This window comes from Acipenser ruthenus, unplaced genomic scaffold (assembly GCF_902713425.1).
Source record: "Acipenser ruthenus unplaced genomic scaffold, fAciRut3.2 maternal haplotype, whole genome shotgun sequence".
In the NCBI taxonomy this organism is placed as follows: Eukaryota; Metazoa; Chordata; class Actinopteri; order Acipenseriformes; family Acipenseridae; genus Acipenser; species Acipenser ruthenus.
In genome coordinates, this window is record NW_026708345.1 from 6,136 (window position 1) to 68,200 (window position 62,065).

The 62,065-nt window shown below is 38.9% G+C and overlaps 1 protein-coding gene across 4 annotated transcripts; it reads left to right on the forward strand.

Moving 5' to 3' along the window:
- The first annotated feature begins 26,476 nt into the window (after positions 1-26,476).
- LOC131731680 (tetratricopeptide repeat protein 39B-like) lies at positions 26,477-60,388 on the forward strand. Of its 4 annotated transcripts, none has more exons than XM_059020921.1 (16): positions 26,477-26,686; positions 37,219-37,253; positions 45,640-45,744; positions 47,830-47,961; positions 49,911-49,987; positions 51,211-51,278; positions 54,266-54,330; positions 54,647-54,752; positions 55,653-55,718; positions 56,293-56,401; positions 57,569-57,636; positions 57,729-57,788; positions 58,560-58,721; positions 58,872-58,963; positions 59,474-59,594; positions 60,257-60,388. In XM_059020921.1, the coding sequence occupies exons 3-16, from the start codon at positions 45,650-45,652 to the stop codon at positions 60,380-60,382; spliced, it is 1,347 nt and encodes a 448-aa protein (XP_058876904.1). In that variant the 5' UTR covers positions 26,477-26,686; positions 37,219-37,253; positions 45,640-45,649; the 3' UTR covers positions 60,383-60,388. The 4 variants fall into 4 exon arrangements, with proteins under 4 accessions (XP_058876904.1, XP_058876905.1, XP_058876906.1 ...); XM_059020922.1 differs by lacking the exon at positions 26,477-26,686 and adding an exon at positions 34,409-34,658; XM_059020923.1 differs by lacking the exons at positions 26,477-26,686; positions 37,219-37,253 and adding an exon at positions 41,173-41,194.
- The last annotated feature ends 1,677 nt before the right edge of the window (positions 60,389-62,065 follow it).

The following is a 62,065-nucleotide window of genomic DNA, read 5'->3' on the forward strand; positions in this document are numbered from 1 at the left end:
GGCCCTGGTACTCTCCCGCCTAGACTACTGCAACTCCCTCCTGGCTGGCCTCCCTGCGTCCGCCACCCGTCCGCTCCAGCTCATCCAGAACTCTGCTGCTCGCCTGGTGTTCTCTCTACCTCGCTTCGCCCACGCTACTCCACTACTCCGCTCGCTCCACTGGCTCCCGATCACCGCTCGCATCCAGTTCAAGACTCTTGTACTAGCCTACAGATGCCTTGACCAGACTGCACCCAGCTACCTCCAGACCCTCATCTCTCCCTACACCCCCACTCAACCTCTCCGCTCCGTCTGCACTAGAAGACTGGCTCTACCGCCGCTACGCTCCCCTGCCTCCAGAGCCCGCTCCTTCTCCACCCTTGCTCCGCAGTGGTGGAATGACCTTCCTACAGATGTCAGGACTGCCCAGTCCCTGACCACATTCCGGCGCCTCCTTAAGACTCACCTCTTCAAACAGCACCTGTAGAACTCCTCTGTTGTATCCTGGGACACTATCACCCTTCATTTAAATATGCTTTATTTTGCTCTTATCTGCCCCCTATTTTACTGCATTTAATCCTGTACCTCAGATTATTGTAATCTGCCAAGTGTTTAATCTGTAGTATTTTGTACTTAATCATATCCTGATGTAACTATCACTATTTAATCATATCCTGATGTAACTTTCACTATTATCTGCTGTATTATTGAATTGTGGTTTGTCACACTTGAGAATTATTGTATTTCTTGTTTTTATTGTATGACTTATATTGTAACACTTGAATGTATTTGTATTTGCTTGCGATTGTAAGTCGCCCTGGATAAGGGCGTCTGCTAAGAAATAAATAATAATAATAATAATAATAATAATAATAATAATAATAATAATAAAGGTTATAGCTTGTTTCTGAGAGCAGAAACCCGACCCAGGGTTTCAAATTAGGCCATTTTTATATTGTGCTTGCTGTTTGGTTATTTTATAAACAGATATGTGTATGTTATAATAGTGGACACACTTTAATACACAGTATTATTATAAGGTGTGAGGCCCTGATACTCAATATGCACATCATTTGCCAAATGTGACCCACAGCTGACCCACATTTCTTAAAATAATATAGGCCATATTCACTAGACTTTAAGTCTTGTTTTGTGTACGTTTCAACTTCTCAGATGTATTGTTTAGTTTCTTTTTGGCCATTTGAACATTAAAATAATGTAATAACTCTGTAGTCTCCAACCACCCCAGTATTCTTCTTCTCTTACACCTCTGACAATTTTCTCGTGTACCAAAAAGGGTCGCCTGAAGAAACTGCCGACTAGTCGCATACCGAGCTCTTCAAGATCGCAATCAATTTGACAAGAAATACAAGCACTGAGAAATCACAAAGTAGAATAATTTGTTTTATGTTTTATTTTAAATAAGAAACATTTTCTATACTGTATATACTGTGTATTTTCAAGGTAATTAATATGGCATTTATTAGCTGGACAAGCAATATTTTATTTGTAGATTAAATTGCATATCAGCTAAAAAAAAAAAAAAAACAGTGGTGCAATTTAAACATGATGGATGGGAAAGAAGAGTGGGGGTACATGTACCCCTGGGGGTACTTCTAAGGGTTACAGGGGGTATGCAGGATGACTCAGAAGTGCAAAAAATAAAAAGGAAAGTAAAAGAATATAATGATCTTGAATTGATTAAACAGTATTTTATATATTTTATATTATCTCAAAACACTATGCATAAATATTTTATTTTTTAAGTTTACAATCTGACTGTAGTTTCAAAAGTATCCACCTGTGCTAATGTGTGGTTTCAGTGGCACACTGAAGTGGCAAAGTGGTTAACTGTGTGCAGGTGTAGGTAATGCAGCAGTGAGCAATGAACAGACAGACAACACCAGGGGCAATGGTGTTTATTTTTATAATCTAATTGGTCTGATGACCCAAATTCAGCAAACAATAATGTTAACAAGCAATACAGCATTTTGTATTGCTTGGTTGTAATCCGCGGGATGGTCCCGAAATAATAATAGTCCCGTACTTAAACACCCACACGTAACACAAAACACATACACAAGTTCAAAGTGCTCGTGGTGAATTTACAGTTTATTCGTGACACAGTGCAGTGATGTCCGGGTAAGTGCTGGCCTTTGGCGACAGCTCCAGATTGTTCAGCCGTCTAATAATAACAAACAGTATATTTCATAGACACAACAACAAACAAACAAAACACTCATGATATAAATTCACGTCCTCCTTTCGGTTCACCTTAACCATACCAAGGAACAGATCACCGCGCTCCATCCCCTTTTGTACCGTCCATCATGAACCCTTGGTTAACGAGTGCAACAGCTTCTCCATTCCGCGGCTGTCACATTGTTTCACTTCCGGGTCGATGATTTAGTGTAAGCTCCGCCCCCTTTCTGGAAACTTCCGCCTAACCCTGGGAATTAATTATCTGGCCTTCCAGTCCAGGGCACTCTGTTCCCTTTACACAGCACCCTCACAGGTCAACTTATTCAAAACCTTTAAGAATTTATGGTAAAGTTTTTAGTAAGCATGACACCTCCACTCTATTTTCCTGTTATTTTTTAAAGTGCATTATTTTTGAAGCAATTGCAGCAAATATTTGCATGTTTTGTTTTTTTTTTACTTTCAGACAGTTTAAAAAAATGGAGATAGTATACTGCTCATGGAAAACTGCAGACATGAAACTTTTTAAAAGTTGAATAAAAAACTGGCAGACTGCCACATGCAATGCCTCATTCAGACGTGTGTGAACTTTATGAGGTTGACTCTCCTCTGCTACAATGGATCTTGAGCTTGTTTGGAGGTTCTAGTTTCTAGCAGGGGATCCCAGCTGGAACCCACACTTCCAGTGTATAAGGTCAATCAACTTCTTGCTTAAACATTGTATTTTTGTGGTTATAAATACTTTACATTTCCCAGTATCCTCTTCTTGTTATGAAAGGCTGTTGCTGGAGAAAATCATGCAGCCCTCTTTAGTAGTGGACTTTAATTACTCTTGGGTCTTTATGGATATGTATTATATTACTGTATACGGAAGAATAGGAAAATACAGTTTTTACAGATTATAAAAATATACAAATATACTTATTGCATCCACAGTTTTCATTTTGTAATCACAACAAACTATGCATTGGTTCTTTGCACTGGGGGTTGAGTTTCTTAATACAGAAGCTCCTCGGTTAACAATGAAAGCCATTAGTATGTCGTTGATGTATTAGTGAGGTTTCTAATAGAATGATAACTTTCTTACACACAAACAATATATTTTGTGGTGCAGTGGAAGGTTGAAAAAAGAGATAGCACTTTGTGTAGTTGGTTAAATATAATACCCTCTACCATATACGATAAAAAAAACGAGAAATATAACCATGAAAATTACCATAAACATTAGCAGCTTGTTGTTTATTTAAATAATTAATAAAGGACAAATAAACAAAGGCAGGTAAGAGGACTGGGGCTATAGTAGGTTTAGGTACAAGCAAATGAATCATAACATATGTATTACATGTATTATGGAATACCAGCACCCAAAAGGCACTTACTTGCTAAGGTCTCTGCACTTAGCGTATCTCATATCACTGTAGATCATGCCTTCAAAGTAAAAGAAAGCCAACTTAAAGTGATCCTTTAAAAACAATGAGAAAAAACAGGTCTGGTTAGTCAGGTTTACTGGTAATCCCACATACAAAAAAGATAAACGATGCTGAGCATTCTGTAACAGAACGGTAAACACCAATTTCTCCCTCTTTTTTTTTTTTTTTTTCTAAGTTCAGGTCACAATTTAACTGGAAATTGAGTTATCCAAAGGAATGCGATTTAAATCGCCATAAAACCAGCTAGATGAGAAAAAGGTCAGAGAAACAGGAAACGAATTAAGTGGATGGTGGTGTCACAGATCACCCATTTCACCACACGCTCTGCTGCTGGTCTGATCGGATTATTCCATGATGCAAACACATTTATTTAACTCTTCACTGTAATGACAAAGTCTTTAAGATGGCCTTCCTAAGATTCATTTGTGTGTCATTTAGTTAAACGGTCAAGGCTATCCAAATTGTATCTTGTTATTATTTATTTTCTTAGCAGACACCCTTATCCAGGGCGACTTACAATTGTTACAAGATATCACATTATTTTTATATACAATTACCCATTTTTACAGTTGGGTTTTTACTGGAGTAATCTAGGTAAAGTACCTTGCTCAATGGTACAGCAGCAGTGTCCCCCATTTGGGATTGAACCCACAACCCTCCGGTCAAGAGTCCAGAGCCCTAACCACTACTCCACACTGCTGCCCTTGTCTTGTCTTAGTCTTTGTCCATCTCACCTGCATTTGAGAGAGACACAGCCAGCTGTATTTTAAGTTCAAAGCAGAAAATGTAGAAACGACACATAGGAATCGTTAATGCATTTTAATGTCTAAAATAATGAGATATGATCAAGTGTGTGTCAATCCAGTAAATGTTTTCGTTCTACTCTCAAACAGCAGGGGGATGACTAAGATTGACTGTTTGCTTAAAACAGGGCTGCCGTAGAGTGGGGGAGACCAGAGTGTGAGAGAAGGTTGTGTTTAGGGGTGATAGAGAGAAATGAGAAAAGGGTACGGTAAGGAAAAACAAATCTAATTAATCATCTTTCCTTTCATTTTCGACTCCCAGTTCCCTTCCCTGGCTTTATGATTTTCTTTTATTGATTCTTTCTGTAAAAATAAATGGCTTGAGCCTTCAACTCCATCACGACCTCAGTCTCATCTATGTCCTAAGAACCTGAAAATGCTACAATAACATAGGTAATGTTTTTTTGGAGCCCTGCAAGTTTCATATATATATATATATATATATATATATATATATATATATATATATATATATATATATATATCTATATATATTTTTTTTTTTAATATGCCTAATTGTGCAGTAAATCAACCTCAGGGTCACAGAACAAAGCTTATAAATAAATAAATATATATCAGTGTACACCAAACCTGATTACAAATCACAAAACTTGATTAACATAGACACAAGGAAACACAAAAGTCTAAAGAAAGCAGAAAAAAAAAACTTGATAACAATGATTACTTTCCTTTTAGTTTATAATATTGGAATGTGTTTAGCATTAAGCATTACAACTATCAGAGCAAGTATACAGTATTTGCCCCCTGTCTGATTTTCTGCATTTTTGCACATTTTTCACATTGTATTTGGGCAGATTTTTTTGTGGGTTGTAGTAGCATATAGAGGGAGTCTGAGAGAAAAAATGACACCAAAGTTTGGTGCTTCTTTCATTTGTTTGGTGTGCAAGGTAATCAAACATGTAATCAATACAAAAGCAATACAAAACAAAGGCAAAAGGTAGGTAGGGGAAACGAGACGCGTTTGCGCTCGGGTTTTAATAATAAATCAAACAATAAACAAAACACTTTATACCAAACAAAAGGGCTCGATGGCCAAAAATACATAAACAAACAAATACCGAGTGGTACAGCGGTAGCAGTTGCTTCGGATGTATGATCTCGTTCTAAACCGTCCTCCCGTCTCTAACTCAAAGGAAATATCTCTCCCTATTAGCCTGGAGCTGGTTCTTTTAAGCTGTGGCTGGAGCCTTAATTAATTATCAATAAAACAATTACCTTATTGAGGCTCCAGCCACATTCACACAGGTTTTTAAATTAATAAACAAAACAAACAATAAAAACACGGCTTTCCCACCGTCAAATACAAATATAATAATAATAATAATAATACGAAATATACAAATAATAATACAGGGACGAGGTGTACCCCATCACACACGCCCCCCCTTGTGCGTAGCACACATGGCCTCAACGGACCGGTGGAGGTGGCGGAGGCAGAGGCAGCTCCTGCTGCTCTGCTCCTGGCGGTGTCTGAACCAGCAGGTATTCACCCTCTGCTGGTGGAGGTGGGAGGGGCAAGCAGTCCTCCCACGGCGGAGGAGAAAGAACCAGCAGGTATTCACCCTCTGCTGGTGGAGGTGGGAGGGGCAAGCAGTCCTCCCACGGCGGTGGAGGTGGAACCAGCAGCCATTCACCTTCTGCTGGTGGAGGTGGCGGAGGTGCTCTGCTCCTAGTGGTGGAAGCGGTGGAGGTGGCGGAGGCAGAGGCAGCTCCTGCTTCTCTCCCTCGGGTGGTGGTGCTGGTGGCAGAGGCAGCTCCTGCTGCTCTCCTCCTGGCGAAGGCGGCAGGGGCTCCTCCCCTTCTTGCTGCGAAGGCGGCAGGGGCTCCTCCCCTTCTGGCTGCGAAGGCGGCAGGGGCTCCTCCCCTTCTGGCTGCGAAGGCGGCAGGGGCTCCTCCCCTTCTGGCTGCAGCGGGGGAACCAGCAGGCACTCTCCCTCTACTGGCAGAGGTGGGAGCGGCAAGTCGTCCTCCCACGGAGGTGGCACCAGCAGGAACTCACCCTCTGCTGGCGGAGGTGGGAGCGGCAAGTCGTCCTCCCACGGTGGTGGAGGCGGCACCAGCAGGAAATCACCCTCTGCTGGCGGAGGTGGGAGCGGCACGTAGTCCTCCCATGGCGGTGGAGGCAGAACCAGCAGGAACTCACCCTCTGCTGGCGGAGATGGGGACAGCAGGCATTCTCCCTCTGCTGGCAGCTTGGGTCCTAGGGCTGTGGAAGCACAGACTTCCCCCTCTTGGGCTATGGACGCACCGACTCCCCCCTCTTTGGGCTGTGGACGCACCGACTCCTCCCTCTTGGGCTGTGGACGCACCGACTCCTCCCTCTTGGACTGTGGATGCACCGACTCCTCCCTCTTGGGTTGTGGTCGCTCGGGCTCCTCCCACTCAGGCGCAGGACGTTCGGGCTCCTCCCACTCAGGCGCAGGACGTTCGGGCTCCTCCCACTCAGGCGCAGGACGTTCGGGCTCCTCATCCCCTGGCTCCTGCTCTGGGCAGTCCTTGTCCTCATGCCCATAGGCAATGCACATGGTGCACCACCTTGGCTCCCTCTGCTTCCTCCTCACTTTTCCCCCTCTCCGCCTCCTTCTCCTCACCTTCCTCATTTGGGCTGGTTCCTCCTCTTCCTGGAAGGGGCAGACAGCCACCGTGTGCCCATACACCCCGCAGGCAAGGCACCAGCCTTGGTCCTCCAGCCTGCTGAGGAGCTCCTCCAGGTCCCTGCATCCATCTCTCCAGCCTTCCATTTTTATTTTTTTTATTTATTTTTTTCCCACAAAAAACACTTTTTGAAAAAATAAAAAAAACGCCCTTTGTATTCCTGGTCCGGCTCCTGGAGGCGTTTATCCCACGCAGGACACCATATGTGGCAGAGTGGTTGCAGTACTGACGTCACGGACCAGGAAGAAGCAATACAAAACAAAGGCAAAAGGTAGGTAGGGGAAACGAGACGTGTTTGCGCTCGGGTTTTAATAATAAATCAAACAATAAACAAAACACTTTATACCAAACAAAAGGGCTCGATGGCCAAAAATACATAAACAAACAAATACCGAGTGGTACAGCGGTAGCAGTTGCTTCGGATGTATGATCTCGTTCCAAACCGTCCTCCCGTCTCTAACTCAAAGGAAATATCTCTCCCTATTAGCCTGGAGCTGGTTCTTTTAAGCTGTGGCTGGAGCCTTAATTAATTATCAATAAAACAATTACCTTATTGAGGCTCCAGCCACATTCACACAGGTTTTTAAATTAATAAACAAAACGAACAATAAAAACATGGCTTTCCCACCGTCAAATACAAATATAATAATAATAATAATAATAATAATAATAATAATAATAATAATAATAATAATACAAAATATACAAATAATAATACAGGGACGAGGTGTTACCCCATCACACCCCCTTAGTTAACTCAACCCAATTAAAGGGATAATTAGGGTCAGCTGTTTGAGTACATTGGTTAATAACCAGGCCTGATTTGGGCCAGCCCTGCCCAATATAAATCTGACTAACTTTGGCCCTTACCATCAGAGTGAAGTTGTCAGCACACAGGTTCTAGAGGCACATCATGCCATGAACAAAACAAATTAAGAAATTTAAAGTTTTGGAATGGCCTAGTCAAAGTCCAGACCTAAACCCCATTGAGATGTTGTGGCAGGACCTGAAACGAGCAGTTCATGCTCGAAAACCCACAAATGTCACTGAGTTGTAGCAGTATTGCATGGAGGAGCGGGCCAGAATTCCTCCACGGCGCTGTGAGAGACTAATCAATAACTACAGGAAGCGTTTGGTTGCAGTTATTGCTGCTAAAGGTGGCGTAACCAGTTATTGAGTCTAAGGGGGCGATTACTTTTTCACACGGGGGCATTGCGTGTTGCATAACTTTCTTTAATAAATAAATGAAATATGTATCAAATTTATGTGTTATTTGTTCAGGGTCCCTTTTATCTTTACTAAATATCAAATTAAACATGTCAGCTTAAGCAAAAAAAAAAAATCTAATTTATAAAACAAATGAAAACAAACAACTTTTTTATCAAGGTGATATTTATTTTTGCGGTAGTTTGGTACTGACCAGCTGATTTCCTAAGCAATTTACATTGAGGCAGGTGGTTCAATCGGCATACAGGCTATACACCCGTAGCATGTGTGTTTATTTATTATTATTATTATTATATTGTTTGTTTTTATATGTTGCTTTATATTAGAGTGATTTATTATTATTTGTTTACATTTCCCTCCTGTTTCATGCTTGATGCTCTTCCCCCGCAGTCCCCCTCCCCCATGCACGCAGTGGTCAATTACCTGCACAAGATGATCTCACCTTCCTCACCTGTTTGTGATTGACTGATTCATCTCACTTTTAAAAAGGGGATATGAAGAGAAAATGGCAGGAGCAAGCTGTTGTAAATTTGTTATTCTGTAACTGGGCGGACTGATGGAACTTGTGGGAAGCTGAGAGCGGACAAGAGTGATTAGTATACTTTTAAAGAAAGCAAAACTTGGGAGCGGTGCTCACTGGTATTGGCACCTGTACAAGAGAGTGTTCGTGGTAAAGAGGGGGTGAGCCGGTCATTTGTTTGGACATTTTACTTTTGGTTAGGAAGAGTACATGGCGGATTGCATTTGGTATTTTCTCAGTCTCTGTCTGCGCTCTCGGTTCCGTTCGATCAGTGCTGCCAGGTTTATCTCTGTACAGTATGTGTGTTGTATGTATTTTAGTTTGTGCACGGCCGGCACGCTTGTTTTAAATGTACATTACTTTTGGGGGTTGTTTTTAGATGTTTGTTTGTGAGGGGTCCTTGAGGGGGCGGGTTATTAAAGTCTTATGTCTACAGCAGTATGAGATTGCTTCTGCATGGCAAATGGTATTGTTAATTAAGATTGCTGCAAATGTATACTTTTGCTGTTAACTTCTATTATTGCTGTTGTTGATGTGTATTATTGCTCATTTTATATTGTTGCTGCTAAATTACACTTTTTGCTGCTAAATCATATATGTATATTGTTAGAGAAGTGGTGTGAATCTAAACTGTTAGGCTATAGAGTTTCAGCTGTTTATTTTTATTATTTGAAAAATCTCTGATTTGCTGGTGTAAATGCAGGTTTGTTATTTGTTTGTTTTGAATTTGTTTGAATATTAACTCAATAGATTAGTTGTGTTTCTTTTGTTTATTATTGGAGTTTTTGTTTGCTTTCTTTTGTTTTGTGTTGGGTTGAACACAGGCAGTGGAAACTGATCTGCCTCTGTACTCGAGCAAATGGGTATAATTGTACTGGTTTTGCCTATCTCTATACACCCTCAAGTATTTATTGTGGACTGCCCAATAAGAATTGTAGTTCTGTCCTAATAAAAATGTATTGCTTTTTAATACTGTCTCAAATGGCATTTGTTCTTTGGAGAGGACTTTCACTGAAATCCCCAATTTTAAAATGGGTGTGCTATATACAGTGTGGGTAGGTAGGTAGGGGTGTTACAGTGTGGGTAGGTAGGGGTGTGTGTGTTATATAAAACTTATCAACGTGTGTCTAATTTTGGGACTAAAACCCCAATGATGTAGTCGGCTACAAAGCACTGTGAAATAGTTTATTATAACTTTAAGTGTTACACACCTAATAGATAGATACTGTATCATGCTTACTTCAAGTGGGAAACACCAACACCACTAGTCGGATACAATGCGTTTGGGGGGGGGGGGGGGGGGGTTGCCTCTGAGCTTTAATTATATGGGGCGCTATGTGCAATGAAAAACAAATCCAGCTCGTTTTGACATCGCTCTGTCAGTTAATGACTGCCCAAAACCTGTATCGTCTGAAGGGGGTTGCTATCCTTGTACATAAAGGGTGGAGAAAGGAAGAGTCAGGTTTCTAGAATGGAGACGAACAGCTGGTGCAGCATGTTTTATTCACAAGATGAAGTAAACTCTGCAACTCCAAATAGAACAAAATGGGTGAAATAATCCTTTCAACTACTGCCTTCAAGTCCTGGGGAAGGCAGTACCCACTGCTTATCCTTATAGCATATTTTATAGCAGTAGTGTCAAAAACATACAAACTGTTAAAAGATGACTGTTGGGTTTTAAGCAATTTTGGATGCGTTTCTCTAGAAATCTCAAACTCAGTAGTGTGACATAGATTTATGGCCTCCTCCACTATATTCCATAATGTTGCAATTTTCGGTGCCGCACTTAATTACTTAAATAGATTAGGCCTCAGCACTTAACTAAGTCTTACAACCCGGTTAGCTTTTCCAAGATTGCACTTTACAAAAATTGTTGCTTAATGTTTAATTACTGAATCTTTACATGTCTACATCCCCTGAATTATTTAAAATATGTTGAAGAAAAGTTATTGTATTTGGGAATACTAATACGTTTCTTTAACACGCTGTTAAATATTGAGTCTTTTAATGATCAAAACAGAAACCATAGACTGAAGAGCAAAGGACTGGGAGAAGTGTAGCTCATTTCAATACACCCAATAAACAAAATAACAAGTAAGAGCAGTGATATCAATCATGTGAAAAGTTACAAACAAACACAAGGCCCACATTTGCTACTGAAACAATGGTTAATAGACCCAAATAAGGCTATTTCAGTTGCAATTTCCGTGGTCAACCTGCTGATGCAGTTTAATTAATGACTATGATAACCAATCCTCCCACACCATCACCCAGTTCATGCTTGTTTCCTCAAACATACTGTGGAGTCACAAAGAGAAGCTGAAACAATGTTGTCTTTCATTTATATATAAAAAAAAAATAGTCTGATTTACATGGTTTGAGGTGTAAACGCCATTAACGCCATCTTTTAATGTGCACTAAAAAAGTTAACTTGCTGCCACTTTCCCTCATTAATATTATACTTGTCATAATCTATACTTGTTACACATGTCTGAAATAAATAGACAATTTGAAATATTGTTTGTTGTACATGTTGATTTACAGTTTACCTCATGTAATGTGACCGGATACAGGATGTTCATGGTTAGGACAATCTCCCCCTCCTCCACTTGATCCTCTAGGTCTCCAGGCATCCGCAGTGGTCCTGTCCTGTGGAGGTGGTAGCCAATCCCCCTCAGAATACTGAGGTTTTCAATGTGGCATTGTGACAGAGATCGAATGATTCTTAGTGTTAGATCTCCCTCCAGACCTGCAAGGGCGCTGTGTAAAGGGAACAGAGTACCCTGGACTGGATGGCAAGACAGTTCATTCCCAGGGTTAGACGGAAGTCAGCCATCTAGAAAGGGGGCGGAGCTATGGTACACAAAACCAATGACCCTGATGGGAAACAGTGTTGCATCCGCGTATTGGAGGCGCGGATGCACTCGTTGACCAAGGGGTCATGAGTGAAGGTATAAAAAGGGGAAGTAGTGATGTGATCTGTTCCTTTGTAAATGGTTAGAACAAACCTAAAAGGAGACTGGTGAAAACATGAGCGGTTTGTTTGTACTGTCACCAAAGGCCAGCACCAAACACTTGTATCACAAAGAACTGTATTGCACCATGGGCACTAATTCACTCAGTAATGGACTTCTGCATGTGTTTTGTGTTTCTTGTTGGGTGTATTAAGAACAGGACTATTTCTGGACAAACCCAGGGATTATAAATAAAGTAATACATGCCGCTGTATAACTTAGCATCATTTATTGTTTACTGTTTGTTTTGCTGTCAGGCACTGGAATTACAAATCATTAAACAACATTGCACCTGGATTATAATTGTCTGTCTGCTTATTGATCACCTGCACACTGTTAACCACTTTGCCACAGGCATGTAAGCTAAAAGTAAGGTTGGGTCAAACATTGGTAATGTCTCAAGTGTTTGCCATCTATCAACAGGGATCAATGGGTCAAATTTAAACCTGTATTTTTCCAGTATGTAAAGGAGCAATAGTGACTCATATGACTCTAATTTCCTCTTGATCTGCTTTGTTTCAAAGAGTTCACAAAGCCACAGCATCCAACATTAAGGGAGAAGCCACAGAAGACTGAAATCGAGCTGTACAAAACAGCTCGTTTGAGAATAAGAAGGTTTTTTGAATAGAAACTCACAGCTTCTAGTAATCTCAATTCATGTATATACAATGTATTTCATGGATCCATGATACTTGTGACAAAAAAAAAAACCAGACTAATCCTGCATGTAGGTCAATGGCAGCCTTTTATAAACTATAAAGGACAATATCTGACAATGCCAAAGGCAAAGTGGCATTTTCTGTACAATTCCTCTGATAGTGTTTATGTAGACCACATCATTGAGCGCTCTTAAAATACTTCATCACCACCATCACCATCAACAATACATGTGTTACAGACCCTGATTAGAACTACATTTGGGCTGCCTACTGTTACCTTCAGTAAGGGAGTCCAGGGTTTCTGTTAATCAGGATCTGTGGAACAGGAATTATATACTGTACTGTAAATTAATATTTTATGCTAGTTGTCATAGTACTCAATGTTTAAAACAAACTGCTGCAAAAATGTCAGCTTTCTCACGCAACATTCTCTTTTAATCAATTCCATGTGCTGCAGTAAACAAACGATCCATATCTTTCATGCTGTGATAGCTGAAGGGAATGTTTTTGTCAATTCAGCCAAAGTAAGAAACAAATTTGTTACGGAAACGCAGATAATTTTGTCTCAAATCACCTTAAATTGAAACGTGTTCCAGTGTGACTACTGAAGAATTGTTAAACATGTGTGGTAAAAAAAAAACAGAAAAACCAGTGGCCTGACATACACATGACAACTAGATATGGGAGGTTTTGGGAACAAAAGCAAAAGATAATCAAAGGGCTGGATCATATCAGATGGAATGGTTTGTAGACAGGAAGTAAAATGGAAATGTTAAAAAGGTTGTATCATGGATATATCGAGGTTGAAAATAATTGGTGGAAGCAGCTACTGGAGAACTTCAGGACTGCTGCATCTCTCATTGTCCTCTGTGGCCTCCTCAAGACTCACCTGTTTAGGCTGCACTTGTAGATCTTTTGATCTACTCCTCTTACTATGTTCTGTACTTGCATGACCTAAGCACCATGTTACTGGATTCTCAGCTGAAGCATTAGTTCACTACTATTATGTTATTGTATATAAACTGTGAGAGACTGGGGGGAGGAAGAGGAATCAAATGTAGTACAGGAGGGGTCTCAAAAGACTACATCCCCCAGAATGCAACAGGAAGGAGCCAGGATGAGAGTCACCTGGCTCCAATCAGTAATTATTATCACCTGCCTGCAATTAGCAGGCAAGTATTTAAGTATTTAAACCAAGAGAAATGTTTGTTCTACATGGTTTCCAATTTTTGTGAAGTGAGACTGTCATTGTTAAGAAACCTGGGTGGGGTATAATGGTATTGTGTGAACCTTTGCTGCGTTTGATGTGTGTTTGAAAACTGTTTTGTGAAACTGGTAGACAGCTTAGCTGTCCGGTAATAGAAATGGTAATGGTTTTTAAGGGTGAAAATGAACCTGAGCTGTAATGCTCTTTCACAATACATTGTTTTAATCCTAACTTGTTACATTTTATCTTGCACTTTATTTTACTAGTATTCTTTGCACTTTCTGTAAACTATACTGTATTTAAATATTGTTTTGCATTGTAAGTCTGGGGCACACTGTACCCTTTGCACAGCGCCCTCACAGGTCGGGAGGGAGATTTGTAACTCGGTTCATTCTTTTTCTGTCACAGGGTATTTTCAGAGTTCCTGTTTTGCACACATTTACCAAACAGCATAATTACATAATATAAGAACATAATTAAAGTATATCTAACTTAGTGTGTATTACACCATTTTGTACCATTTATATGAAAGACACATACATTATATACATTGACTGATGGCTCCTTGCATGTATTTTAGTCATGCACTTTTAGTTCATATCCCAGTCTTTCTATTTCAGAAGGAACCTTCCAGAGACATTGAAAGCAGGCAAGTCATAGGAAGACCATAGGCAGACGATCAGACTATGATACAAATTTAATTTGGACGTGCAGGACGGACAGTTTTACACCAATTGCTATATGGAAAAAATATGTTTACCATAATCTTTAAAATGTTAGAATATTTACTTGGTTTCATTAGCTGTATGTACTTTAACTGAGCAAAACAGAAGTCGAAATACAAAAATCTAATTAGATGTATTCTTTTGAAAATGATAAATATATATACAGTGCCTTGCGAAAGTATTTGGCCCCCTTGAACTTTGCAACCTTTTGCCACATTTCAGGCTTCAAACATAAAGATATGAAACTGTAATTTTTTGTGAAGAATCAACAACAAGTGGGACACAATCATGAAGTGGAACAAAATTTATTGGATATTTCAAACTTTTTTAACAAATAAAAAACTGAAAAATTGGGCGTGCAAAATTATTCAGCCCCCTTAAGTTAATACTTTGTAGCGCCACCTTTTGCTGCGATTACAGCTGTAAGTCGCTTGGGGTATGTCTCTATCAGTTTTGCACACCGAGAGACTGAAATTTTTGCCATTCCTCCTTGCAAAACAGCTCGAGCTCAGTGAGGTTGGATGGAGAGCATTTGTGAACAGCAGTTTTCAGTTCTTTCCACAGATTCTCGATTGGATTCAGGTCTGGACTTTGACTTGGCCATTCTAACACCTGGATATGTTTATTTGTGAACCATTCCATTGTAGATTTTGCTTTATGTTTTGGATCATTGTCTTGTTGGAAGACAAATCTCCGTCCCAGTCTCAGGTCTTTTGCAGTCTCCATCAGGTTTTCTTCCAGAATGGTCCTGTATTTGGCTCCATCCATCTTCCCATCAATTTTAACCATCTTCCCTGTCCCTGCTGAAGAAAAGCAGGCCCAAACCATGATGCTGCCACCACCATGTTTGACAGTGGGGATGGTGTGTTCAGGGTGATGAGCTGTGTTGCTTTTACGCCAAACATAACGTTTTGCATTGTTGCCAAAAAGTTCGATTTTGGTTTCATCTGACCAGAGCACCTTCTTCCACATGTTTGGTGTGTCTCCCAGGTGGCTTGTGGCAAACTGTAAACAACACTTTTTATGGATATCTTTAAGAAATGGCTTTCTTCTTGCCACTCTTCCATAAAGGCCAGATTTGTGCAGTATACGACTGATTGTTGTCCTATGGACAGAGTCTCCCACCTCAGCTGTAGATCTCTGCAGTTCATCCAGAGTGATCATGGGCCTCTTGGCTGCATCTCTGATCAGTCTTCTCATTGTATGAGCTGAAAGTTTAGAGGGACGGCCAGGTCTTGGTAGATTTGCAGTGGTCTGATACTCCTTCCATTTCAATATTATCGCTTGCACAGTGCTCCTTGGGATGTTTAAAGCTTGGGAAATCTTTTTGTATCCAAATCCGGCTTTAAACTTCTCCACAACAGTATCTCGGACCTGCCTGGTGTGTTCCTTGTTCTTCATGATGCTCTCTGCGCTTTAAACGGACCTCTGAGACTATCACAGTGCAGGTGCATTTATACGGAGACTTGATTACACACAGGTGGATTCTATTTATCATCATTAGTCATTTAGGTCAACATTGGATCATTCAGAGATCCTCACTGAACTTCTGGAGAGAGTTTGCTGCACTGAAAGTAAAGGGGCTGAATAATTTTGCACGCCCAATTTTTCAGTTTTTTATTTGTTAAAAAAGTTTGAAATATCCAATAAATTTCGTTCCACTTCATGATTGTGTCCCACTTGTTGTTGATTCTTCACAAAAAATTACAGTTTCATATCTTTATGTTTGAAGCCTGAAATGTGGCAAAAGGTCGCAAAGTTCAAGGGGGCCGAATACTTTCGCAAGGCACTGTATATACACTACCGGTCAAAAGTTTTAGAACACCTCCATTTTTCCAGTTTTTATTGAAATTTACACAGTTTAATGTCTCAATGTACTCTGAAATTAAAGCATAGAACAAATAAACAATTGGAGATAAAAAGAAATCATGGAATCATTTTGTTTAACAAAATTTAATCTAAATTTTTGACTCATCAAAGCAGTCACCTTTTGCAGATATAACAGCCGAACACACTCGTGGCATTCTTTCTACAATGGAAATCAAATATTGTTCGGAAAGTTCTTCCCAACACTGTTGCAGAAGTTCCCACAAATGTGTTGCACTTGTAGGTTGCTTTGCTTTCACCCTTCTGTCCAGTTCATCCCAAACCAGCTCGATGGGGTTTAAGTCTGGAGACTGTGCTGGCCATTCCATGATTTGAAGCCTATCGTCTTGTTCTTTTCTTCTGAGGTAGTTCTGACATAGCCTGGAGGTATGTTTTGGGTCATTATCTTGCTGTAGGATGAACCCCTGACCAACTAGGCGTATACCAGAGGGTATTGCATGGTGCTGCAAAATGCTGTGGTAGCAGTTTTGGTTCAGGGTGCCACTCACTCTGTGCAAGTCGCCGACTCTGGATCCAGCAAAAGAGCCCCAGACCATCACGCTTCCTCCTCCATGTTTGACAGTTGGTGTCACACACCGAGGAACCATCCTTTCGCCTACTCGACGGCGTACAAAAACCCTGCGTGATGAACCGAAGATTTCAAATTTTGATTAATCGGTCCATAAGACCTTCTTCCAGTCTTCAGTAGTCCACTGGCGGTGCTTCATGGCCCAGGCAAGCCTCTTTTTCTTATTTTTGCCATCTTAGCAATGGCTTTCTTACTGCCACTCGACCTGTAAAACCTGCAGCTCGAAGTCTTCTCTTCACAGTTGAAACTGAGACTTGCTTACTTCGACCAGTGTTAAGCTGTGCTTGAAGCTGTTGTCCTGTGAGCCGCCTATCACGCAAGCTGTTGACTCTCAGAAACCTTGTCTTCTGATTCTGTTGTGGCTTTGGGTCTGCCAGACCTCTTCCTGTCAGAGTTTCCTCCAGTTTCCAAGTGCCTTTTGATGGTGTAGGAAACTGTACTCACAGACACCTTGGCTTTCTTTGCAATTTCTCTAAAGGAAAGACCTACACTTTTAAGGGTTATAATGGTCTGTCTGTCTTCCTTTGTTAATTGCCTTTTTCTCGCCATTATGAGAGCAATATACTACTTCCTGCACTACAATACTGTCCAAATAATGCTTAAGAGGGTGTAGTAACACAGTCTGTTCCAACACTGCTTTTATACAGACAGAGGGTTTGTAAGTAATCAACAAAAGTTGGGACACCTGTAGGAATTGTTAGCATCAACTTTCAAGGCTTAATTTACTTCCATTGCTGCAGAACAGCTGTAAGTTGTTAACCCATTACTTGTTCCCTGAAAAAGGTATTTTTGTATAACTCTGAAATGTACATTATTTTTCAGTTTTTGGTAACCTAAACTTTTTTTTTAACCTCTGGCAGCTTACCTTTGTACCATTTCAGGTTATTCACTGGACTTGAACTGCTTAAATTTCAATAAAAACTGGAAAAATGGGGGTGTTCTAAAATTTTTGACCGGTAGTGTATATATATATATATATATATATATATATATATATATATATATATATATATATATTAGCTCAAAGAGCCAGCTGCCCAACATTTCGATATGTTGTACATATCTTTCTCAAGGGAGCCTGTGTTTGAATCAAAACATTGGAGGTATTTATAGGTTTTTGACGGCATGACAACTATTTGTTATTGTTTACGTTCAAATCCATGATTTATTCTTACATGATGTAATGGTGTTCTATATATTGTGACATCATTTTTACTTCTATCTTTGAATCTGTATTAATTCTAATTAACACTACTTTACCACCAATTCGAGCATATATGGATGACATGACAACCATGACTACAACAGTAGCCTGCACTAATCGATTATTGGGCAAATTAACCAATAACATTGAATGGGCACGAATGCAATTCAAGCCCACTGAATCAAGGAGCATCTCTATAATTAAAGGCAAAGTAGTAGATAAAACATTCTTCATTAATGGTGAGGCAATACCAACAGTGTCTGAGAAGCCAGTGAAGAGTCTTGGGAGATGGTACGACGGGGATCTAAAGGACACAGTTCGTGTGGGAGAAGTTAGACAACAAGCAGTGGAATGGTTGAAGAGCATAGACAGCTGCGCTCTACCAGGTAAACTAAAACTCTGGTGCTTTCAGTTTGGTCTACTGCCGAGGTTGCTGTGGCCACTGACTGTGTACGAGGTTTCTTTGACAACAGTAGAGAAGCTGGAAGCTTTAATCAGTTCATACATCAGGAAATGGTTGGAGTTCCACGCTGCCTCAGCAGAGTGGGACTTTATGGTAAAGGAATACTGCAGCTACCAGTCTCTGCTCTAACCGAGGAGTTTAAGTGCGCCAAGGTCAGACTGGAAATGACATTAGTAGAGTCACGCGATAAATGCGTAAGGGAGGCAGCACCTGTGTTGAAAACTGGAAGAAAGTGGGCGGCAAAGAAAGCTGTGGAAGATGCAAAGGCTGCCCTTCGAATTGGTGATATCATGGGGCAAGTTCAGCATGGAAGAGGGGGTCTTGGTTTCAGTTCAACTCCTCCTACATGGCACAAGGCGGCCCCAGCTCAAAGGAGGAAGCTGGTAGTCAACGAGGTGCAAAAGCAGGAGGAGAGGATGAGGTGTATAAAGGCCATTTCCCAGGCCAAACAGGGAGAATGGATGAGATGGGAGAGTGTGGAACAACGCAAGATTGGCTGGAAAGACCTATGGTCAATGGAACAGAGCAGGATCAGTTTCCTCATCAGGTCAACATATGATGTTCTCCCATCACCACAGAACCTAAACCTCTGGGTAGGAGAGGATCCCTCATGTCCTTTGTGTTCATCACCTGCAACATTAAGGCACATTTTGACAGGATGTAAGGTGGCTCTTAGCCAAGGACGGTTTACTTGGCGCCATGACCAGGTGCTGCGATGTTTGGCCTTAGCATTGGAAGACAAGCGTAACATGACCAATAAGTTGCCACCTGTTCCATCAAAACATTACACACAAAAGACAACATCTCCGCCCAGGAGAGCAACCACCAAGAAAAGGTGTTAAAACCAATCCTCGCCCAGGACAACTGGAAGCTGCTAAAGACTGGAATATGCTGGCAGATGTTGGTCAACGGCTTATTTTTCCACCTGAGATTGCCACCACTAACCTTCGACCAGATATTGTCTTGTGGTCTGGATCAGCACGCCTTGTTCACCTGGTAGAGTTAACAGTGCCATGGGAGGATGCTGTAGATGAGGCGTATGAGAGGAAGAAACTGCGGTATGCTCAACTAGCCACTGAAGCGGAACAGCGAGGATGGAGAGTTCGGGTTTACCCAGTGGAAGTGGGTTGTCGAGGATTTGTGGCACACTCTACAACCGGTTTCTCAGAGACGTCGGATTCAGTGGCCAAGAGTTGCGTCGCACAGTGAAGAACTTATCTGAAGCAGCAGAGAGGAGCAGCAACTGGCTGTGGTTGAGACGGAAAGATTCTGGCTGGGGACAGATAAGTAAGCTGGGCTGAGTTGAGTGGGGGACGGAGGGGGGTGATGCTGGGACGCCAGAATCACCGTCGAGCCCTCTTGAGGTGTCGTGGGCTAGTCGACGAAACACTGAGGATGGAAGGTGCCCACTTGAAAACCCCAGAGATGTACCCTACTTAGCTCAATCCAGACGGTTGTCATGCTGATGCGCTGGGGAGGCCGCACTTTGGTTGATCCCCGGAGCCAGCATCGCAGCCGTTGTGTGTGCTGATGCGCCAGGGAGGCAAAATAAGCTGATCCCTGGAGCCAGCATTACACTTCAGCCATTAACACCAGACAGAAGGATATCTACATCATCATATGGAAGGAAACGTAAATGGATGGAGACACATATGGATCACATTAGTTTACTGTAAAGCTACGTCTTAGTTGGTGCTTATCTTGGCGAGAGCCGAGTTCAAATCAGCATGAAGTTTTAACATCTACTCTCGTGTAATGGAAATCAACTTTATATAACCTTTTATTTTTATTATCATATATATTACATTTACTAACATTCTTGCCAATTTCTATTGATAAAATATTTAGGAAACCATCTTATTGCTGGTAAAGTTACAGTACTTTGGAAAACAAAATCCCACAACAAAATAATGATTGTAAATAAGTCTTTACAATCTCATCTCTTCTTTAAGCTGTTAATCATGTATATATGTATTTATTTATGATCTATTTTGATGTGAAAATCTATTAAAAAACCAATTCCAAGTCTTTAAATGTAGTGTTTTAGTAACGTTACTGTCGCAACCATGCTTGTACACATTAAAGCACATTGAGCCAGGCCTTGCATTTATATTCACCTTTAACTGTAGGGGCGCATATACTCTGACAAAGGTGCATGGGCTTATATACGAAACAAATGAGCAATTGCATTCTCTCAGAAAACAGTGTGTTCTCTAGTACAAGCCCATGTGCCTATCCAGATACCTTTGGCTAACCTCTTCATCAATCCAGCCAAGTACTATATCTGCTTTCAGCAAACTGAATCAATGAAAGTTATAAATCAGATTTCTTGGGATTGCTAGAGAGTCAGAGTAAGCCATTCTCTCTAATTACATTCTTACTGCGTGAATATGCCAGTACTAGATTTACAACATATTACTTGCTGTACATCTCACTTAAAAACACAAACTGTTTCAAGCTTGTGCATTAATTCTAATAGCAGTTCTGTCTTGTACTAGCACAATTAATCCTGACTGGTCTGCCAGTAAACCCAGAATTTTTTATTTATTTTTTAAACAAGGCCACTTACTACTATTATTATTATTATTATTATTATTATTATTATTATTATTATTTATTTATTTTTTTAAATACTCAAGCTGATTTGTAATTTAATGAGCAAGGCAACTCACAAGTTAAGTGTTACCTCCAAAAAGATTACCATTTACTACCCATGCAAAATGACTAGATGATGTTTTATTTTTTCAGCTCTGCAAAGTGATTTTATCGATTTTTGAAGAGGTTGATTTCTCTCGTGATACCAGGATTTTTAAAAGTAATCGAAACAAGCAGACATCTCTTTAATAAAATCCTTAACTATGCCCATTTTTAGTTCGGTATAGGGTGTATGGTGAAACTTATGTCGAAACTGTGGTTAAATAGTATGCAATTTTAATACAAATTACAGTTAGAAACTCCTGCACAATATTCATAAATACTGAGTGCTAATTAGGGAGTGGTCACATGTATAAAAAGAGCCAGAAATGCTTTGTTTGTGGGAGGAGTTTGGGGTGTGTTTGTGCTGTGAGTTGTGAAGTGGTTTGTTTTGGGTAGTGAAGGCGAATGTCCAGCCTATTAGTCTTTTCTTAAACCTTTTATTTTGGCCCTTGTGCCCGGTAACATCTTGGGCCACAGCACTGTCCCACCTGTAACGGCAGGAATTAGAGACTCAAAGACAGAAGCTGCAGTTCAAGCAATACATGTACATTTATTACACAAACACAAACCAAGGGCCAAAATAAAAGGTTTAACAAAAGACTAACCAGTAGGTTATGAAACGGCATGGCTGTGTTTGCCCTATAGTTTAGCACATTAAGCTGACTTGCTGGTGGGGTTAGAATGGCATCAGATCCAGAATCTCTGTCACAGGGAATATTTTTTGGAAGGTGCTGTGCATGCTCTTGACATTAATTGACCCACTTTTTCTTTTTACTTTTACTCCAGAAAAAGTCTGGTGGTGAGACTGACCCAATAACATTTAAATATCATACTGTAACTCAGGATAAACTTACAGTATACAGCTTTCTTTTGTTAAGACATAACATTATGTGGAACTGTCATGCATTCTTCAATAACTCCCCTTGAAAAAGGCAGAACACTAAAAGAAGGAAACACACAAGTTCTTATTCAGTTCACTGACGTCAGGAGGTGATAAAGCCTGAAATATAATTAAAGACCAAAACCTTTCATCCATTTGAGCTTCATTTCTATTCATTTCACCAGTCCTGAATCCGAGATGACAAGCATTAGCATGCTGTTTCATCAGTTTGCGTCTAAACTTATTGTCAGCTTGCCTTTTCAAACACTGCTTTCTTGGATATAACTCTTATTATATCCTTTATTGTTTTGCTGTTGATCTTTTTGTTATCTCTTTATCCTTCTACAACATTGTTAGTTCACTTCTGGTACAGAACGTATTAGGAATCCACACTCATGGTCTTATTTTTTAATACTTTTGTGGCAGGGCTGAGGCCTGCCCCTGTAAATAGTATGTTTTGCTTTGGGTTTCTAAATAAAATATGGTTTTGGGTTGGTTTGTAAATAACAATGTGTTTGTTTAAGCTGCCTGGAAGCCTGGGTATAAAACCATGTATCAGGTTTAGCAACAGTTTGTCTCCGCACTTTCAGGTAACCGATCCTCCCAGCTCCGTCTCCCAAGCACAACCAACTCACTAATCAACACAGTTCCCTTTTATGCTCCAAGCCACGCCCCATCAATCCTCCATGACCAATTGCTAGTCAGTTGTATTCATGGAAAAACAATGGTTTTGACAGATGGGGCAGCAGTGTGGAGTAGTGGTTAGGGCTCTGGACTCTTGACCAGAGGGTCGTGGGTTCAATCCCAGGTGGGGACACTGCTGCTGTAACCCTTGAGCAAGGTACTTTACCTAGATTGCTCCAGTAAAAACCCAACTTTATAAATGGGTAATTGTATGTAAAATAATGTGATAACTTGTAACAAATGTAAGTTGTCCTGGATAAGGGTGTCTGCTAATAAATAATAATGTGCAACTCAAAACACCTGTGTGACTGTCCTTCTCAAGATGGCCACCGCAAGCCGACTCTATACTTAAGGTATGTTCCATCTTGGTGCTTGACCCACGAGATGATAGGCCAGGTTTTTACCCCACCTTCTTACCTTCACCCTGCCACATAAGAAATAAAAAAGCAAATGAACCAATAGTTCATCACTTTACAAAAAAATATACATAAGATGAATGACTGACAATTTGTAGATTAGAATAAATAGTTAGATAATGTACAATACAGAAGAATAAAGGAAAATGAATGGATAAATAGACTCAATACCATGATGCCTGAAGGTTTAAATATAAAGGAATAGTAGATTATTACATCATTATCTGAAGTAAATTACATCAAAAACCCATAAATAGATTTAAACAGAAATAAGCGAGTCTAGTTACCATGGCATCAAACGCCTAGTACCTTCACTGTTTGTTTCCAAACACATTCCCTTGACAAATGTGTTAAACATATGCTGTGTACTTTACATCTGCTCTTACAGGTTTAATCTACTTTACTGTGGACCAAAATGTCAGATAAATTACTACCGGTGCTTCTGGAATAATTTTTTACATTTCTTCTGAAATGTTGGGTAATAATTTAGAATATGTAATTAATTATTAATGGTATTCTTTCAACCTTCTTTTCTCTTGTATTATTCTCAAGCAGTTCATTTCTATTGAATTTGTCAACTCTTTAATTCTCTCAATATATCTCTCTTTATATCCTCTTTTTTTTCTGTTTTGTAGTCATTTCATCAGAACAGCTTATTTTTATCCTTATACCTAGTACTTTAGGAAAGGCTCTTTCAGTATGGATAGGATGTGCAGATGACATGTATAGGTACTGATGCATATTAGTAGGTTTTGAGTAAAGATCTGTTTTAATAAATCTCTGAACAGGCTTAACCAAGGTATTTAAGAATTCAATTTCAGATTTTGTCCATTGAAATGTTAGGGTGGATATTATTTGCTAATGATTACATTGTTATTTGAATTATGAAACTGGAAAAGAGGTTCTTCTCATGTGTCCACATTCCAAATATGTAATTGTGACAGAAATACAATGAGTTTTGGTTGTAAATCTCCTTCCCGACCTGTGAGGGCGCTAGGCAGCGAGAACAGAGTTCTTTGGACGGTCTGGCCTGACAGTTCTTTCCCCGGCCGGGAAGTCGGTTAGTCTGGAAGAAGGCGAGACTCCATTGCAGGAACATATTGACCCGGAAGGGAAACGACGTAGCAGCTGCAGATAGTAAAGATAGCTGCACTCATTTACCAAGGGGTCATGCGTGATAGCACAAAAAGGGGACGGAGAATCGCAATCCACTCCTTTGCTTTGGTTACGGAAACATAACCCAGAAGGACCGTGCAGCATTTTATAAAATATTGTGAGTGTTTGTTTGTCTTGCCTATAATTGTTACTTGTGTTTTATAGACAACTAACACATTCCGGAGCTGTCGCTAAGGGCCAGCATAAAACCCGGAAGAGCACTGCACTATTGTCACCCACCACGAGCACTACAGCAGTCAACAGACTGGTGACTGTGTATGTATATTGTGGGAGGGATACCTGTGTTTATTGTTTGGGACTGCAACCCGTTATTATTTTACCCTGTGCATTACACATTGCTGTGTATTGCCGGGGATCATTGTTTTGGTCACCAGACCTGGAGTATAAAAATAAAATACCCCTTTTCCATGCCGGATTACAATCTCTGTCTGTGTTATTCCTGCACTGCATCACCTCTGCACCTGTTCACAATCAGCCACTTTGCCAGTCATCCATATATGTATTCTAAAGGTTTCTTGGCTAGTTTACTAAATAACATTTCTTCCCATTTACCCATATATGTGCTTGCCTAATTGTGAGCTATCGCTTTGCCATCGTTCTGCTTGTAACTTTTATTACCCAACAGTTTTCTAAAACTATCTTGATCATATTTAATACTTCTTCTGTATAATGTCCTTATCCTTTCTGTATCCAGTGCTTCTTTATATGCTTCTAAAGTTTCATTCCAAGGAACACTGGGGTACAGGGATTTTACATCCATCCATCCAGCAAGAGAGAGAGAGAGAGAGAGAGAGAGAGAGAGAGACCATGACCACAGCCCTGGCCATCGAAACAGGTCACCATAAAAACAGCTGGCTGGCCAGACAGAACAGGCTGTGCAGTCACTGTAAGCTGGGAGAAGTCGAAAAAGATGGTGCACTTCCTGATGTCCTGCTGCAAATACTGCCAAATAAGGGACATACCTCCCTAAATTCTCAAGTCAGTTGACACAGTTTTCACACCTGCCTGACCCTGAGAAACTGCGGATCCTGCTGGGAGAGGAGGCTCTGACAACAGAGCCAGCAGCCCAGTACCTGCCTGCCTGTTGCAGCCTGAGAGACAGTGTAGACACTCAATAGAAGTAAACTGTTTATTGTTAAATTAGACAGGGGGGGAGGGGGGTGTTTATATGTAAGGGATAACATGTAATGTTGTGTTGCATTAACATATGTCTGTGGTTGGGTACCAACAAATGTTAATGCAACACAACCCACAGAAAAAACTAATTCTTTTTTTTAATTTAAAATATGTTAATATATAGACTTCCACTTTTGAGAAAAGATCGCCAGGTGCATCTTTGGGCCAACCTAATGGTATGTCTGTCTCTCTTTATTTCACCTTAATTTTAGCCAGTGATGGGGACTATCAGTGATGTTCCCATGCTCTTCTGTGTTTTATTTATTTTATTTCGTCTCCACAAAAGGAGCAAAAGGAGACAGTCTTTTCTTTTCATGACTAGCTACATTTTTTTGTACTCGTGCTGTATTCGTGTAGTTCGCTTCGCTCCCGATGTGCTTACTGTATTTTGTGAAAACCGAAGATTTTAATTGCTGAACGATAATGTTTTTCAGATGTGTCTGTGAGCTGCTGTTGAATCGCCAAGTTTAAACAAAACAAACAAAAAGGGGGGGGGGAGACTGTTAAAATTGGTCAGATTTTGTTCAGAATCTGTGCAGAGTGATCTCCGCGAACGCACCCAGATTCTAAATATGCCATTTTGACGTCACTAGTTTGAATATAGTGTGCCTGGTCTGGATATATATATATATATCTTATATCCAGACCAGGCACACTATATTCAAACTAGTGGCGTCAAAATGCCATTTTTAGAATTATACACAAATTACAAAAATAAATAAACATACAAGACACCACATCGCAAACAGTGCCACGGTGTGACAGTGTGAGTTTGGTAGGTGTGTCTATAGCCGATACACCGAGAAGGTGTGTTTTAAAAGTAATATTTTATTAGGAGGTGTGTTTTATAAAAGAGCTACCAGTAGCTACCAGTACAAGCTTTAGTGACTGAATCCGGCGGAAAGCAGTCATTCCAGGAACGCTGAAACTAAAGAACTACAGTACTTTCATTTTGCCGTTGAGGGCTGAGATTTCTACATGTTATTATTATTATTATTTTAAATAATAAATACTTTTTGTTTTGCTTTTCCACGTTCTACTCTCAGGGACCTAGGATGGCTTACGTAGGAACGGAGCTGGACATGATGTTGATGAGGTAAATTCATTTGAACGTTTACTACGGAGACTTGTATTACTCAAGACATTTAATTATTTTTCAGGTCGTACCAATTGCTTTTACAGGTTCTCATTTTGCGTTGCAATGAATATAAATTATGTTAACATCTTTAAACAGTACTGTACAATATAGAGTATAACTAGCGACCGCGAAACTTGAATTAATAGTATTACAGTACATTTACTCTAGCTAGCACATCAGAAGGTTTCGAATTCCAGAGGCAAAGCAAAACACTGGTTGTCTGATTCAGCAGTAGGAATACTAATCGCAAAATAAGTGTCTTTGGGTAAAAACTTGAATTTTCAAATTGAGTATGTTATTTGACATCAATGTGTGTATCCGTTCAATTAATTTGAGCAAACCAGATACTTCTTTCCAATATGTATAACTATAAAAGATTTAAGAGCGCTCCTTTTTTTTTTTAAGAGCTCAAGTACATTAATGACATTAGTGTCCATGTGTTTCATTACTGTGCCTAGAAAAATGCCTAGAACTTTAAACCAGTCAAAAGAGATGTGTTTTCTGTTGCTGAAATCCTAGTTCTACCATAGCATTTAGAAATGAAGTACAGGTGTGCAATATACATTGACTGTGGTTCACTGAGCACTCTGCAGTTTTCTTAAGACTTCTCAGTAAACAGTAATCCTGGCTGATTACTTGGAACAGTCTGCTGCACATTGTACAGTGTACTGATGAGAATTTAAATTCACAGTGCAAAGATGGTTGATATTGTTGTACAAGTGAAGGCTGGATATGCTTTGTGCTAGTGATGTTACCCAAAACAATACATCGTGTGGATGTCATACTAACCACACCTTTGAAAAAATACTGTAGGAGCTTCTAAAACTTAAAATTCACAGTACTGTATTTATGTGAGCTACTGTATGTGTAATACTGTATTTGTCAGAACTATTTATTTTATGTTGCTATCAAGGATGTTTTTTTCCCCCCTTATGAACTCGTTCAAGGTTTACTGCTCTTTAGTAACCTAGTGATTTTTGAAAAGCTATTTCTTTTTATTTTCAATAGTTTGTGTTTTAATAGTTTTTTTTTATGCAAAACTTTTAGGTATTATGTTTTATTTTGGTGAAAAAGTTATTGTAAGAAAACAAAGGCTTTAAATGGAATATATGAAACCCTTGCACACAAAAGGTTTCCTATTTACTACAATCCTAAGAACATGACTACAGGCATCTCATTAGTTAATTCCACTGCCTTCTCTGCTGCAGTACCCCCTCTGGGGTTAAAGGGTTCCACTGCCCTGCCGTGTTCCCTGCTGCAGGCTCACTTTTCTTCTGTGACCAATCCCTTGAAACATGCTTTAAAATGGCACTTTTGCATGTTGAACATGGTGCAGTACCATGGCACCAGTTTCTCATTCAAATGTGGTTTATGTATCGTCACCCACAAATGGGTGAGACGGCTCCCAAGAATTTGGTCCACTTGATCCGAGATGATTAGTGCTAGGATCTATAGAACTGGCCGTGTACAGTATATTGTGAAACAAGGTCAAATCTAACCAGCACAGATAAGATATGAACACGTGATTCAGCACTTTCTAATCAGATTACTAAAAACACAGAAGTTTTATAATTGTCTTCCACATAGTTTATGTCACATGAGGTAAAAGTCAGGGTTTTAATTAAATGGTGTCATGGCAGTAACTTGTGTTTTTAAATATGTTTTTATTTTGTATTTGTTTTAATGGTAGAATCTGCCTTGCAGGAGACTGTACATTGGCTCAGAACTTTGAAAGGAATGATGTTATACATTTTGTAAATGTAATGATAAATGGTGGGATCGACCAAACTGAGACTGGTGTTCATTCAGTTTGCAACAGTAAAAATATTTCCATTTAAAAACATTTTCACATGTTAATAAGAAATAAATAATAATAACAAGGTGTTTATTTGGCAAGTCGGCTGTTTTAATACAGTTGTTCAACATTGCCATAGTTTCCCAATTCATTCTGCACTAAACCTTTAATCCATGTAGGCATTTATCATTAAAACATCATTGCACATTAAAGAATGTCCTATTGACCGCTGTTGCAATAAATATTATATATTATACTACATAAACATAGCACAACTTGCACTGGTGTCGGTGTGTTTGTGTTTTATTGTTTACATGTGCAATAGCTGTGATCTATATATCTACAGTAGATCTGAATCTGCACAGAATACAGAAGGCTCTGAGACGTGATACTGTTTAGTATACCCTATTATTGTGAAACTGTTGGAGGAAACTGATCGTTGCCACATCACCAGTTTGTTAACCTCTTTCTTTCTAGGATCTGACTTCTGTGATTTTAGATATCTTAAAGCTGTAATACATTTTTTGTAATACAGCTGTAGTACTATTTCAATAGAAAATAATATGCTGACATAGACATAAATGTCAGCCTGTATTTACAACATACACAGAGCCGTATTAGTGTTTGGCATAAGTCATTGAGACAGTCACCACAGAATTTATTGACTTATTCATGCATGAGAACACTGAGGCATACATTAGCTGTGACTGTTCAACAATATTTGCTGTGCATCCATTAAATATACTGTGGTTGTGTAGAATAACAGGGCATTAAATAACAGAACCTTTTTTAATTTGTGACCTCAAAATATTATTGTTTGATTTGTTACCTGTATTCAAGTGATGCAACAACGTACTGCTATAACCACCAATTGTGAGCAGTTTTAATTGTAACCATAAAATATGCCATTTTATATTGCCAAGGGTCTCAAGACTTCACAAATCAAATATTTTCAGTTACCGATTAGCCAATATGATAACATTATGTTCGAAGCAGATACAAAAAACAACCCTTAATGAGAAAACACACTTAATTGTATAGTAGCTGCTTCTTTCATAACTTGGTCCACAAAGAAACACGGCAGGAAAATGAACCTGACATGAAACCACCATACACTGCTTTAGCTAAGCCTTCTGCTCATATTTGAATAAAGCATGATGGTGTACATTTGTCTTTGAGGGTCACTTATTTTGTGTAAAAGCTGATTGGTTAACAGCGTAGTACTGAAACGTTCCACTCATAACTTGCCAGTGCTAACTTCCCCGAAGTCGATCAGCCTTAAGAATAGCAGGGAGTTGCGGTGAAGTTCAGCAAAGTACAAAATTGGGTGTGATATGAGAGAATAACAGCCAATCTTTGTGCACGTTTTTCTAAAAAAAAAAACAAAAAAAAACTCCCCCCCCCCCCCCCCCCCCCCCCCCAATCCTACTGATTAAACTAAGACTGGTGTGCAATCAATCCAATTTTTAAACAAGTTTCTGAAAAACTAAAATAGCAAGATGTTCATTTTGCAAAAAAATATCCTCTTGATCCCTGTTGTAAGAAAATCCTACATTGATTTATGTTTATCAGGACATACAAATAACACATACAAACGAATAAGTGCCCTGTGCTGATGTACTGTGCAGCGATACTATGTTCCGATTCCTGATCAACGTCAGTAGCCCAGTGGATAGGTAATTGACCTCCAGTCTTTGAGGTATAACGAGCAAATCCTGATCTCAGATATTTTTCTTTTTAAAAGTATTAGTCATACAATATTGTTCTAGATGAACTTTGCTCCAAGGCATCTAGGTTACTGTATGTAGATGACACATCATAAATCCCACACGTTGGCAAAGAACTTATCTTGCATCTAAAGTTCCACAGAAATCAACATTTTACATGAACGATACCTGTCCAAACACGTGTTTGTTGAATAAATTCGTTAAAAAATAATTTCTACTTGCTGCCTTTTTGTACAGGACTTGCAATGACAGTTCTTCATTAAGGTTTGTGTTACAGAACACCCCGATGTCTTCCTGCAATACATGCTATACACTGCTGCTTTAAACCATCAACTTTGCCCCCTTTGACTTTATCAGCACAGAAGATGACCCACTTTTGGGAAAACAATTGTCCTTCAGTTGGAATCTGTTGTTGCTCAAATATTTTTGTTTTTGTTTGGCATGTTGTGCAGGCAGGCATTTGGCTAAGCCTACATATGTTTTATATAGCATTAATTGTCTAAATACTAATGTATTGCAAGCTTTCTGCTTATGTCTTATCAACTAACCCACCCATAAACCATCACTTTCAATTTGCCTGTACATTCATATATATAGCTAGTATGACATTTGCCTGGCAGTATTGATGTGTGCTGCAAGGGACAATGATGAGTTAATTCACAACCTGCTTCCCTGATGCAGATGAGCAGCTGTGTAAAACTGCTGCACTAAGTCCTTGTCATAAAAACAAAGAAAACACTTTCCAAGTAAAAAAAAAAAGTTTCTTATCTGATGCCAAGAGTGCTTGAGTTTTAATTATAGATGTTATTATTATTTCTTTCTCAGCAGACACCCTTACCCAGGGCGACTTACAGTTGTATACAAAATAATACATATCTGGAATTATAGTACAATTAAGAGCAAGATACAAAATACAATGACTTCAGTCCTAATAAGAGCAAATGTTACTGTTCGAAGCAGATACAAAAAAACAACCCTTAATGAGAAAACACACTTAATTGTATAGTAGCTCCTTCTTTCATAACTTGGTCCACAAAGAAACACGGCAGGAAAATGAACCTGACATGAAACCACCATACACCATATACTGTATGTGTATGTATGTGTATGTGTGTGTGTGTGTGTGTGTGTGTGTGTGTATATATATATATATATATATATAATATATAATATATATATATATATATATATATATATATATATATATATATATATATATAATATATATATATATACTTCAGAATTATTACTGTTCCATCAAGGCGCTCTTCATTGCTTTTGTATTTTAATGAATATGCAGCAAGGCTCTGGTCTGCTTTCCCCACAGCGTTCTTGTGTTTTGTTTTGTCAGTCTCAGTTTGTTATTTCCAGATGACAAACGTATCGCTATTTGGGAATGGATATAGGCAAGGAACAGCTGTATGTCTTGAAGCTAGAGCACTGCAGTATTCATTAAATATTTACATTTTACATTTAACTATACTTTGTTTTTACAGTTAATTATTTATAATATATGAGAATCACTGGTTGGAAATTCTGGCCTGTGATTGGTTAAAACCTCATAATAGGAGCAAAAATATATTTAACTATTGAAAATGTCTGAACACTGGTTCTATGACTTAACAGAAAATGAATTACAAAAGAAAGATGCTCCAAACACTAAAATAGTGATAAAACGTCACTGTCACTATTTTTTGACTTTCTGAAATTCAAATAACTTCAACTCGATGAAAAACAAATATGACGGGCGGGATGTAAACTGTATTATGCAGCAGTCAGCAAACCAGACGGAGAGCTGTACGCCAAAAAAAACTTTGATAACTATGCGGTATGAACTTCAAAACATTTTGTGTTATTTGTGTTTGTTTATTTACATATGCTGTATCAGCTATATTTTAAACAAAATATATGGTCGTATTTACTGTCCAACCTTGCCTCACTTATTTTCTTGACTGATTCAATATTAGTGTACTGCAGACTCAGCCATAGTGGAAAATTAAATGCCCTGCGGCCTGTGGACATTATAGCCCTCTGTCGGTAACAATAGTCTTCCCTCGTGTCAATAATTTTCCGCTATAGCCTTCCTCTCCAGTCCATATTTACTATATTTAATAAACTACTCATTTTGAAGTAGGAGTAGTGAATTGAATCCCAATTTATAAAAACTGTTTTCTCTTGCTGTCAATTATTTACTGATTTAAAAAGAAAAAAAAAAACTGGAACAAAGTACAATAACCTTTAGTTTAAGGACATGTTGTAGATGCTCCTATTATTCTCAGAAAGTGGTGTTATTCTAATACCTGGAGCTCGCTGTGTACACTAATTTAACTAGACAGTGTTGTTCTGGGTCAGGAGAGGTGCACCCAATTCTGAGCATTGAGTCATTTTGGAAGATATTGACCCATTAACAAAGCACTGTTACACTTGATGGTGTTTAGCGCTTCAGTGACTTTAAGACAGGTTTCCACAGACACTTATTAAAGAGCACAGTTAAGTTACAAGTAATTCCCTGGCTACAAGAGGAGAGGCCTTTGGCAGCCTTGGCGTGTTTGCAAAAGCTCTGGATACCTTGGTTTGGCTGTGCCTCGGATAATTCCTGTAGCGAAAGGACTTGACGTGGCAACTGTCGGCAGCATCACATCAAGCAAGGGGACAGATTAAGGTTACATAGGGCAGCAGTGTGGAGTAGTGGTTAGGGCTCTGGACTCTTGACCAGAGGGTCGTGGGTTCAATCCCAGGTGGGGACACTGCTGCTGTACCCTTGAGCAAGGTACTTTATCTAGATTGCTCCAGTAAAAACCCAAATGTATGAATGGGAAATTGTGTAAAAAATATAAATAAATAATGTGATATCTGTATAATGTGAAATAATGTATAATGTGATATCTTGTAACAATTGTAAGTCTGCTAAGAAGTAAATAATAATAATAATAATAATAATAATAATAATAATAATAATAATAATACATAGGAATCATCCACCAGATAAAGCAGAAGAGAGACTCAACCAGAGTTCTGTGTACTGACTTCTACTTTTAAAAATTATGTATATTAGTTTAAGTTTTACATTTCTTATCCTAACAAATTAGCCATATATATTAGTTGTTTGGAAACTAGGCCAATACCATATTCAAATGTAATTTTACTGAATACCCTGGTCAAAGAACAGTTTATATCACATTTGGTTTGTTTTGAGATAATCCAGCTCACTTTAACCAAGGCAAAAAATGTATTGTGTTTTTGAGTAGGAATGAATCAGTAGAAAAAAAAAAACTTCTGTGAGTCACCACAGGACATGGGCCGCCTTCTATCACTTCTTTTTTTTTTTTATGGTTGACTTTCTAAATATTTGAATTAAATGTGTGAGGGTCCCCAGTGGCTCGTGTAGTAAAGGGGACCAAAGTGACTTCGAATAACTCCCTGCTGATAAGCACAGTACATTTCGAGTGTAACTATTTTTTTACTATTGTTCTGCTGAAAGTTAATATTTGGAGCCATGGGCATACTGTCAGAATGGGATGTCTGCAACAGTACACAGTCACTGAATGCTTCTGTATTCTTTGCAATGGACCCTTCTCCTCAAATTGACAACCTGCTTGCTATACCCTTTTAGTTGTGTGCTAAACAGGTTATAACCTGTTAACATTTTAAAAATCAACCAAAAAAACAGTTGAAGCAGCATTTTTGTTACTGTATTCAAGGCTATTTGCTAATTTTAAGATGAAAATAAGACACCTGTTGCATTGCAGTTTGGGTAATTCCAGGTTTTGCTATGCACTTAATTAGTCCCATAAATATTCTGCAAATAACTTGGCACAGTCAGAATGTGAACCTGTGTTCCCCTACTGACACCATTTTTGCAGCATGTAATGCAGCATTTGCATTATAGCCCCTGCCTTGAACACTCGTGGCTGGTTTCACAGAACCTGTTTAGCACTAGTCCTGGACTAATTTACTGAAGATAACACTAGGTAATCCAAAATATGTTAAATGCTATTTTAAAATAGTGCTGTATAATGTGATAAAAAAAAAGAAAGTAACTTCGTATTTATGGATTAAGTAACAAGACGGGAGAGACACTGAACATTGTATTTGATGTAATTTAAAAAGTGAGTATCAGTGTTTCTTAAACTGCACAGACTCCATTTCTTTAATAAATGTTAGGTTTATTTTAATATATGCAGGGAATCATTCTCGGATCCAAAGAAAGATTAATTCTCAGGCCCAAGAAAGGATTCAAAGAAAGATTCAATGAAGAAAAGGCATCTTACATTTTTATAGCAAAAGCCTGTTTGGGTTTCCCCTCCCCAGTCCTGGCTGTGGACCAGTCACCCGAAACTACCCCTGGCTGATTTATGGCTGTTTCAGGGTCTGTGTGCCATGTGAGTAGTGTCGAGTGCATAAAAGTGTAAGTATGTGTATGTAGTGTGTAGCTTGTAGTGTGACTAACTCTGAACTCACATTTGACCTTTCTGGCTTTTTGCTAATATAGGCCAGATGTGTTCTGTCTATAAAGTGCTGGGACCCCTTCTGGTCCAAACGCTCTGTTTAGATCTCTTAGAGTGAATTCTTGTTGTCTCTCTTCCCTACTTGGGGTCCTGGCAGTCCAGTAGCACTGCTATTCATTGTCTGCTTAAGCCTTGCATTCTAAAAAATCTCCTTCGAGCCTGGGCACCTTCCAGCCCATAGTACTGTTATTTTATTGCCTGCTTGCATTCAATGCTGGGCAAGTAAACTGTAAACCCCGAGTCTGTGACTCTGGCCCTCATCAATTGTCAGCAGTACGTGCATTTTAACATGAGTATAGCTCTGCCAGTCCACATGAATAGCAAACTGCTATGCAATTCTTGTTCCATGTTTTCTAACAGTATTACTGTAAACTGGGTGTAGGTGGAGATCATAAACAAGTAATAGGACCCCCCACAGCAAATGAGTAATGAAGAACTACCGTTTTTCTATAGGTTGTCTTAATATCAGGGAAATGTTCTAGCATTAGGCCTAGTCCTTCAATGCACCTTGTATTTTACAAAGAAGATTGTGTTGTCTTGCCATCTTTTACAATCAAAATATTCCCCAGTCCCCACTAGATTGCGATAAGAGGTACTTTCCTAATGTCTATAAAGCCCTCTGCACACATCCTGACTCAAGCCGTCCCGACTCATCTCATCTCATCTCAACTGGCCGTACAGAGTCTGGATGAATCGTATTAGTGTGCGTGCACTTAAAACCAAGATTATGCAGATTTCAGTTGGGATGTCTTCAGATTTGAAGATTGAACATGTTGAATCTTTTTCAGACGCAGTTTCGTTCAGATGTGATCAGTCTGTCTGTGTGCGGTGGTTGCCGACCAAGACTGACTGAGACCGATTAGTCAACCAATGGTGAAGCAGGTTTAAGTGACGTAGCTTGTCATGTATCTTGTCATACAATATGGCAGAATGTTGACAGCTTTAGTTGAACAGGTAAAAAATACATTAGTCTTGAATTGCTCAGAGTGTCCCGAATTCAAAAATACCAGATATGTGCACATTTGAATTGTGTTTTTTTAGGCGTTTACTAATCAAAGGTAAGTTATCAATTTACCTTTTTAATATCAATCTACTGGCAGCCTATATTTTCTTACTGCGCTAAACAGAAGTAACCGGTGCGTCGATTTCCAGTAGGTCACAAATCACAAGCCCCCTAGATCCACACGCTGAGAAAAAAACGCCAAAGTCAAATAAAAAATCAACAGGTTGGATTTTATTTACCACAGACTAAAGTGTAGTAGACAAGCTATACAAAAAGTCAAACACTGCCTGAAATGTTTACACGGTGTAAATGGTCAATTAATTAATAGGCTAAGTGCTTCTTTTGGTTGCCTCGCGGCGCTGTCTCTGCCGTCTAATCAGCATACGATGCCATGCATAATATGAGGGTCGCTATGTTGGGCTAAGTTAATACAAAAATGTGTACAGGGCAGTGTTAATTACATTTGCATACATAGTAATCACCAGGATTTAGTTTTGGTCCATCTAATTCAGTCTTAGCAGTGTGTGACACCCAGTCGGGAAAAACTCAATTGTGACGTCAAACCAAAACTGAGCACAACTGATCGTAGAATCTGTGCAAACTCAGATGAGATGAGTCGGGATGGCTTGAGTCGGGCTGTGTGCGGCGGGCTTCATTGTGGAAAGTCAGTTACCCTTTATTGGCAAATAAACAAAATAATATATACAATTATAAGCAAATTGTTATTTTTATTTAATTATATATATAATATAATATAATAAATTTCACCCACTTCACCATGTTCTGGTTTAGAAGACTTGCAGCTGCATTTTAAAGTGCAGTGGTGTGTGTGCCTGTGTGGAAAATGCAGCTGCACAAGATTTTCTGGTTTGGGATCTAGGACAGCCAAATATTTAATGCATTTGTTTTATTCTGACTGTGCAGACAGGGCCTGTTTTTTCTTAAAGGTTATTTCAAGCCCTGCTGTGCAAATGTCCTTCTTTTATTCAGTGGGTGTTGCAACTGACAGCTCTGAAGCAAACTGTTCACATGGTGACTGCTACAGCAGTCTGGGTGTAAAACGGAAGTACTGTGAATTTTGTCTGAAATGTAAGCTTTGGGGTATGTGTATAATATATTTATTTATTTATTTATTTATTTATTTATTTTAATTAGGCTGAAGTATTGTTTACTGCACCTCCATTATCTATTATGGTTACACCCCTGTGTTTGGACTGCAGTGCTATGGATCATGTTCTAGTGGACAACTTTCCATTTACATTGGGATGCCTGGTGTGCAATACATTTTGTACACAGTGATTGCTGGCTCAGATCTTTCTAGAGCTAATTTTCCTTTGCTTGGGGATCCCACCCAGCATTGGCCTTTGGGCTCCTGCAGGCTAGAGCGGAAAACCAGCTGGGGATGGGTCACCGCACAAACAAGATATCTAATCTGCATCATTTTTGCTGTTTTTCAGGAACACTTTGAAGATGCCTATGAAAGTATCCCTACGTAAGTACATTTATGTGATTTTGATTGTTTGGATCCTCTTTTCAGGTTTTTTCAAGAAAGAATAAATGTATCTGGTGCGTTTATTTTCAGGCCATGCATGTTATGCTGTTTTCTGTCAGTTCCTGTGCTGCTAGGAGGAGTTAGAAGTGCAGCATCAAAGAAGCATGCTGAGCATCAAGGGACTTGTACTGCAGGGGTGCTGCCCATGGGCTCTCCAGCAGTGGCTTTGGAGCTGAGCATCAGGCTTCCGTTCCCATGGTGACTTCTAATAAAGTGGAATTAACCTTTCATCTGGCAGGGAGCCGGACACAGTTCCCAAGAATACTCATTGCAATTTGGTTTCATGCACAATTTTTACTGACTTAGTGGTATATTTAAACAGCAGTACATTAAAGGTATTAAGTCTGCCCTAGAGCAAGACATAAATGGTGCACTTGCATGTATAATGCAAGCTCTACAAAGTAGCACCATATTCATTCATAGTTCTTCAAAGAGCAAGTCACGAAGGCTGCTGTGTGTGTGCTTGCTTGAAAACAGCAGATTTTAAACCCAATATACAGTGCCTATAGAAAGTCTACACCCCCTTGAACTTTTTTGACATTTTGTTGTGTCAGTGCTTCAGAGTTTCATGCATTTAAATAAGGATTTTTTTTCCACTTATCTACACACCATACTCCAAACTATTAATGGACAAAAAAAGTTTTTATTGAGAAAGTATATATTAAAAATACAAAAATGAAAGATCATACTTGGATAAGTCTCAATCCCCCTGAGTTAATACTTGGTGGAAGCACCTTTGGCAGCAATTACAGCTGTGAGTCTGTTGGGATAGGTCTCTACCAACTTTGCACACCTAGATTTGGCAATATTTGACCATTCTTCTTTAGAAAACTGCTCAAGCTTTAAGTTCTTTGGGGAGCGTCGATGGACAGCAATCTTCAAGTCATGCCACAAATTTTCAATTGGATTTAGGTTTGGGCTCTGACTGGGCCACTCAAGGACATTTACCTTTTTGTTCCTTAGCCACTACAGTGTAGCTTTGGCTGTGTGCTTTGGGTCGTTGTCAAGCTGAAAGGTAAACTTCCATCCCAGTTTCAGCTTTCTTGCAGAGGGCAGCAGGTTTTCCTCAAGGACTTTTCTGTACATTGCTCCATTCATTTCTCCTTCTATCCTGACCAAGTGCCCCAGTCCCTGCCGATGAGAAACATTCCCGTAACATGATGTTTCCACCACCATGCTTCACAGTAGGGATGGTGTTCTTTGGGTGATGCACTGTGTTGGGTTTGCGCCAAACATAACGCTTTGCATTTAGGCCAAAAAGTTCCATTTTAGTTTCGTCAGACCACAAAAGTGTTTCTTTGCATACTTCAAATGGGATTCAAGGTGGGCGTTCTTGCCACCCTACCATACAGGCCATATTTGTGGAGTGCTTGGGATATTGTTGTCACATGCACACTTTGACCAGTCTTGGCCATAAACTAGGTTGTATGGTAGCCTCTTGGCCTCTTGGTAGCCTCTCTGATCAGTCTCCTCCTTGCTCGGTCATCCAGTTTGGAGGGACGGTCTGATCTAGGCAGGGTCTTGGTGGTGCCATACACCTTCCACTTCTTAATAATCATCTTGACCGTGCTCCAAGGGATATTATTATTATGATTATTATTTATTTCTTAGCAGACACCCTTATCCAGCATTAGTTTTTACATACAATTACCCATTTATACAGTTGTTTTTTTTTTACTGGATCAATCTAGGTAAAGTACCTTGCTCAACGGTACAGCAGCAGTGTCCCCCATCTGGGATTGAATCCACGACTCTCCGGTCAAGAGTCAAGAGTCCAGAGCCCTAACCACTACTCCACACTGCTGCCCTGCAAGGCCTTTGATATTTTTTTCAACAACTTTGTCCCGAAGTTCTTTTGAAAGCGCCTTGGTGCTCATGGTTGAGTCTTTGCTGTCAAATGCACTACCCAGCAGAGGGAACCTACAGGAACTGCTGAATTTATCCTGAAATCATGTGAATCACTACAATTTAACACAGGTGGAGGCCACTTAACTTGGTGTGTGATTTTGAAGGCGAATGGTTACATCTCAGCTAATTTAGGATTGCTATTACAAGGGGGGTGGACACTTTTCCAACCAAGCTATTTCTGTTTTTATTTTTAATTAATTTTCCACACATTTCTAGAGTATTTTTTTTCACTTGGAAGTTGTGGGGTAGGATGTGTAGATAAATGAAAAAAAAACTATTTTAATGCATTTTAATTCCAGGCTATAAGGCAACAAAAGGTGAACATTTTGAAAGGAGGTGTAGACTTTCTATAGGCACTGTATATTTTTGAGTAAACAATCAGCTGCTTTCTAGGTTGTTGAGCTTGATTGGGTTTTATAAAGTTTGGGAACCTGATTGCGTTTTATAAAATCTGGGAACCTGATTGGATTTTATAAAGTCTGGGAACTGTTGCCCAGTTACCATTGCTGACCAAGGCAATTGGAGAATTTAGAGTATTTGTTTATTTATTTAAAAACCCAAGCTCCTTTTTGTACACTTCCAGAAGCAGAAAAGGCTTCTGGGTCCTATGTCAAAAGGTTCTCAAAATGATATCAAGCCTGGCCTGGTTACTCTAGTTTAACACTGCAGATATACAGGATTATAACCTAATCTTTGTTTAAATGCTGTGGTCTACCAGCACTGGATTGTTCATTCAACACTGCCACCATCTAATAGAGATATTGGGCTGGATTTATTAAGGACTTTACAATAAAATAAAATTAGCCCAGTTTTTTGTGAAAGTATAATAAAATATTTATTGCAACAGGGTGAATTTAAGGGATTCCAAAGTGTTGCTTTTTTTAACTTGTAACATAACATTTTTTTTATTTTCCAGAAGTGCTAGTATCGATTTGAATAGTATGTGCACATGCGTTGTCAAATCAAGGAGTCGAAGGCTGAATCTGGTGTAAAAATGACAGGACTCTGCCCAATAACAGCTAGATATGTGTTTTGACTGATTTTTTTTTAAGTGTGCCTAGGCGGGGGCAGCGAAGCAAACTGCTCATGAGTTAGTTACATTGGTTGGGACGGGGGGTTATAGCTTCAAGGTGGCTGACTGTTGTATTTTTTTTTTCTCTCTCCCACATCGTTGAATCATTTTGGGTGGGGTTCAAACTCCTAAAACCAACCCCTTAGCTATGCCACTGACTGAACAGCATGACATTACAGGTGAACTGACACCTAGCATCACTGCTAAATTCTGATAAGAGTCTTCATTTGAGCTGCAGTACTCTAATGAAGTGGCTTACTGTGTAATCCAAGCTATCTGGAAACCACACTACACGTTTTGCCATTTTATAATCCCAAAGAAATTTCAGCACTGTATCTAGCTCATTTTCTTTAAGGCAGTGATAAAGTAGAGCAAGGGGAGTGGAAGAGAGTGAGGGTGGGCGCGCTAGAAGCTGCAGCATTGCTGGCTGAGGAGTCTCTCCATCCCTGCTGTGGAAAGCAAATGCAGCTAATGATACCTGCTGTTTCTTATCTGGCATTTATTTTTAAATTAGCTATGAAGTGCAGCTTGCTGCTGCCATGTGAACTTTTGAGCTAGCTTGTTTTTGCTTTATAAATAATTAATGAGAGCTAGAACAATTTATTTCTCCCTCTCTCTCTCTCTCTCTCTCTCTCTCCTCTCTCTCTCCTCTCTCTCTCCCCCCTCTCTCTCTCTCTCTCTCACACCTTGTGCTCGCTGCCTCTCCCCTCCTTCTTTTCCTCCTCTTGCAACCAAGCTCTACCAACGGCTCCCTCCCATGGGGCAAGGGGAAAAGAAATCTTGTTTAAGGAAAGCAGAGTATCCTCTGTGATTTTTACATTGGACTCTTTCGCCAGCTTTGGAACAGGACAAGCATTGGGACAAGCATTGGACCACTGGTCCTTTAAGAATCTGTTAAGCTGTAAGTAGATCACCCAGTCTTTTTAAGTGGTAAAGAGATATACATGCCTGGTTACTTGTGTTCAAAGTAGAATTTTGGCAAGATTGGGTTTTGAGGGACAGAGTGGGTTTTATTTTTAAATGGAATTGACCTGGGTGGCCAGGGATCTTTCCTATACGTTTATAAGAAGAGGGGTTTTAAAGGCAGGAGGGAGTTGGGTATGACGTGAAGTACTGCAAGATGTGTATTTTATTTATTTTTTGAAGCTATTTTTAGAGCTGGCAGAGTGTGGAGTAGATTAATAATGTAAAGTGAATTGTTCTGCTGCACTCATATGAGGGGCTTCTTCATTGCAGAGTGCTTTGGAGGTGTAGCTTTTGGGAAGTGGAAAGGCTGCCTAAATCCTTCAGCTGCACTGATACTGTCTAAAATGAATCTGGTGATGTCAATGACATTCAGAATCTCGCTTAGAAATAGCTTGAAATAGTGTGTTTGCTGGACTTTTTGGTTTTTTTGTATCTGTATACCAGTGTTAGTACAGTGGGGTGTTTTTTGTTCTCTGTGTATGGTAGATACAGTATGGTAATGTGTTTGTGTTGAGAGACTCAAAGATGAGAGTGTTGTAAAAAATATCCTTAAATTGGAATATAATACTAATTACTGTTGGATGAGCAAATCGGTATAATTGAACTAATCACGTCTGTGTTATTTAGCGCAGATTGTTAACGTTCCAATTCGATCTACACAAAACATTTTACTACTGGATTTGGATTTGAACAGGCCTCACAAAAAATGACTTCTGACCTTTTTCTTGTATTAACCAACAACCTCCAGTAGAGGTCAAAGTCTTAAAATCCTATCACCCGCTGAAATTGTTACATAAAGTATTTAATTATTTTTAGGTCTTAAATAAGATGAGTAGAGCTTTTCTGAGAAGTACACAAAATACTGTAAATATTCACACAGTGTTTGTTTTGAAGACTGGGTTTCTTTATTGAAACATCATGAAACCTGTTAATTGCACTAAAGGTTTCACCACTTAATGCGACTGTGAATGGGAGAGAATTAATCTGAGCTGCAAATCTACCTCCTGACCAGGAAGGGCGCTAAGTGAGGTTGGTGGTACACCTTCACAGGGATGGGCCCGACTCGATGATATGATGGAACCGGAAGTCGGCCATCTTGATGGAATTGTGTAGTTGTAAGACTGCTGAACAGCTCTATTGTGAACAGCTATGTTGTGCACTGTGATTGGAGAGAGCTTGGTGCTGGGCTGATCACAGTTTGGCAGCACAAAGGGGACGCAGCTATGCGAGTACAGCCCCTTATGTTAACATGAAACAAAGCCAGAGCGTTGTTGTTTTGATTTGTGCTTTGGCCGAAGAATACCACGAGAACTGAAGCTATGGAGCCAGCACTACCACCCGGATCATCTGCACTACCACCGCACCACAACAGGATACATTGATGGTAGAGGGGATAGTTTATTTTAAATAAACCGGACAGCTTGTAAATACACCCTGTGTTGTGGACATTGTATCCTTACCTGCCCCACTCACATCCTGACAGTGACATACAACAGTAGGAAAGCAAATGAGGTTTGGATGGAAATCGTTTCTAACCGCCCTTTGCTTATGGCCCATTTTCAAATTTGAACAAATGGTATCGTCCCATTTACCCAATAAGGACCCAGGGGGCTTCCTGCTTCACTTTGATGACAGCACAACTAGAAAACGAGGAATATAGAGATTCACTGATTCACTTTGAAAGAGTCAAACCAGACAGGTGTTGGATAGCTTTACTTTGCTTACCTTCATCCCGGCCACACAAATACACCATTCTCACGAAATAATATGCAATCAACTGACATTCATTGCAGTAAGAAGAAAGCCTGTTGCATAATTAAGTTTTTTATTGATTTTTCAATAAAAAAATAAAATAAAAAAAAACTCCAGTCAAAATACAATAAATCTTAGTACACATAGTCGGTTGTAACAAACTGAAAACTGTGTGAAAGTTTCCCTTTCTTTAAATAACATATTGGCAGGATTAAAAGAGAACAGGATGTTAATGATATTGATGTGTAAAGCTGATCCTTGCCCTTCCTTGAAAGGCATGCAATGTTCTCTAACATAATCTAATTCAACCCTCCTGCCTCCTGAATCTGAGCACAATTAATTACATCAATAACCAATGCAGTTTACAGGGCTAGTATATAATAAACCTTTTAAGATTGTATTTTAAAAGTAGTTCTAACCTGTTTGTTATCTTGCTTTGTTTCTGTATTAATCTCTCCAGGTTGACATTTCTGACGTTACATTTTTCAATATTAATGAGCTTGTTTGAAAAATGAGACCAGGTTTCTAACCAGTGCACTTACTGCAAATCATGTGAACCTCAAAGGGTGTATTTGGAATATTTTACATCAAGAAATTGCTAAAGCCTGAACACCTGACTGTAAAGATGTCCTCTAATTACAATAACATTCACTTAGTCTCTTATCAGCATAGTCCTGCCACAGCACAGTTAGTTCAATGGGACTACTTGGTATTCTCTTCCCATTTACTTCCTCTTAGTTTCTTAAGGGCAGTAATAGTGAGTCTCTAAAGCCTGCTGAGCGATCAGTTGCGCAACCAAATCGCTCTCGAAATTGCGCAACTTAATCGCCTGCAACTGATTTGTCCACACCTGAGCAATTAGTTGCGCAACAAGTTTCCTGCGTTTAGAAGTGTGTGCTGGTGCTGTCATTTCTTTCCTTCAGTCTGTCATTGTCTTTTAGTAAAACAAAAAAAATGGCTTAACTAATTACAGATGAAGAACTGGCTGTCATGGCCGTCTCATCTGTAGTTATTTTAAATGCGATATTAAAAGCAGAAGCGAAGCCACATAAATGCTGGACAAGACCTTGGCTGAGGCGTCGTCAGAAACATGGAGCATATAGTTGACATCTTTTAAAATAGTTGACATATTTTAAATGTGCCGCCTCTTTACCACAGGAAAGTAAACAGTCAGGCGATTGTAACAGTATATTTGCTTTAAGGAAAGCTCCCTTGCTTGCCTGTATATAACAAATTTAGTTGTTTTGAGACCTATTATATTTAATTCTTGTGTGTCTTTGTGACGATGGCATGTTTTTGAAGGTGATTAACATTTAGAATATTCTGTCAGACTAGTCTGATGCAGGTTCTGGCTACAATGGTTTTTGCTACCTTTTGGTTCTACACCTCATGTATACATTTTACTTTCAGGTCTACCCACAGAGTTATTGGGAAATCTCTGTACCCCACACTTTACCAATTCAGCAAGACTTGTTTTGTAAATGCTTGGGTCCTGTTCCCAATGAACACTACAGCGAGCGACGCTTCACTGCTTTTTTTTAAAATTATAATTAGACCAGAAGCAAGACTCATTGGAACTGGATGTAAAAACAATGGCGCACAGTTCTGGTACACAAGTGCAGGAGAATGTTGTGCCAGGCTGCAGGGATCAAAAAGCATTTCCTGGTAATTCAGTTTAGTTTCATTTCTGACAATCTCTCAACACTGACGTTGTGTGTTGTACACTATAAGAACATAAGACAGTTTACAAACAAGAGGAGGCCATTTGTGACCCCTGCAGAAAGGAATCGATGCACCAGTGATTCAAACTGAGTAAAAACAGTCAAGTTTCTATGTGAAATGGTTGTGAAGGTGATGTGTTAAAACAAAGCAATTGAGTTCATGTTAATGATCCAAGCAGCGCAGAATCTACATAGACCCTTTAAAGCTATGTATATTTATTCTGCTGCAGATTTCCCCAGGAGTGATTTTATTGACACCATTTTTTGACATGACTAAAGGCACTAAAAATGCATAAGGGAAACGGTATTCTGATTTAACTGATCTGAGTAGCTATTGGGGAGTCTCTGACCATGTGTTTCATATCTGACTATTTAATTGATCTAAACAGTGATGGATCGAAATACTGCCTCTGAGATGAAATTTGAGAAAAAAAATTCTGAAAAGCAAACCTTTATCTGTACCAGTAGCCCATTCTTGTCTGTAAAAAGATTTACATGCTAAAGAGGGGCCTATTTAATGATATAAAGGGTAGTTGTTTTTAGGTCCGCAAGCTTAGATCAATTAAAAAAACCCAATTAAGAAGAATTAGTTACCTCATGCTGTTCTGAAGAGTCATAAAATTAACAAAAGCAGGGATGTAAGTACAGCTCCTATTGCATAGCAGTTTCACCTATTCCAGGTTTTAATACAAGCCACAGTGTATAGGTAACCAGCTCAGGTGTGTCTGATTAAACTGATAGTGAAACCAGGAATGGATGAAACTGCTAAGCAATGGGAGTCTTATTTCCATCCCTCTAAATGGGTCTGGTATATTTTTTATACTCCACACCAGTCTGAGTGGTGGGTGGTGTTGATGGTGTTTTATGCTGTAAAGTCCTGCCTGACTGTTTTGTTTTCTTTTTTCAGGGCGTCCAAAATGGATTTGAAAACTGCCTTAGAAGAATGCACAATGGCACTTAACCTCTTTTTGAACAACAAGTTTTCTGAAGCTCTGGATATGCTGAGACCTTGGTATGTTGGTGTTTGAGAAGTTACTAGTGGAGAATGATGTTTGTTATTGGCAACTTCCAAAAGGCTTAAGAGAGGTTACATTTTTACAAAAATCTCTCTCTCTCTCTCTCTCTCTCTCTCTCAAATCAAACGGTTAAACAAAACACTATCCAATCAAAACAGTACAAAACAACACCCATTTACTTTAATATAAATTGCAGTAAACTATGTAAAAATGCATCATATAGTATCCATTCAGACGTTTTATAAATGGCAGTTCAACCATAATAATTAAATGTTATACAGTATATAGACAAAACAAATGTCAGCATAAATACTTATATGGGCGACAAGAGATGTGATTTTAAAGAATGTTGTGTTAAAGAAAACACAACTGGTCATATTATGTAATGATTGTTTATTTAAACATACCTTTTAAGAACATAAGAAAGTTTACAAACGAGAGGAGGCCATTCTCGTTTGGTTGTTAGTAGCTTATTAATCCCAGAATCTCCTCAAGCAGCTTCTTGAAGGATCCCAGGGTGTCAGCTTCAACAACATTACTGGGGAGTTAGTTTCAGACCCTCATAATTCTCTGTGTAAAAAAGTGCTTCCTATTTCTGTTCTGAATGCCCCTTTATCTAATCTCCATTTGTGACCCCTGGTCCTTGTTTCTTTTTTCAGGTCAAAAAAGTCCCCTGGGTCGACATTGTCTATACCTTTTAGGATTTTGAATGTTTGAATCCGATCACTGCGTAGTCTTCTTTGTTCAAGACTGAATAGATTCAATTCTTTTAGCCTGTCTGCATACGACATGCCTTTTAAACCCGGGATAATTCTGGTTGCTCTTCTTTGCACTCTTTCTAGAGCAGCAATATCCTTTTTGTAACGAGGTGACCAGAACTGAACACAATATTCTAGGTGAAGTCTTACTAATGCATTGTAAAGTTTTAACATGACTTTCCTTGATTTAAATTCAACGCTTCTCACAATATATCCGAGCATCTTGTTGGCCTTTTTTATAGCTTCCCCACATTGTCTAGATGAAGACATTTCTGAGTCAACATAAACTCCTAGGTCTTTTTCATAGTTGCTTTCTTCAATTTCAGTATCTCCCATATGATATTTGCCATCATACTGACTACTGTCACTTCAATTTGATATGTTTTAATCCCCACCACATACTCCTCTCCAGCTGTCTTTAGTTTGGCTAAATTCACCTATTTGGTTTAACCCTTAGTGCCCAGACATTGCATTTGATGTTGTCCACTCTAAACATTTTTTTTTTAAATAAAAATTAGTCTTTGCCAATATCTTCTGCATTTTAATATAGTAACTGTGTGTTGGGGTTAGCCGATTTCCCCAAATGACCGTTTCTAGTATGTAAATAAGAGAAATTGTTTAATATACACAGTAAGTTACAAACTGGTGTCAAATAAGAAGGTATTTGCTAGAAGGACACTGTAGCACAGGATCACAAGTAGCTGAAGCTGGGATAGGAACAAAGGCAACAGTACAAAAACAGTTTGGAGAAAAGAGAGGTTACCTGGGGAGCAGTGCAAAGAGCAGTCTGTTTGGTTTGATTTTCAATGTGTTCGTTGTTGTCTGAGCACTGTTTGTTGAAACGGAAGGTATAACAACCACCATTGAGGATTTCGCGGAGTGATTTTCGCTTTGACCGCCTATCCAATATGGTTGTCTAGAAAACATCTTTGTATTTTTTCACAATGCTTCAGTACAGATTTAATAAATCGCTTTCAGATTTTATTGAGCTGTGATCCATCATAGGCAAACCTTTCTCATTAAATTGTATACATGTTGTTGTTTCTTTTTGAGTTTTACAGAGTATACTTTAATTGAGTGTTTCAAGCAATGGCCCAAGCTGTTCCATCAGATGGAACCAACAGAAGTGAAACATCACAGCCTTGCATGCCTTTCTAGAATGAGGATATTGGACTCTGTGGGTAGCATTTCGTTCAGTGTATTTAGCAGAAAGATAGTTAATGACCTCTGTATGGGGGGGAAAGTGGGTAAACGTCAGTATTTGAGCAACACAACTCTGAATCACTCTGCATTATTAAAGTGTAAACTACTTCTTAATGGCAGGGCGAAGGCTAGCATGTACCATGCCCTGGGATACAGCACAATCTTGGTGATGCAGGCGGCCATGACCTTCGAACACCAAGACATCCAGATGGGCATCAGCGTAATGAAAGATGCACTACAGACCTGCCAAAGGTAAGGGATTAAAGCAGCATTGGTAACCAAATAAGAACAGCGATATTCAGTAAAAGACGAATTACAGGTGCTCATTTATCTTGGCTACGAATATATGTTTTTCATTGATTTAGGAGAAATATATTCTTTAATCACATATTAATTCGTGACAGTGATGTGAATGTGTTTTATAGACTCGCTCTTTTATTATCTCTCACTAAATCTAAAGTTTTATTTCAAATTCAAAACTTTAGACTGTATTTAAAGGAAGCTGCATGGGGAGTCAGTTACAGCAGTGTTGTTCAACGACTGTGTTTTGTCATGAGAGCGCATTCCACATTTTGTCACATTGTAGTACAAATGTTAAGGCTTAATTACCTTAAAATGTCTTTAGTGCAAGATTAGGACCCGTGCTTAAGAAATATCTTAAAGTTTAAAAACATTATTTGTACAGAACTGGCAATATAATGTAGCATGCACGGGGGTAGGGGTCAGGGCTGTAGGTGACACAATCTTAACATGAAGACATAAGCCCGATATCTGCTCCAGCAGTATCGCCGCTTGCAGAAACCGAGGTTCGCCACAATATAGTCTGTATGTGTTTAGATAAGACGGTTATGCATGTTCTTTTCTCTAGCATGACAGGAAAATAACATTTTTTCTTTCATCTTAGGGGAAAAAATACCCTTATTTTGTTTGTGCAAGTTAAAGCCCTTTCAAAATAAAAACCTGTTAACAATAAATAAAAATTGATATATTCGCTATAGTTTTTGCTATTTAGTTGAAAGCTGGCATTTCAAGTATTCAAAACAAAATCTAAGTATGTAATATCATTGTAACAGGGCAAGTTGCCCTGTACATTGTTTTGTTTGTTGTTTTTTTTTTTTTTTTTTTTAGAACATGGTCTCCCCCTCCGTCCCTGTGCAGTGTAATTTATTGTTTTGTATTATGATTTATTTATTATGTTTTGACGGCGTAGACATGTGTTTTGTTATTTTGTTTGGTAGCGTGGATGGGTAGCTCCATCCACAGGAATTAAAAAAACCTTGTGCAGAAGGTGGCCATCTCCTGAATTAAGTGATTAATTTGTTGCTAATCGGGGGATGGTTACCTGTATATAAGCCTGCAGTATTCCCTGCTCGTGGTGGGTGTTGCTGCTGCCCAGTCGGACCTCAGTATTGTTTTTGTGTTCGTGATTTTGTTTTGTTTAAACCTTTTATTTTGCTCTGTGAGTACATTGTTTTTGTTTAAACCTTTTATTTAATTTTTGTATTAAAATAAAATGATGCAAGCGCCTTTAACTGCAGTACTGGTGTCAGTGTTTTGGTTCCTGCATCTGGCCTGACGTCACCTCACACGACCATCCTGTCACAATCATATAGTCTGTACTTCTCTAACCCCCACAGAATCAATAGAACGTGACATTACATAGCTTGAGATTATGAGGGCCCTCTGTACAGCATGCATGCTGGTTTTATTGTGTAATGATCAGGGGTGTTGACTCAGCTTTTTGGTGACATCCTCAACACTGAGGATAGTATAATAAAGTAGGTCATTGTCAATAATCATGTTCCTTGCTTTCTCATTTCTAAAATTGGACATTCTCCCCTGAGCAACTGTACTGTGTGTTACTGCAGAAAAACATCCTATTGGCAGCTCTAGATCCACAAGTGATCAAAAACACTTTTTAAACACAGTATGAAGATGACTGTGTAGTTTTGAAACAGAAAAGAATGGAATAAATACATTTGATATGACACACAATCTGTAAGATGGATGGAGAGACAGCCTGTACCCAATAGACCTTTCTTTTTAGCACACTGACCTCCTTTCATCACAAGAGGACAAGTGGTTCTTTTAGATATGTGCAAAAATATTTTTTTTATTTCAGTTTACCCAAAGAAAATGTGAGGGATGTGACTGCCTCCCTCATATCCTTTTAATTTGTATTCTCTGCTTTACTCTCTTAGGTTTAGAAAAAAGAACACAGTTGTGGAATCTATATCCAATTTAGTTTCCAAACAAGCAGCTGACCAATTCAAAGAAGGTAAAAGATGAGCTAATACACCTATACTACTGTGTGTTTGTGTGTTTGTGTGTGTGTGTGTGTGTCTTTATTAAGCGGTAAGGTGTAATGTAAGAGGCAAACAATCAGAATTTTAATAAACATCACTACCTTTTGGGATTTACAAACATCACTACCTTTTGGGATTTACAAGTTCACTGCACTTAAAAACACATCACCACTATTATACACCATTACTTTATAGAAAAATACTTTTAAAACGTGTTCTGTTTTACCTTTCTGTTGCTTTCTTTTCTCAGGTGCCCAAATAGATCTAGACATTTTAGCTTTTTACTTTGCACTCTTCTGCGGTAGCCTCTACAGTTGCTGTAGTGATGGAATGTTTTGGGGTTTTTTTCAGCTTTTAAATGTGTTCTATTTCATACACTACAGAAATCAAAAGCTGTAGTGTGTCGTGACATATCCTACGGCAACTAAGTGATCTGATTGGATGTGATGGTCATAATATACTGCCTAGGTTCTGTAATATAATATTTCATTGATATAATCATTGAAATGGCCCACCAGTGATACAATATAAAAAACATGAATGAGTAAAAAAGACACTGTACAGTACTTGTAGGACTGATGCAGTTTTGACAGACTGATACTGGTCTTGTTCAGGGTTGGGGTCAATTCCTTTTTCAATTCCAGATACTTTTCAAATTTTGTTTCTAATTCCAGTTCCCATTGCTTTGAAGGACATTGCATTGGAATTGGAATTGATTAAAAAAGGAATGGGAGTTGCAATTGGAACTGCAAAGTGATTTTAAAAAGGAATTGGAAATGACACTAATAAATCAAACTTCAAGACAGTCTGACACAACCTGGAAACACCACAAACAAATAGCCCAAAATGGTGTTAACATTCAGTAAACCCTTACTGGTACTTTAAAACACATATTGCATACTGGGCCTCTAGAAAGTTTGATTGAATGTTGCTGTGCAAAATGGAAATAATGCAGGTGCTGTCATGTTTCTTTTTATTGAATCTACCATTTTAGTACTGTCTGTACTTGTAAAATTGTGAATATTTAATGTATACTGTAAACCCCTTTTTAAAAAAAAAAATAAAAAAAAAAAATCCAGTTGGGTACTGTGTTTAATTCAGGTTTTATTTTTCTGCTAAATAAAGTACAACTTTGAAGAGTTTGCTGGCATAATAAATACAAATAATCATTTTTTCTTTTTTTTTTTTTCTTTAGAGGAAATGCATGCAGATCTCTGCTATGCAGAGTGCTTGCTACAGAAAGCGGCCCTAACATTTCTGCAGGTAAACGGCTCACCTAAGCATTCTTTTTTTCAAGGCCAAAACAATATTTAATTGTATAGACTCAGAAGGTACAGAAATAATTTTACTGTTCGATGTACATACAATGCCTTGCATAAGTATTCACCCCCCTTGGACTTTTCCACATTTTGTAGCGTTACAACCTGGAATTAAAATGGATTTAATTGAGATTTTTACCATTTGATTTACACAACATACTTAACACTTTGAAGGTGCAAAATATTTTTTATTGTGACACAAAAGTTAATTAAACAAAAAAAGACATTTGTTGGTTGCATAAGTATTCACCCCCTGAGTCAATACTTGGTAGAAGCACCTTTGGCAGCAATTACAGCTGTGAGTCTTTTTGGGTAAGTCTCTACCAGCTTTGCACATCTGGATCCTGCAATTTTTGCCCATTCTTCTTGGCAAAATTGCTCAAGCTCTGTCAAGTTGGATGGGGACCATTGGTGAACAGCAATTTTCAAGTCTTACCACAGATTCTCAATCGGATTGAGGTCTGGGCTTTGACTGGGCCATTCTAAGACATTTCAGGTTCTTGTTTTTAAACCACTCCAGTGTAGCTTTGGCTGTGTGTTTAGGGTCATTGTCCTGCTGGAAGGTGAACCTCTGTCCCATTCCCAGGTCTCTTGCAGACTAAAACAGGTTTTCCTCTGGAATTTCCCTGTATTTGGCCCCATCCATCTTGCCCTCAATCCTGACCAGTTTCCCAGTCCCTGCCGATGAAAAGCATCCCCATAACATGATGCTGCCACCACCATGCTTCACCGTGGGGATGGTGTTCTCAGGGTGATGAGCAGTGTTGGCTTTGCGCCACACATAGCGTTTTACGCTAAGGCCAAAAAGTTCAATTTTGGTCTCATCAGACCAGAGAACCTTTTTCCACGTGTTTGCTGTGTCTCCCACATGCCTTTTGGCAAAATCCAAACGGGATTTGATATGGGTTTTTTTCAGCAATGGCTTTCTTCTCGCCACTCTTCCATAAAGCCCAGCTTTGTGGAGCGTCCGGGTTATAGTTGTCCCATGGACGGTTTCTCCCATCTCAGCTGTGGATCTCTCCAGCTCCTTCAGTGTTACCACTGGCCTCTTGGTTGCTTCTTTGACTAATGTCCTCCTTACCTGGTCACTGAGTTTTGGTGGACGGCCTTCTCTGGGCAGAGTCGTGGTTGTGCCATATTCTTTTCATTTTTTAATAATGGATTTAACGGTGCTCCAGGGGATATTTTTTTATAACCCAACCCTGATTGGTGCTTCTCCAGAACTTTATCCCAGACTTGTTTTGATAGCTCCTTGGTCTTCATGATGCTGTTTGTTTAGATATGCTCTCTAACAAACTCTGGAGCCTTCCAGAAACAGGTGTATTTAATCTGAGATCATGTGACACTTTAATTGCACACAGGTGGACTCCATTCAACTAATTATGTGACGTCTGAAGGTAATTGGTTGCACCAGAGCTTATTTAGGGCTGTCACAGCAAAGGGGGTGAATACTTATTTGTAAATAATTTTGAAAAATATGTAGATTTTTTTCCCCATGTCAACATTATGGACTATTTTGTGTAGATCATGGAGCTATCAAAACAAGTCTGGGGCAGCAGTGTGGAGTAGTGGTTAGGGCTCTGGACTCTTGACCGGAGGGTCGTGGGTTCAAATCCCGGTGGGGACACTGCTGCTGTACCCTTGAGCAAGGTACTTTACCTAGATTGCTCCAGTAAAAACCCAACTGTATAAATGGGGAATTGTATGTAAAAATAATGTGATATCTTGTAACAATTGTAAGTCGCCCTGGATAAGGGCGTCTGCTAAGAAATAAATAATAATAATAATAATAAAATAATAATAGATCAGTGACAAAAAATCCTAATTCAATCCATTTTAATTCCAGGTTGTAACACTACAAAATGTGGAAAAGTCCAAGGGGGGTGAATACTTATGCAAGGCACTGTATCGTTTGGTTTTAGTTAACTATGGTTGTCGCGAAGCAGAAGGCCCTGTCTGCAGTCTGTTACCTTTTTAGTAAATCTCAACAAATAGGATTGTATTCAGGAACAGCTATAAACAGAAGTGTTTTTTTCTTCTTCTTTTCTTCTATACTTAAGAAGTGCACCTGGATTCAAGTCTAGGTTGAGATCAATAATACAACAGTGTAGTGATTCCGTCTTTTAAAAATGCTTCCATGACCACATCTATCCCACCATTTAAAATGAGAGTGAATTGAGAGGTGGTGATCAGTGAAAGTCTACATTCAAATACAGCCCGAGTCTTTGGTTTCACGCCACTGGTTGGTGGTCATATGATACATTTCCTTGTGAATGTAAGATGACAGACGATCCACATGTAAACAAATCGGTCCATTAGCAAAGTTGAATTTGAAATAGATGAAAGAGGTTGTCGGCTTGAACATGAAAAGATACAGCTCTTTCGTAAAGCAAGCCATGAAGGGATGGCATTGTAGAGAGGGGCTTTACCTGGAAATAAACAAAACAGTGTTTATTAAATAGACTCACTCGTGAGATTGAATTACTGAGCTAAACCTATACTGCTAAGAAGGTGGCATTTTGAAAAAAGTGTATGCTAATCTGAAACATGGTAGTCTGGACTGACCTGTAATGCAGACAGTGCAATCCTAAAGAAATGCTGATAATAGCTTTAGAAACCTTGAAACTTTTATCAAAATTTATCAAAATGTTTACAGATGTTTCTGTATTTATTCGTAGGGATATAACTATTGCAGTATTAAATACATAAGTATCTCAAACATTAGAAAAAAGTCTATTCAAGGAATTTGTATTATGGTACAGATTGGGACCAGTACTAAACAAACCACTGATGTGAACAGGTTCTTGTTAAGATGTTCATGAAAGAAGGTGACATTTAGGACATCGGGTTTTCCCAGAAACTTCTTTTTATAATTTTTTTTTTAGTTTAAAACTGTGGTGTGTGTGTGTGTGTCCCTTTATCTCCTACTAGGATGAAAACATGATCAACTTTATCAAAGGTGGGCTCAAAATCAGAACAAGTTACCAAATATACAAGTAAGCAATATTGCCTTTTGCAATTTTATCAATGTGGAAATTGCTGGTTCTAAATAAATGAATAAATTTCTACAGAGGTACTACATGCTTGGAGAATAGCAATCACTTCTATACTCGCTGAGCTCTAGTGATAACACTAGCAACAAACAGCAGAGACAGTGTTTTCATACAGTTGAATAATAGTTTCAAAGGTTTACACTCCAATGCGTAAACAACTGTTTTATTTCAATGGTTGTATTTGTAAATTGTGGCTTTAGTTTAATGTCATCTAATAAATGTTTGGAGTTCTGTCTAACACTTTTCTAATGGCTGCCAGGGAATGTCAGCATCTTTTAAACATGACTCAGGATCTTTCTGGCAAGAATGAAACCTACTGCCAGTTTGAAGGGGGCGTGAATTTAGGAATTGGAGCATTCAATCTGGTATGTTTGGCATTGCTTTAAAGTTACATTGAAAACTGCATATGCTCTATAGTGCCTTTTTCACTGCTATAATATCAGTAATCTGAAATGAGTGTGATTCTCATGAAATACTTTCAGGTCACTGTGACCCATGATTCCATTGTAGTGACACCTAATAATCTGTGCGTGGCCTTTTATGATATGCTGTCATTAATATTAATAAGGCCGGTGCACACTGGATTCATTGTAAAAAGATGTGTTGTCACTCGTACATTCAGCACAAAGATGGCTGATTTTAAACCACTGTACAACTGCATGAAGGCCAGTTTAATGCATCACAATAAGACCTTTAGCTAGCCACCTGGAGGAAGGATGGTCTGTCCAGCTAGGGATTCCCAGAGGTTTCATTTTTACCCTACTAACCTGGTTAGGGGTTTTTGTTTTTCCTCTCCTGAGTGTTAATTGACCACGCTGGCACCAAAGCAAGCGAGCGTAGAATAGCCTTTTCTCGTTCTTCAATTTATTATGTTCTTCTTGGTTGTCATTTTTAACACATGTAAAGTCAGATTGAAACAAAATTATTTAGATTCCAAAAGTAATTAATTACTCTCATACAACAGTTTCATACTTGGTAGGCAAAGGACCATAAGAAAAGTTGGTTTCCATGGATATTTAATGTATTTTTAAAAAATGGGATAAACACATCTGGTGTGCAGTGCCTTTTTAAAAGTATAAACATCATGTAGTGCATGGTGTTTAATCAGTTTATATTTATCAGTAATCATTTATAATGACAACTTCATGAGTGAAATAAATAGGGGAAAAGAAATAAGATTTACATTTTTTCACAGCATTGTGTATATCCAAGTCTACAAAGCAATTTTATTAAGATTTTTAGTTTTTTTTTTCCCTCTTTTTCAGATGCTGTCCCTCCTACCTGCAAGAGTTCTAAGGCTTCTGGAATTTATTGGGTTTTCAGGCAATAGGGTAAGGCTAAATCACAAACATCTCTCTGCTTTTGAAATGTATCTTTTCAATTCTGTTCTCCATTCTGGTTAGTGAATCTCCATGGCTACCAGCAATTGGGCTTTTCAAAACAGTTAAAAGCATGTTCCCAGGCTAAATGGAAACTGTTACCACCTCAGATACTTTGTTACGAAGTGTAGTTACACAGCTCTTCTTATGGATGCACACGACACCCTGCAGTCAATGTGGTTCTCAATGTGGTTTATTATTATTATTTATTTCTTAGGGCTGGAGTAATCGCATCCTCCGAATTTGGTCACAGTGAGCATAAAATGACCCTATAGCAACGGTGCACAGTGAGGGTCATTTGATCCGAGATGCTTGGTACAACCATACCCCTTAATTACTCAATTAAACCAATTACACCTCCATTCAAGTAGTTATCTTTTAATTATTTACAGGTGTTAATTGAGAATATTAAAACCTGATATGGAAAAGCCATCGGGAATCAAGGGCACTCCTGCCCTATAGCATGTGTGAAAATGTTTGTTGTACCGCCTTAAAGTATTCTGCCATTTGTTTTTGTGCCTCCCAGGAGTTTGGGCTCTCCCAGTTACGAGAAGGGGCTTCTAGCCACAGCCTGAGAGCTATACTGTCTGTTCTGACCCTGCTGCTTTACCACACTTACGTTGCTTTAATCCTTGGTAAGAAACCCCTGTCTTTCATTCGGTTGTATGACTTTGTGTCTAGCGGGTTTCAAGGGAGTAAAGCTTGCATCTCTACTGCTACGACAGCCGTAAACAAACTGGGCGGTCAACACACAAAAAATAATACAGCAGACTCCACAGAATTTAAAAATGCTGACTCCCAATACAAGCTGAAAGCTATGGTTTATATTGTTTTTGCTTTAATATATATTGTCTTTTTTTCCCCTAATGTATCACATTGTTGCTACAGTTAGTTGCTTTTTACAAAGTGCTTTGAATCAAGGGGGTTTGTTTGGAACTCATTGCAAAACAGTTTGTCTAAGCAATGACTGAAGCACCAAAACCAAACAAAACTGGTGCATCAGAAGCAGTGGTTTTGATTCATTGATTCTAGTGGTGAAAAATACACTTATTGAACGTGTTTCTTGTGACACAGTAATAATGCATACTTGAGCATCTGATGAAAAGCAGACCACTCCTTTACAGTAGTTTACATCTCCCAAAGATTGCTGTAAGGGCAGAAGCAGCATGTGTGCCACTATCATGGAAATGTATGGAATTGTGAAATTAGCCAGTGGTCAAGATTGGTCCAGCAAGGCAAACAAACTAGTAGCAGTAGTACCAGCTGTGATATTTTAAAATAAAAATAGATGTTTCCAATATCGTACGTTTCTTTTGCTACTATACAAAGTATTTTGTATACAGCATGGAACAACATGATCTAAGCAGCAGTGGCTGGCCATACCCCGGCCATTTAGATAAACTAAAGCTGTGTAATGTGTTTCCAGGGTGTTAAAAACCCAAGTCTCAACATTTTGAGTGTGTTGTGTACTTGTGTTACACATGCCTGTGGGCACTCTCAGTTGTGATTTTTGAAACTGCTTTTTGAGATCCTTCTGCTTTTGCCACGTTGTTGAATAGGTGCACAGCTTATGACATGTCACATTTGAATACATTGCAGGAGAGAGGATGTTCTCATTTGACTTGAATTTTCTAGTCGGTGTATAGAAGGTAGTGTGCAATGTGCTTCTTGTGAAAACTTTAAAAACTGACCTTGAAGTTGGAACTAAGTCACCTTGACCCTTTTTTAGAACTGCATGACAGCAGTGTATTAAACAGTCATTTGCTTTCCACAACCCCCCTTTCTCAATGAAATCTCCATAGGTTGTGGTGAAGGAAACCTTGTAGAAGCCGAAGCCCTGTTGGAACCCTACCTCAAGAAATTCCCTAACGTACGTAATGCCGGACTTCATCGTTTAATCTTGAGCTTCTGTACTTGATTTGCATTTCAAATGTATAACTTATCAATTTTTTCTTTTTAAAGGGGTCTATTATTTTATTTTATACAGCCAGGATAGCGGTACTTAAAGGAAACTTTGAGAAGGTAGGTTTTTTTTTTTTTCTGTGCACCCTTGTGGATGCTTTTATAAATGAACAACAAATTAAATTCCCACAGCTCCACCGTACACTACAGATGTAATAAACTGTCATTCAGACACTGCTTTTTAAGTAGAGGTTGCCTAGATTTTGTCAATCACCAGAGGCATCCTGGTACAAGATATATTCAAATTAATCATGATAAAAAATATTGCATGCCAAATATAGATGTCATCCTTAGTATTGACAGTAGTATGTGTACAGTTTAGGCCACTTTTTATTTTATAGTCAATATAGTTTCAGTCTTTTTTCATATACAATTAAATGCTATACACATACAGAATACATGTTGCAATAATTAAAAAAGAAAAAAAATAGTAATGGTAGGATTTTATGATGGCTTTTGCGATGGTTACTAACATACAAAACATATTTCTCATCCTAATTGAGTTCAGGATTTCTCTACATTCAGTATTTAATAGAAACTGGTATGTACAAGTTAATTAGTGGGATTCTTACGGACACCAAAAGGACCATAAATGTCAATAACAGGGTTGTAAAAGCTGAGGAAATGCTTGTTATGGCTAATTGCCTTGGCCAGATCACTGAGTTGGGCACCTGCTATAATAATATGTAGTTTGTACTGTGCATGTGTTTAGGTCAAGTTTAAGATAGTGACAAAGACAGACCAGTGAATATGGGGTCATCTTATAATGTGAAAGATTCTCTGTATAAATGAAATGCTTTGCTTTGCTGCTCTGCTCTCCCCCACACACAGGCTGAAGTGAAGTTTCAGGACTGCATTGCATCCCAGCAGGAGTGGAAACAGATCCATCACCTCTGTTACTGGGAGCTGATGTGGTGCCACACCTTCCAGCAGAATTGGCTAGAGGCTTACCGCTACGCAGACCTGCTCTGTAAGGAAAGCAAGTGGTCAAAGGTAAATAAACACAACTCAGCATGTACAAACTAACTTTAATGTTATAAATAAATGATCATAAATAACTGAGCCCTCTGCTGGACTAATATAGGTATTGCTTTAGTTTGTCAAAACAACAGAATTAAGCATGCCTGTCTTTTGTCTTTGCAGGCAATATATGTCTTTCAGAAAGCTGCCATTCTAAGCATGCTTCCAGGTGAAGGTGTCACACAGACTGGGGAGAATGTAACTGAGCTGTTTAAGTAAGTAACTGATCAAGGCAACAATACTGTACGGTATTAGTGTTTGTGGTCACAGTCAAAATTAGCAATTGATCCATGTAAAGCTGTAATGACACTGGTTATATCTACATAAAAAAATATTAAATAATATGTAATTGCTGGAAATTAAGTGGATATAGACACAGGACAGAGGGAAGGAGACACTTTTTACACAGAGAATGTTGAGGGTATGGAATAGGTTACCTAATCATGTTGTTGAGGCTATATCAATTGGATCCTTTAACATCCAAATTGATAAGGTTTTGAGATCAATTGGCTACTAGGAACCGGATGAGCATTGTATTTCTTTTTTCATCTTTTGTAATCATTCCTTGTGGTACTTCATGGTGTTTTATGGTCTGAAGTAATGATAATGAAACAAACAGTTTTTTTTCTAAAGGTGATGATGTACATTTCTGATGCTGTACATTTTACACTACTGTACTTCTCTCCTAATTTTGCATTCTCTGGATTTTTTGTGTTTCTCACTAGACAAGTTGAAGGGTTAAAACAGAAAATTGCTGGTAAATCCATTCCTACAGAAAAGTTTGCTGTGCGAAAGTCCCGACGTTATTCTGCTCCAAAACCTGTGAAACTGGTGGTACCTGCTCTGGTATGAACAGATGTCATTTCATTTCGATAGAAAAGGAATTTATTATTTTGATTTACCTTTTTGATTTAAAAATGACAAGTGCACCTTAACTTTGTTTAACATTAACTTTCAATACTTTAAGAAATAAAAACGCTGGTTTCACAGACCCTGGATAGCGATCATCTTGGACGATGTTGGCTTTCTTACAGTAAGGTAGCCCAGTAAAGATTAAAGCTAATTGGGACCTGTGAAACTAGATGACAAGAAAGCCAATTACAGTAGACACATTGTTAAGCTAATGCCTTAAATACTGAAGTGAAATAAGTCTGGATGTCTCGACCTAGTCCAAATCACAAAGCCACTACATACTTCAGTCCTAGACACAGTATCAGTCTCCGCTTGAGAAGACCCAGGACTAAATGGTTGAGGTGATAGTGAGATAAACTGAGTGGAAGGAAAGGAGAATGACAATTACTAGCTCTGGTCAGGCACCTTGTGTCCCATTTCTTCTACAAATAGATTTGTTTTATTATTGAATTAGAAAACAATACGTGTTGCGATTTTTAAAAGTAAGCTTTTTTGTGATTTACTCTCATCTATCCTATCTATCCTATCTATCTATCTATCTATCTATCTATCTATCTATCTATCTATCTATCTATCTATCTATCTGTTCTGTCTAGTGTGATGCATGCTGGGAGAGTGGAGTGAGTGAGGTGGAGTGGATTGAAAGTAGGTGTTTCGTTTTTCTTTCTTTTTTATATGTGTTTGTTAATGTGAATAGTTCTTTTGTTTTGTTTGTTAAATAAATTAAAGAAGTTTGTCTTTTGCGGTCAGCATGGCTGGCTCAGGGGGGGTTTTCCCCCTTGAGAGTTTAACTCGTAAGCACGGAGTTAAAATAGCTACGGAAGGTTTTGTTCCTATAGAGAAGTGCATGTTAGCGATTGGGAAAGTAGTCGGTTATGACAATATAAAGTCTGCATCTAGAATGAATGGATCAGTCGTGGCGTTTTTAAGTCAAACTGATCTAGTGAATAAAGTAGTAGAAAATGGAATTGTTTTGAATGATTCTCTGGTTGCAGTGACGCCATTAGTGACACCAGCGAGGAAAATAATCATATCAAACGTTCCACCTTTCCTTAAAAATGCATTAATTATAAATGAATTGTCTCGACATGGGCAAATTGTTTCAGCCCCAAAAAGAATCCCGTTGGGCTGTAAATCTCCATTATTACAACATGTGGTCTCCTTCAGGAGACAGTTGTTTATGGTTCTGAATAAAGGGAGTGAGGAACTTAACATTGTTTTAAAGTTTAAAGTGGATGGTTGTGACTACGTGATTTTTGCTACTTCAGAAACGATGAAATGTTTCAATTGTGGGGCGGATGGACATTTAGTTAAAAATTGCCCGAAAACAAAAGATAGAGAGGAGAGAGAAGGGGGAGAGGTGAGCGAGAAAGTAGCGGTGAACTTGAAATCCACGGAGCCGAGTAATGTTGATGTTGAAACAGAGAGTGGGGGTATGGAGAGAGGGAATGTGAGCGCTGAAAATGATGGAGAGGTGGCTGGGACGAGTGTTGGTGTGGAGGTGAGCGGAACAGAGAGTAAAACTGGCGAGAAGGAAATTAAGAATACCAGTAGTGATGGTAATGAAAAACAACAGATTGAAGGTGGTACTGTTAATGATACGGATAGTATGAGAGAAGCAGAGACTGGAGAAGTAAGAGAGGACAATCGGGGTGCGGGTGGAAATAAAACCGAGCGTCTAGGGGAGAGTGCATCGGAGAATGTTTCTGAAGTAAGCAGTTTGGCAATGGAAATGAGTGAGAATATGAATGATAATGTTGGATTTAAGACTCCAGGAAAAAAGAGGAAAAAATTATTAAAAAGGAAAAATATAGAGGAAGTAGAAACAAGGGGAAAAGAACAACCTCCTAAAAAGGAGGGGCAAAAGCCCTGGAGTGTTTTGGTTGCCAGCACCATACATGAAAGTAATTCAGAGTCAGAGAGAGAGGAGGAGGAGGAGGCTGTGTTAACCGACTCCTCTCAATGCTCTGAATCCATTTTGTTAAAGAGCGGGTATGGTGAGCAAGATATAAGAGAGTTTTTACTGTTGACAAAGGGAAGGAGAAAAGTTGATGTGGAGGATTTTTTTCCTGACTTAAGTTTGTTTGTGAACTCAGCGGCTTATCTGGTAAAGAAGTCCTCTGGGTCAAATTTTACAGATCAAGAACGCTGGTGTTTAAAGAATTGTTTGATTAGAGTTCGTGGTAAACTTAATCAAAAATAAAAATGGTAAACTCCGTGGTTTTTTTCCAAATATTGTTTGTTTTTTTTTCTATCCCAATGATGACTTTTCTGTTAGGGACTATTAACATAAATGGTTGTAGAGACAGTTTTAAGAGGGCTTCTGTTTTTGAATATTTGAACCAGAAAAAACTGGATGTCATTTTCTTACAAGAAACTCATTGTGATTTCAAAACCCAGTCAGA

Excerpts from the sequence above, each read along its gene's own strand:
- LOC131731680 (XM_059020920.1), top strand. The coding sequence starts at position 44,513 with ATGAACACTACAGCGAGCGACGCTTCACTGCTTTTTTTTAAAATTATA. Across the intron at positions 45,745-47,829 it reads CTGGATATGCTGAGACCTTG|GGCGAAGGCTAGCATGTACC; the intron begins GTATGTTGGTGT and ends TCTTAATGGCAG. Across the intron at positions 51,279-54,265 it reads CGGCCCTAACATTTCTGCAG|GATGAAAACATGATCAACTT; the intron begins GTAAACGGCTCA and ends ATCTCCTACTAG.